The 72,089-nt window shown below is 43.2% G+C and overlaps 1 protein-coding gene, 2 long non-coding RNA genes and 1 pseudogene across 6 annotated transcripts; 3 read left to right on the top strand and 1 right to left on the bottom strand.

Annotated features, from left to right (window-relative positions):
- Positions 1-9,268: 9,268 nt before the first annotated feature.
- On the bottom strand, positions 9,269-10,443 carry LOC141030989 (uncharacterized). The gene is made up of 2 exons (XR_012193113.1): positions 9,887-10,443; positions 9,269-9,481 (listed from the first exon to the last, which is right to left on the bottom strand). It is a non-coding gene; the product is annotated as an uncharacterized lncRNA (long non-coding RNA).
- Positions 10,444-31,831: 21,388 nt separating this feature from the next.
- Positions 31,832-36,612, top strand: LOC109747986 (disease resistance protein RPM1-like; annotated as a pseudogene).
- A 1,532-nt stretch (positions 36,613-38,144) lies between these two features.
- On the top strand, positions 38,145-42,119 carry LOC141030743 (uncharacterized). Its single transcript, XR_012192875.1, has 3 exons — positions 38,145-38,569; positions 38,653-40,721; positions 40,852-42,119. It is a non-coding gene; the product is annotated as an uncharacterized lncRNA (long non-coding RNA).
- Positions 42,120-54,264: 12,145 nt separating this feature from the next.
- Positions 54,265-66,936, top strand: LOC109747987 (disease resistance protein RPM1). Of its 4 annotated transcripts, none has more exons than XM_020307039.4 (7): positions 54,265-54,492; positions 54,577-54,652; positions 55,354-55,490; positions 55,646-55,765; positions 55,877-55,968; positions 63,627-66,488; positions 66,589-66,936. In XM_020307039.4, exon 6 carries the CDS (start codon positions 63,702-63,704, stop codon positions 66,456-66,458), a length of 2,757 nt encoding a protein of 918 aa, XP_020162628.1. In that variant the 5' UTR covers positions 54,265-54,492; positions 54,577-54,652; positions 55,354-55,490; positions 55,646-55,765; positions 55,877-55,968; positions 63,627-63,701; the 3' UTR covers positions 66,459-66,488; positions 66,589-66,936. The 4 variants fall into 4 exon arrangements, 3 of the variants coding, with proteins under 3 accessions (XP_020162628.1, XP_045089780.1, XP_073362270.1); XM_045233845.2 differs by having other exon boundaries at positions 54,272-54,492; positions 63,627-66,484; XM_073506169.1 differs by having other exon boundaries at positions 54,281-54,492; positions 54,577-55,059; positions 55,129-55,490.
- The last annotated feature ends 5,153 nt before the right edge of the window (positions 66,937-72,089 follow it).

Below are 72,089 nucleotides of genomic sequence, written 5' to 3'. Positions count from 1 at the left end.
TTTTTTTGTGTTCTTTTTTGCTTTATTTATTTTGTTTTGTTTCTACTTACAAGAAAAAACTTATTTATTTTATTTTATTTTGTTTCTAATTACTTATTTATTTTACTTTATGATAATTCTTTTTGCTATTAAAGTTTCTATCAAAAAAAGTTCTTTATGAAAATTCTTTTTGCTTTTAATGATTTTGAACAGAAAATACTTTGATAATTTTAGTTGCATCAATTTTATATGATTTTAGTTTCAATAATAATAGAGGTTTCTTATAATGTTTTGAACAGAAAATACTTTGTTAATTTTAGTTTCATAAATTTTATTAATGTTTATTTTATTTTGTCGGAACACAAGAACTCCGGAGTTGTAATAAGTTATTAAAAACAAAAAAGAGGCGCAATGCTCGTTGATTTGCTCCAAGCCTTTCGGAATAGTGTAGACTGCACTGCACATAGCTCCATGCAGTCTACCTTATTCCTCAAGGCTTGAAGCTAAGCAACGTGAGCATTGCGCCTCTTCTTCATCGTCTCTGCACTCAGGGCTTATAAACCCCTCCTAGTGCCTCTCAGCTAGCGAGGTGGGACTAAAAAACCGCTTAGCTAGTAAGAAACTCTAGTACCGGTTCGTGCCACGAACAGATACTAAAGGTGCTCGTGGGGCCACAGCCTCATTAGTACCGGTTCGTGGCACCAACAGGGACCAAAGGGTGGAATTGGTCCCGGTTCGTGCCACCAACCGGGACCAATGGCCTTGCACAGCGGCGTGGTGATGAGTTTAGTCCCACCTCGCTAGCTAAGAGAGAGCCGCACCTGTTTATAAGGTGCGGTGTGCCTGAGCTGTCGAGCTCCTCTCTAAAGCAGGCTTACGGGCCTAACCTCTCTGCACTCAGGGCTTATAAAGCATTTCAAATGAACTCTGAAAAGGTTGAAAGTTGGCATGGTATCCTCATTTCATCCACATAGCATGTGCAAGAAAGTTGAGAGGGTTATGGCAAAAACTAGATGCACTTCTTGTACAAAACGGACAATGGTATCATACTCGTCTATTACAAAGTTGGCATGGTATCATCATAATAGTTGCGGGAGAAAGTCTTCACTTTTTCTTCGCTTGTGTCATTTGCTTATTGCGCCGTAACCATGGATAATCTTCATCGTTTATCAGGATGCTTGGGTCAGCCTTGACTTTGAAGGGAGGAATTTCATGAAACTTTTCATAATCTTCAGACATGTCTGTCTTGCCCTCCACTCCCACAATGTCCCTTTTTCGTGAAAGAACTATGTGCCGCTTTGGCTCATCGTATGATGTATTCGCTTCCTTATCTTTTCTTTTCCTCGGTCTGGTAGACATGTCCTTCACATAGATAACCTGTGCCACATCATTGGCTAGGACGAACGGTTCGTCAGTGTACCCAAGATTGTTCAGATCCACTGTTGTCATTCCGTACTGTGGGTCTACCTGTACCCCGCCTCCTGATAGATTGACCCATTTGCACTTAAACAAAGGGACCTTAAAATCATGTCCGTAGTCAAGTTCCCATATGTCCATTATGTAACCATAATATGTGTCCTTTCCCCTCTTGGTTGCTGCATCAAAGCGGACACCGCTGTTTTGGTCGGTGCTCTTTTGATCTTGGGCGATCGTGTAAAATGTATTCCCATTTATCTCGTATCCTTTGTAAGTCAATACAGTCGAAGATGGTCCCCTGGACAACGAGTACAACTCATCACAAACAGTGGTGTCGCCTCTGAGACGTGTTTCCAACCAACTGCAGAAAGTCCTGATGTGTTCACATGTAATCCAGTCGTCACACTGCTCCGGGTGTTTGGAGCGCAGACTGTTCTTGTGTTCATCGACATACGGGGTCACCAAGGTAGAGTTCTGTAGAACTGTGTAGTGTGCTTGAGACCAAGAATGCCCGTCCCTGCATATTATTGAGTCCGCTCCTAGCGTGCCTTTTCCAGTCAGTCTCCCCTCATACCGCGAAGGGAGACCTATCTTCTTAAGGCCAGGAATGAAGTCAACACAAAACCCAATGACATCCTCTGTTTGATGGCCCATGGAGATGCTTCCTTCTGGCCTAGCGCGGTTATGGACATATTTCTTTAGGACTCCCATGAACCTCTCAAAGGGGAACATATTGTGTAGAAATACGGGCCCCAGAATGACAATCTCGTCGACTAGATGAACTAGGACGTGCGTCATGATATTGAAGAAGGATGGTGGGAACACCAGCTCGAAACTGACAAGACATTGCGCCACATCACTCCTTAGCCTTGGTATGATTTCTGGATCGATCACCTTCTGAGAGATTGCATTGAGGATTGCACATAGCTTCACAATGGCTAATAGGACGTTTTCCGGTAGAAGCCCCCTCAATGCAACCGGAAGCAGTTGCGTCATAATCACGTGGCAGTCATGAGACTTTAGGTTGTGGAACTTTTTCTCTGGCATATTTATTATTCCCTTTATATTCGACGAGAAGCCAGTCGGGACCTTCATACTGAGCAGGCATTCAAAGAAGATTTCTTTCTCTTCTTTCGTAAGAGCGTAGCTGGCAGGACCTTCATACTGCTTCGGAGGCATGCCGTCTTTTTCGTGCAAACGTTGCAGGTCCTCCCGTGCCTCAGGTGTATCTTTTGTCTTCCCATACACGCCCAAGAAGCCTAGCAGGTTCACGCAAAGGTTCTTCGTCACGTGCAGCACGTCGATTGAAGAGCGGACCTCTAGCTCTTTCCAGTAGGGTAGGTCCCAAAATATAGATTTCTTCTTCCACATGGGTGCGTGTCCCTCAACGTCATTCGGAACAGCTAGTCCGCCGGGACCCTTTCCAAAGATTACGTGTAAATCATTGACCATAGCAAGTACGTGATCACCGGTACGCATGGCGGGCTTCTTCCGGTGATCTGCCTCGCCTTTGAAATGCTTGCCTTTCTTTCGACATTGATGGTTGGTCGGAAGAAATCGACGATGGCCCAGGTACACATTCTTCAGTGTCATTTAAACAGTGCGTGCATGCGTGTATCCCTTGTTTGTCTGTCCTGAAAGGTTACTGAGAGCGGGCCAATCGTTGATGGTTACAAACAGCAACGCATGCAGGTTAAATTCCTCCTGTTTGTGCTCATCCCACGTACGTACACCGTTTCCATTTCTTCAACTAATGGCCTTAGGTACACATCAATGTTGTTGCCGGGTTGCTTAGGGCCTTGGATGAGAACTGGCATCATAATGAACTTCCGCTTCATGCACATCCAAGGAGGAAGGTTATACATACATAGAGTCACGGGCCAGGTGCTGTGATTGCTGCTCTGCTCCCCGAAAGGATTATTGCCATCCGCGCTTAAACCAAACCATACGTTCCTTGGGTCAGCTGCAAACTCAGCCCAGTACTTTCTCTCGATTTTTCTCCACTGCGACCCGTCAGCGGGTGCTCTCAACTTCTCGTCTTTCTTACGGTCCTCACTGTGCCATCGCATCAACTTGGCATGCTCTTCGTTTCTGAACAGACGTTTCAATCGTGGTATTATAGGAGCATACCACGTCACCTTCGCAGGAACCCTCTTCCTGGGGGGCTCGCCGTCAACATCACCAGGGTCATCTCGCCTGATCTTATACCGCAATGCACCGCATACCGGGCATGCGTTCAGATCCTTGTACGCACCGCGGTAGAGGATGCAGTCATTAGGGCATGCATGTATCTTCTGCACCTCCAATCCTAGAGGGCATACGACCTTCTTTGCTGCGTATGTACTGTCGGGCAATTCGTTATCCTTTGGAAGCTTCTTCTTCAATATTTTCAATAGCTTCTCAAATCCTTTGTCAGGCACAGCATTCTCTGCCTTCCACTGCAGCAATTCCAGTACGGTACCGAGCTTTGTGTTGCCATCTTCGCAATTGGGGTACAACCCTTTTTTGTGATCCTCTAACATGCGATCGAACTTCAGCTTCTCCTTTTGACTTTCGCATTGCGTCCTTGCATCGACAATGACCCGATGGAGATCATCATCATCGGGCACTGGTTCCTCTTGATCTTCAGCAGCTTCCCCCCTTGCAGCATCATTGGGCACATCGTCTGGTTCCTCTTGATCTTCAGCAGCTTCCCCTGTTGCAGCATCATCGTATTCAGGGGGCACATAGTTGTCATCGTCCTCTTCTTCTTCGCCGTCTTCCATCATAACCCCCATTTCTCCGTGCCTCGTCCAAACATTATAGTGTGGCATGAAACCCTTGTAAAGCAGGTGGGCGTGAAGGATTTTTCGGTCAGAGTAAGACTTCGTATTCCCACATGTAGGGCATGGACAACACATAAAACCATTCTGCTTGTTTGCCTCAGCCACTTCGAGAAAATCATGCACACCCTTAATGTACTCGGAGGTGTGTCTGTCACCGTACATCCATTGCCGGTTCATCTGCGTGCATTATATATAATTAAGTGTGTCAAAAACCATTACAGAACATCATGAATAGATAATTAAGTGACCAAATTAATAGAAGTTCATCATCACATTAGAACCAAAGTACATACATCGTTCTCATCTAACAACATATATATAGCTCTCCAGAGCATCTAATTAATTAAACCATACATTGAAACTATGTAAAACATTTCAATGCGAAAACAAATGCGATCATAATCGCAACCAAGGTAACAATTGATCCAACGGCATAATGATACCAAGCCTCTGTATGAATGGCATATTTTCTAATCTTTCTAATCTTCAAGCGCATTGCATCCATCTTGATCTTGTGATCATCGACGACATCCGCAACATGCAACTCCAATATCATCTTCTCCTCCTCAATTTTTTTTATTTTTTCCTTCAAGTAATTGTTTTCTTCTTCAACTAAATTTAACCTCTCGACAATAGGGTCGGTTAGAATTTCCGGTTCAACCACCTCCTAGATAAATAAAATCTATGTCACGCTGGTCGGTATATTTGTCATAAACAATAAATGAATCAAATAGTTATAAAAAGATAATATATACCACATCCGAATCATAGACAGGACGAGGGCCGACGGGGGCGGATACCAAAACCATCGCACTATCTAATAAGAAGGAATAAAATAGTAAGAAAATTAGACAAGTATCTATCTAAAGTAAGAATTTTTTCTTTCAAAAAGAAGATAAGAACAAGAGGCTCACCACGGTGGTGCCGACGACGAGATCGGCGCGGACGGTCGACGGCGGTGAAGACGGGAATGGGACGTGACGGGCCGCTAAACCTAGACAAATCTCGAGGAAAATGGAGCTTTGAGGTCGAGCTTCGAGAGGACAAAGCTTAACTAGTGTGGCTCGGGCATTTCATCGAACACCTCATGTGCATAGGAGGTGAGCTAGAGCACCACAAAGCCCTCCCCTCGCCGGCCAGAGAAAAACAGAGCACTGGAGTGCTCTGGTCGCGGGCGAGGGGTATATATAGGCACCTCATTGGACCCGGTTCGTGGCATGAACCGGTACTAAATCCGGGCCTTCTGTCCCGGTTCATGCCAAGAACCGGGACAAATGGTTGTGGGCCAGGAGCGAGGACCATTAGTCCCGGTTCGTGGCTTGAACCGGGACAAATGGTTCCATACGAACCGGGACCAATGCCCACGAGGCCCCGGCCGGCCCCCTGGGCTCACGAACCGGGACGAATGCCCCCATGGGTCCCGGTTCGTGACTGAACCGGGGCTAATGTGAAAACTGCCCTGTGACCTATGCCCTGTTTTCTACTAGTGGTATCATCATTTCATCCACATAGCATGTGCAAGAAAGTTGAGAGGGTTACGGCAAAAAATAGATGCACTTCTTGTACAAAACGGACAATGGTATCATACTCGTCTATTACAAAGTTGGCATGGTATCATCATAATAGTTGCGGGAGAAAGTCTTCACTTTTTCTTCGCTTGTGTCATTTTTTTATTGCGCCGTAACCATGGATAATCTTCATCGTTTATCAGGATGCTTGGGTCAGCCTTGACTTTGAAGGGAGGAATTTCATGAAACTTTTCATAATCTTCAGACATGTCTGTCTTGCCCTCCACTCCCACAATGTCCCTTTTTCGTGAAAGAACTATGTGGCGCTTTGGCTCATCGTATGATGTATTCGCTTCCTTATCTTTTCTTTTCCTCGGTCTGGTAGACATGTCCTTCACATAGATAACCTGTGCCACATCATTGGCTAGGACGAACGGTTCGTCAGTGTACCCAAGATTGTTCAGATCCACTGTTGTCATTCCGTACTGTGGGTCTACCTGTACCCCGCCTCCTGATAGATTGACCCATTTGCACTTAAACAAAGGGACCTTAAAATCATGTCCGTAGTCAAGTTCCCATATGTCCATTATGTAACCATAATATGTGTCCTTTCCCCTCTTGGTTGCTGCATCAAAGCGGACACCGCTGTTTTGGTCGGTGCTCTTTTGATCTTGGGCGATCGTGTAAAATGTATTCCCATTTATCTCGTATCCTTTGTAAGTCAATACAGTCGAAGATGGTCCCCTGGACAACGAGTACAACTCATCACAAACAGTGGTGTCGCCTCTGAGACGTGTTTCCAACCAACTGCAGAAAGTCCTGATGTGTTCACATGTAATCCAGTCGTCACACTGCTCCGGGTGTTTGGAGCGCAGACTGTTCTTGTGTTCATCGACATACGGGGTCACCAAGGTAGAGTTCTGTAGAACTGTGTAGTGTGCTTGAGACCAAGAATGCCCGTCCCTGCATATTATTGAGTCCGCTCCTAGCGTGCCTTTTCCAGTCAGTCTCCCCTCATACCGCGAAGGGAGACCTATCTTCTTAAGGCCAGGAATGAAGTCAACACAAAACCCGATGACATCCTCTATTTGATGGCCCATGGAGATGCTTCCTTCTGGCCTAGCGCGGTTACGGACATATTTCTTTTGGACTCCCATGAACCTCTCAAAGGGGAACATATTGTGTAGAAATACGGGCCCCAGAATGACAATCTCGTCGACTAGATGAACTAGGACGTGCGTCATGATATTGAAGAAGGATGGTGGGAACACCAGCTCGAAACTGACAAGACATTGCGCCACATCACTCCTTAGCCTTGGTATGATTTCTGGATCGATCACCTTCTGAGAGATTGCATTGAGGAATGCACATAGCTTCACAATGGCTAATCGGACGTTTTCCGGTAGAAGCCCCCTCAATGCAACCGGAAGCAGTTGCGTCATAATCACGTGGCAGTCATGAGACTTTAGGTTGTGGAATTTTTTCTCTGGCATATTTATTATTCCCTTTATATTCGACGAGAAGCCAGTCGGGACCTTCATACTGAGCAGGCATTCAAAGAAGATTTCTTTCTCTTCTTTCGTAAGAGCGTAGCTGGCAGGACCTTCATACTGCTTCGGAGGCATGCCGTCTTTTTCGTGCAAACGTTGCAGGTCCTCCCGTGCCTCAGGTGTATCTTTTGTCTTCCCATACACGCCCAAGAAGCCTAGCAGGTTCACGCAAAGGTTCTTCGTCACGTGCATCACGTCGATTGAAGAGCGTACCTCTAGCTCTTTCCAGTAGGGTAGGTCCCAAAATATAGATTTCTTCTTCCACATGGGTGCGTGTCCCTCAGCGTCATTCGGAACAGCTAGTCCGTCGGGATCCTTTCCAAAGATTACGTGTAAATCATTGACCATAGCAAGTACGTGATCACCGGTACGCATGGCGGGCTTCTTCCGATGATCTGCCTCGCCTTTGAAATGCTTGCCTTTCTTTCGACATTGATGGTTGGTCGGAAGAAATCGACGATGGCCCAGGTACACATTCTTCCTGCTTTTGTCCAGGTATATACTTTCAGTGTCATCTAAACAGTGCGTGCATGCGTGGTATCCGTTGTTTGTCTGTCCTGAAAGGTTACTGAGAGCGGGCCAATCGTTGATGGTTACAAATAGCAACGCGTGCAGGTTAAATTCCTCCTATTTGTGCTCATCCCACGTACGTACACCATTTCCATTCAACAGCTGTAAAAGTTCTTCAACTAATGGCCTTAGGTACACATCAATGTCGTTGCCGGGTTGCTTAGGGCCTTGGATGAGAACTGGCATCATAATGAACTTCCGCTTCATGCACATCCAAGGAGGAAGGTTATACATACATAGAGTCACGGGCCAGGTGCTGTGATTGCTGCTCTGCTCCCCGAAAGGATTAATGCCATCCGTGCTTAAACCAAACCATACGTTCCTTGGGTCAGCTGCAAACTCAGCCCAGTACTTTCTCTCGATTTTTCTCCACTGCGACCCGTCAGCGGGTGCTCTCAACTTCCCGTCTTTCTTACGGTCCTCACTGTGCCATCGCATCAACTTGGCATGCTCTTCGTTTCTGAATAGACGTTTCAACCGTGGTATTATAGGAGGATACCACATCACCTTCGCAGGAACCCTCTTCCTGGGGGGCTCGCCGTCAACATCACCAGGGTCATCTCGTCTGATCTTATACCGCAATGCACCGCATACCGGGCATGCGTTCAGATCCTTGTACGCACCGCGGTAGAGGATGCAGTCATTAGGGCATGCATGTATCTTCTGCACCTCCAATCCTAGAGGGCATACGACCTTCTTTGCTGCGTATGTACTGTCGGGCAATTCGTTATCCTTTGGAAGCTTCTTCTTTAATATTTTCAATAGCTTCTCAAATCCTTTGTCAGGCACAGCATTCTCTGCCTTCCACTGCAGCAATTCCAGTCACTACAAGGATCCGGGTCTATTGCAACAAAATTGGTCGTCGCAATACATGTCGATTTGTGGCGATAATTACCTATTGCCACGAAACAACATTTGTTGGCAGCCGTTGCGACTGGACGCATGGTAATAGGTTATTGCCACAAAAAACAATCGTGGCAATAAAGTCTGCTATTGCAACAACCATGTGGGAAGTTGCCACATATTTTCCCGTGGCAACACTCACCTGATGGCACACATAGCTTTAATGCAACGTGTAACAAATCATGGCAACTGATAGCCCGTGGCGATAAAAATTTGTGGCAACAACCTATGCCAACGACGCTCGTTTTGTGGCGCATGCTCTTCCGTGGCAATAGTCAATTGTGGCAATAAACTATAGCAACAATCCTTGATTTCGTGGTATTAGGCATTTTGCCACGAACCACTACACTTGTGGCATTAACTTATCGCAATAAATATTCCAATCGTCGTAACATGAAATTGCAACATACTAGTTTTTGTGGTGATAAATAGGTAACACAACAGGTGAAATGTTTGTTGCGAGAAACAATTGCGACAATTTAAACTTCTCATGGTGCTAACATGTGGCAACCGAAAGTGGGTTGTGGTAATAGCCTATTGCAACCATAAAAAAATACAAGCATTCAATTACAATATTCAAAACCATACGTATAATATATAGATTCATAAAATTCATAATTCTCATAGCAAATATCCATCAAATGATACTCAAATGTAATTTAGCCATCCTAATTAAGGCCAAGACTAACTGTCCGTGATCTAGAGTCAAGTCGAGCTAGATCTTTGGATCCTGCAATCAAGAAATCAAAAAAATAGTTCTAGTTAATGAGTCCAACATAACATACACCATACAATTATTCCAGCCCTTGTTAAAAATAACTATCACCAGACTATTTGGAGTAATACTGTGTCAACAAGCATGTAACTGAGGGATCAGAACAGTTTTACAAGTGTAAATGTCTAAAGCATAAGCACAAGTACATGTACTAAAAGCATCCGTTGTTGATTTAAGTTGTGACTCAATCTGTAGTTTCAGTTAAGTTCATGTCCCTAGCTAGCACATATTCGTTTTTTCAAAGTTGTGACTCGATGCAGCAACAACACATTGTGAAAGAGAAGAAGCAGCTAGCTAATTATGAAGGCCATACATATAAAATGCAGGTGAACATTAAGAGAAAGCAAGGTCGTGACTTACCATTGCTTTAAACATTTGAGAATTCCTTGTTCAGCTTGTATGAGCGCACTTAAAGAAATAACAGTTAGAGCGCACTTGAAGAAATAACAATTAACCTTGCACCTGGAGTCTTATTAGGACTAGATCTCTGAAAAAGGTATTTTGCAAGTTTGGACTACTATCTTATTTGTCAATCCTCTTCGTTGGCACCTGCAAATAGAGTTTGCTCTTCAATCTGGATTCAATACCTTTAAGAACCAGTTGGACAGTGGCAGAAATACTAGTCAAGTTAATCATAAGGCATGTAAGCAGGATCTGATGAATATGGCATGAAACACCAGCAATGTGAAGCTGGAACTAGGAAGAACAAAAAACAGACTAAAAATGTTTAAGAAAGGGAAAATGGGCAGTTTTGTCACATCAGGATCAGTATATTTCCTTGGAAATATCATCATAACCCTGCAAAGAACCAGAGCCATCTCCAGAAAATTGAGGCCCCTGGACTATGGCTAACAACAAATGAACTACATGCCACATAATCAAATTAAACCAACATCTAAGTAGCCAAAATGACTGAAATTATAAGGGGCAGCGAGCATATTAGGAATAACATATATACCTAAAACTTAAAGTTCTGACATTGACAGAAGTAGCCAGTTTCATTCAAATCTAACTTTGCATATATACTCCAAATCTAACTAGGAGTAGCTGTTTGCGGCAAGTTGCATTGGAAATTAAACTAAAATAATGCATCTGTTCTAATGTAGTGGTCTAGTACAGCATTGACTGTACAAGCTATTTTCCATGCTTGTCTCAATTAGCATGTTAGTGTCTCCTAGTACTGACCAATTCAAGAAAAGAGCCTCTAATTAGGAACGATTCCAGCCATGAGATGGGCAACAAATAAACATGACAGAAGGAATTCCCAATCATACAAAAGAGGAACATGGAAATTAGAAATAGCCATGTGGTGATGTCAATATGAACAAAATACTCACATTGACTATGGGAATGCGTCAGGCAAGGGAAACGTACATGCCTGCTTGTTCTGGCGACGGATGATAGCAGAGGCACAACAATGATGCTACAGTGCTCCATGGCCGAGATCATGGGCCTCGCCGCCCTAGGACACGCGGAGGAACCAAGGATGCCGCTCGTATTGGTGCGGCCGTCAGCCATGACCACGTCGTCCATCTAGGGCTTTCCCCTCTCGTATTTCGATCAGGTGCACTGACTGGTTTTTGGTGGCTCCCTGAAGAAGTGGCTGAATCGCACAAGTCCAGCTGGTTGAACCAGACCTGCAGTAGGCACTTACCCCTTCGCCAAAGGGGCCCACGACCCAGGTCCCTCTTCTTCATGTTCTCTCTTCTCCAACAAAAACAAGCAGTTCGGGCATTCTCAGATCCATGGCGATGAAGAACACATATACAGGATTTGAAGCCCCCTAATTTTTGGGGGCCCTGTGCAGTCACCCACCTTGCACATCCTCGTCAACGGCCCTGCAAAGAACAGTGTGCATCAGACAAGAACCACCAGAGATAAAGCATCAAGACAAACCGAATACAAGATAAAGCATCAGACAAGAACCCTAATTTTTGGGGGCCCTGTGCAGTCGCCCTGGAATTAAATTTGGAACCTATTTTGCGCATAATGTAACCAGGATGGATACTTGGTAAAAGGTGATGAAGTCTTACATTTACCTAAATAAAAAGGTAACCCTGATGGGTAGTTGTAAAAAGTGATGCTATCACCCATTGGATTATATATCAAACAAGCATATGAGATTGAGATACGAGAAATATAATAATTGAAGTGAAATAAACAGACAAGTTTCTGCTGTATTTTCATAGTGAAGTTGGGATATACTACACTAAAATGATCATACATGTACTAGAACCCTTACCATGAAAAGCACTATGTATTACACCTACATTCCCTATCAGTAAAGTACATGTCCGTGTTGCTCTTCACAATTTCTACTACCAAATTTGACAATCAGTAGACCTATTTAGCTGAATTAAAAAATCGCACAGGTATTCGGGTATGTATGTATACGTGCCAGTTTGAGAGTATTTGAGTATGTATGGATATGTTACGGGTATTCGGGTATATGCATCTCCACCATGGGCAGGAACACGTACGTACTACTATTATTACCAGGAGAATCAATTAGCAGCGGGCATGTACCCTCGATGTCGTCCTTGCATCTTGCTCCCCTTGGCACTAGTACACAAACAAGCAAGCAGCCTGATGGATGGATTATTGTGGAAGGTAGCTTAAATATGGATCGATTCCTCGTGGATGCTAGCAGATGACGAGGACCAGTGGCTCCTAGCGCGGGAGGCGCGCATGGTCCATGCTCTAGTTCTGCGCAAGCCGTTTCAATTCTTCATGGCCGCCCGGAGGGATGGATGGCTGCCGACGACCCCGACTAGATCTGCCCAGGATTGCGGCGGCTGCGCGCTCCTCATGGCCGCCTCCTCGAGCCTGGTGGGGAGGAGGGAACGATCCTGGGCGGCGACTTGCGGCGTGGTATGCGGTGGCTTCGATGGGTAGGCGTGCGTGTGAAGGATAAGGAGAGAGAGGAGATAAAAGGATAGGGCACCCGCAGGGCCGCAGCCGTTCGATCTAAGCAAATCCAACAGTTCTGATGCGTGATCCATGAGAGGGCCATCTTGACCAATCAAAACACGGTGTATTTTTTATTGGTATATTTTTGCACTCGGTAAAATTTTAATATTTTTTTTCTTCCTTACTCTTTTTCTTGCTTTTTTTAATAAAGCCCATTAAAGGATATAAATAGGATTTTCTTTAACACCAAAATTTTGCCAACATTTTTATGCAATTGTGATTTAAATTTGAATTCTATGCAATAAATGACTATAAATGCATTAAATGTACGAAAGAACCCATGAAACTTGGGAATTGTCACTTAAATATGGTCTACTTTCTGTGCAAATTTAAGTGGTGCCATTTCAAACCTATTTCCGTACTTGCTTCACAAAATATACCGATTTTTACACTATAAAACTAGAATTTTTTTTAAACAAAAGTTTAGAAACTCTATTTGTCAACATTGTTTTTTGTTTTGATGTTTGTCAATATTTTTTGTAATGGCAAGATGCACCTATGTGCTCAATTTGGGCACATTATGATAAACTATGCAAGAATATGGCCATCACCTTGGAAAGTCATGAATGTTCATACATGATACCTTGTTTTGTGAAGATTCTTTTCTTCAAAATGATCATATTGCAAGTTTAGTATTTTTTCTCGCAACTAGTACACATAAAAGGACTCGATGCGAAAGGATTGCATTTACTGAATTTGTATTCTTTTTTTTCCACAATGGGGTCATCAAAGCGGGGAGCTGGGGGGGGGGGGGGGGGGGGGGGGTAAATCTTATCGTATCATATCCTCTAGAAATAGGAGACTACCAAGTCATGCCTACCTATACAAGAGATCGTGTCGAGGCTTCATCAAAGCGGGGACGTTCTAGAGGATCTTGGCATGTACTCTAGCTCAAAGTAGATTGATGCAACACTATTTATAACCCACGTCAAACGATAAGGACAGGGGCTACTGGCTACTATCTGTGACATGGGAAGTGGGGTGTCCCAAGCACACTATAATTGAGTAAACTAGCAAGCAAGGGATTACTATAAATTGAGATTACGATCTACTAGTTAATATTAAAAAAGCATTAAGGTTGCAGACGACTCGCTGGAACCATTTACGTCCTTGATCTGCTATCCCGACGGCCAAATGCAGTACGCTTCTCTACCTCGCGAGAGCTAGCGTCTTTGGTATGCTATCTCACCTGGTTCAACTCCGGCCTTCCTTCACTCCAGTACAGTGCCGACCATAACTCCCTTCGGCTGACCAGTCCAGGGGCAGCCAAGAAGGACGACTCGGACGCCTGACAGTCACCTTCAGACCTCCCTTCGCTTTGGATCAGGATGCTCGGTCGATGCTGGTAAGATCTCTCTCTCGCTCTTCAGTGCCTCCCCATTCTTCTACCAGAATGGATTTTTTAGTGTCCTAGAAATGTGCCCCCAAATCCCGTACAAATACCGCTCCAAGGGGGACGACATTAGGTTTCTAGTAAAAAATTGTTCTCAAAAAAGATTCATGAATTTGAATTTTTAATGTATTTCAGAAAAAGGTCGTCCATTCTAAAACAAATTGCGATCTCAAAAAAGTTACCAAAGTCAAAATAAGTTTAGTATTTGAAAAAACAACACAAATTTGAAAAAATCGTGGCATGAAAAAATATTGGCGAAAATGAAAATGTTCAGCCACTCAAAAAAAAATTTAAATTTGGAAAAAAAATCACGGTTCCAAAAAAGTCACTAATTTTAAATACTTCCCCAATTTATCAAAACACATCCACGAATTTGAATAAGTTGGTAAATTTTAAAATTGTTGCTAATTTTTTTAAAAAAATACACAAATTTCAAGGAAAAAGTTACTGAAATTTAAAAATAAAAATGGAAAAATGGCAACTAAAAAGTAAAAGGAAATAGGAAAAGGAGAATAAAAACCAAATAGTAAACTGGAAGAAAAACAAACAAAAAGCTGCTGAGGATAAACCTAGCCGAAAAAGAAGAAAAACTAGGTTGTTTTTAGACAAAAGAAAAACTATGCGGAAGTTTCCAGAAGCAAAACCGGGCCTAAGTCACGGAATGGCAGCCCAATTTAACTCCTCGCCGGTCAGCCGAACACCTTTCTTTTTAATGGGCCTTAGCCCAGCCGTTCATTATGTTTAAGAATAAGTTTATTTATTAACAATAAGCGTACAAATGGTGTTAGTCTGTTGGTAATCACTTCTTTCCCTAGGTAGGAGGTAGTATGGTCGATCCTTTGAATGGATCATTTTTGTTTCTTCATGCATGCCCCATTGTTGGTCATTTTATTTTGTTCACGGGCCTGCATGTTCTATTTTTTATATGAAGAATATGTATATATAATATGCTCTCATGCTAATATCTACTCCCTTTGTACCACAATACTTGATGCCCGTATAATTTTGAGAACAATTTTTTAAATTCATTCTCTATTTTCAATAGGTTAAGTGAATGAATTTATGCGTACATATCGGAAGTAATTCCAATTTGAGTAATATATGTATCTCAATTAAGGTTCAAGTAATACAGAAAAAAGTTCAAGACCTATGTACAAGCTTATCTCAAAGACAAAGATTGTTGATAAAATCAATTGAGTGAAAACTTGAACTTATGTTTGTAAGCATTGTGGCACCATTCCTTTTTATAGTTTACGCTATTCCTTTTTCTTTCTAAAGTTATATAGCTTGTACCAGTATGCATCCACACATGATATTAGTTACAGTATCAATACGTGTAACACACCAGGAGCAACACAAACTTATATGTTAATGTGGTAATGTGCCGTTAACACATTTTCAAATCTTATCAACCATGTGTTACTCTCCGTGCATGTGTTACAGATATTTTTCTCTGTGACACATTTTTCTATATGTTACCTCAATGTCTTAGTTAATCTATATTTTGTTGTAGTGTTTGGTTAATTGAAATTGGTGCAATTAAAAATATTTAATTACTCCTTAAAGCTTGCAAAAATCATATCTTAATATCTATAAGTTCAAATAATATATTTTCCCACAATTTTACTTGTAACTATTGCAACGTCACACCAATGTTGCAATATCTTTCTGAATATTACCACAAAGTTATTCTGTTGAAATACCTAGTCTCAATTACAAGAAAATGACTGCCTCGCGCAACGGAATCTGTTTGTTGCAATATCGCTACCATATTGCAACGCCAATGCAGTTTGTTGCAATAGGTAGCCACTTTTTTGCAACAATATGTCTAACTAATGCAACGCCACGCTGATGTTGCAATATTTTTTCGAATATTGCCACAAATAGTTATTCTGTTGAAATACCTAGTCTCTATTACAAAAAAATGGCTGCCCTCGTGCAGCAGAATTTTTTTGTCGCAATACCATTACCATATCGCAACGCCGACACAATTCGTTGCAATATGAGCACTCTATTGCAACAAATCTAGTATTTATCGTGACAAAACTAAGTTATGGCAATATGTGCGGCCTATTACCACAACCGGAGAATTTGTGGTAATATTGCGTTTTATTGCAACAAAACGTAGTTATAGCAATAAATTTTGTTGCAATAGACCGGAATCCTTGTAGTGAGTACGGTACCGAGCTTTGTGTTGCCATCTTCGCAATTGTGGTACAACCCTTTTTTGTGATCCTCTAACATGCGATCGAACTTCAGCTTCTCCTTTTGACTTTCGCATTGCGTCCTTGCATCGACTATGACCCGGCGGAGATCATCATCATCGGGCACTGATTCCTCTTGATCTTCAGCAGCTTCCCCCCTTGCAGCATCATTGGGCACATCGTCTGGTTCCTCTTGATCTTCAGCAGCTTCCCCCGTTGCAGCATCACCATATTCAGGGGGCACATAGTTTTCATCGTCCTCTTCTTCTTCGCCGTCTTCCATCATAACCCCTATTTGTCCGTGCCTCGTCCAAACATTATAGTGTGGCATGAAACCCTTGTAAAGCAGGTGGGTGTGAAGGATTTTCCGGTCAGAGTAAGACTTCGTATTCCCACATATAGGGCATGGACAACACATAAAACCATTCTGCTTGTTTGCCTCAGCCACTTCGAGAAAATCATGCATGCCCTTGATGTACTCGGAGGTGTGTCTGTCACCGTACATCCATTGCCGGTTCATCTGCGTGCATTATATATAATTAAGTGTGTCAAAAACCATTACAGAACATCATGAATAGATAATTAAGTGACCAAATTAATAGAAGTTCATCATCACATTAGAACCAAAGTACATACATAGTTCTCATCTAACAACATATATATAGCTCTTCAGAGCATCTAATTAATTAAACCATACATTGAAACTATGTAAAACATTTCAATGCGAAAACAAATGCGATCATAATCGCAACCAGGGTAACAATTGATCCAACGGCATAATGATACCAAGCCTCGGTATGAATGGCATATTTTCTAATCTTTCTAATCTTCAAACGCATTGCATCCATCTTGATCTTGTGATCATCGACGACATTCGCAACATGCAACTCCAATATCATCTTCTCCTCCTCAATTTTTTTTATTTTTTCCTTCAAGTAATTGTTTTCTTCTTCAACTAAATTTAACCTCTCGACAATAGGGTCAGTTAGAATTTCCGGTTCAACCACCTCCTAGATAAATAAAATCTATGTCACGTTGGTCGGTATATTTGTCATAAACAATAAATGAACCAAATAGTTATACAAAGATAATATATACCACATCCGAATCATAGACAGGACGAGGGTCGACGGGAGCGGATACCAAAACCATCGCACTATGTAATAAGAAGGAATAATAAAAGTAACAAAATTAGACAAGTATCTATCTAAAGTAAGAATTTTTTCCTTTCAGAAAGAAGATAAGAACAAGAGGCTCACCACGGTGGTGCTGGCGACGAGATCGGCGCGGGCGATCGACGGCGGTGAAGACGGGGACGGGACGTGACGGACCACTAAACCTAGACAAATCTCGGGGAAAATGGAGCTCGGAGGTCGAGTTTCGAGAGGACAAAGATTAACTAGTGTGGCTCAGACATTTCATCGAACACCTCATGTGCATAGGAGGTGAGCTAGAGCACCCAAATGCCCTCCCCTCGCCGGCCAGAAAAAACAGAGCACTCTGGAGTGCTCTGCTGTGGCGATGGGGTATATATAGGGAACTCATTGGTCCCGGTTGGTGGCACCAACCGGGACTAAAGGCCTTTGGTCCCGGTTGGTGCCACGAACCGGGACCAATGCCCCCTTTAGTCCCGGTTGGTGGCACCAACCGGGACCAACGGCCTTGTGCTGTCCCGCGTCAAAAGTTTAGTCCCACCTCGCTAGTTGAGAGAGCTCGAGATTGGTTTATAAGCGCTGTTGCGCCCACCCTCTCGAACTCCTCTCAACTGCAGGCTTTCGGGCCTAACTGTTCTCTTTGCCTGTGGGGCCTACTGGGCCTTCTGCGGGCCTGAATCTTGGCCCATGGATGGGTTTCTAGTCGTATTCAGGCCGTGGTGGCCCAGTAGGTGGCATAATTTTTTCCTCTACTTTTTTCTCTTTTGCTTTATTTGTTTTGTTTTGTTTCTACTTACAACAAAAAACTTATTTATTTTATTTCTAATTACTTATGTATTTTACTTTAATTATTTTATTTTTATTTATTTTACTGCTGCTATTTTTATTTATTTTACTGCTGCTATTTTTACTTAATTTATTAAGGTTTATTTATTGTAGTTACTATAGTTTATTTTATTTTATTTTATTAAGGTTTACGAGCTGTGGGAGGGACGAGGGGTGGCGACGTGCTGTGGGACACGATGCAGGGGCCAAGGAGGGACATAGAGGAGGGGCCGAGTAGGGAATTTAGGGTTAAGTTTTTATACGGGAACGGTTAGACGGGCTTTAGCGGGCTTTCACCGGGCTTGTGGGGTTTTACCAGGTCATCGATGAGAGTTTCCAAAAATGTCATTAGAAATCCGTCATGGATTAACAGGTTTCTTGTAGTGATATGTCGAGCACAATGAGTGGTGATCCTCCGGCCTCCCACTCGCACGCAGCCGCCGCCACCCTCCCGCTCGCTCACCGCCGCCGTCGTCACCAGTCCCGGCCATGGCGCCGCCGCTGCCGTCGTGCCCCTGAAGACCTATTCATCTTGCCTGAAGGTGATCCTGTGTCAGATCCTGCACGATACCTCATCACTACAACACGTCGGCGGCGGTGTATGAGGCGTCCATGGCCCTGGTGGCACCTTCAAGGGAGGACGCATGATCTTCAAGGGAGGATAGGCCATCAGATTCATCCACTTGGTAGCGTCTATTGGAAATATGCCCTAGAGGCAATAATAAATGGTTATTATTATATTTCTTTGTTCATGATAATTGTCTATTGTTCATGCTATAATTGTGTTATCCGGAAATCGTAATACATGTGTGAATATAGTGACCACAACGTGTCCCTAGTAAGCCTCTAGTTGACTAGCTCGTTGATCAACAGATAGTCATGGTTTCCTGACTATGGACATTGGATGTCATTGATAACGGGATCACATCATTAGGAGAATGATGTGATGGACAAGACCCAATCCTAAGCATAGCTCAAAGATCGTGTAGTTCGTTTGCTAGAGCTTTTCCAATGTCAAGTATCTTTTGCTTAGACCATGAGATCGTGCAAATCCCGGATACCGTAGGAGTGCTTTGGGTGTGCCAAACGTCACAACGTAACTGGGTGACTATAAAGGTACACTACGGGTATCTCCGAAAGTGTCTGTTGGGTTGGCACGGATCGAGACTGGGATTTGTCACTCCGTATGACGGAGAGGTATCTCTGGGCCCACTCGGTAATGCATCATCATAATGAGCTCAATGTGACTAAGGAGTTAGCCACGGGATCATGCATTACGGTACGAGTAAAGAGACTTGCCGGTAACGAGATTGAACAAGGTATTGGGATACCGACGATCGAATCTCGGGCAAGTAACATACCGATTGACAAAGGGAATTGTATACGGGATTGATTGAATCCTCGACATCGTGGTTCATCCGATGAGATCATCGTGGAACATGTGAGAGCCAACATGGGTATCCAGATCCCGCTGTTGGTTATTGACCGGAGAGGCGTCTCGGTCATGTCTGCCTGTCTCCCGAACCCGTAGGGTCTACACACTTAAGGTTCGGTGACGCTAGGGTTGTAGAGATATTAGTATGCGGAAACATGAAAGTTGTTCGGAGTCCCGGATGAGATCCCGGACGTCACGAGGAGTTCCGGAATGGTCCGGAGGTGAAGAATTATATATAGGAAGTCTAGTTTCGGCCACCGGGAAAGTTTCGGGGGTTATCGGTATTGTACCGGGACCACCGGAAGGGTCCCGGGGGTCCACCGGGTGGGGCCACCTATCCCGGAGGGCCCCATGGGCTGAAGTGCGAAGGGAACCAGCCCTTAGTGGGCTGGGGCGCCCCCCCTTGGGCCTCCCCCTGCGCCTAGGGTTGGAAACCCTAGGGGTGGGGGGCGCCCCACTTGGCTTGGGGGGTAAGCCACCCCCCTTTCCCCTTGGCCGCCGCCCCCCCCCCCCCCCCCCATGTAGATGGGTTCCAGGGCCGGCGCCCCCCTCCAGGGGGCCTATAAATAGTGGGGGGGGAGGGAGGGCAGCAACACCACAGCCCCTGGCGCCTCCCTTTCCCCCTGCAACACCTCTCCCTCTCGCAGAAGCTTGGCGAAGCCCTGCCGAGATCCCGCTACATCCACCACCACGCCGTCGTGCTGCTGGATCTCCATCAACCTCTCCTTCCCCCTTGCTGGATCAAGAAGGAGGAGACGTCACTGCTCCGTACGTGTGTTGAACGTGGAGGTGCCGTCCGTTCGGCACTCGGTCATCGGTGATTTGGATCACGGCGAGTACGACTCCATCAACCCCGTTCATTGGAACGCTTCCGCTCGCGATCTACAAGGGTATGTAGATGCACTCCTATCCCCTCGTTGCTAGTATACTCCATAGATGGATCTTGGTGATGCGTAGGAAATTTTAAAATTCTGCTACGATTCCCAACAGCGTCTTTGTTCATCCAGGTTTGACGATTCATCTTTTCATTATCTAGTCTCTCAGGGATGTCAAACGTACCCTCAACAACTAACGTCAGCATTTATTTTGTTCTGTAGTGAACCCCCTCGATGAATGCATGTCTTTTGCCGTGGCTAGAGAAAATTCTACATATCCACATCCTGATAACCAACAAGATAAGTAGCAGCTTTGATATGGAGGTATTTTCCTTCACTGCGTGCTTTTTCTTTGTGCCCTTTACTGTACTGTAGTAGCATTTGCTAAATTGCATTGAGAGAATAGGACGGCACAACAAGCTAGGGCTTCAAGAAAACCAACCAAATTCCTTTTTTTTTGGGATCAACCAACCAAATTGTTGTAATAGCACGATCCGCAAGACCTAGAAGGGATCTACACATGACATCGGTGGCTTCTCCTCCGCCTGCTATTTGCCGCTTTGACACTGTTGACAGATCCGAGTTCCACCTGCTAGGCTCGAATGGTAGATGTTACGGCCAACTGTATGTGAATCCCACTCCAAGGGATCGCCCTTCTCTATCCCAGATATGGCGGTTATGGAGTTGATGGCTCGTGTTTTTTTTTCTCTTTTGCTTTATTTGTTTTGTTTTGTTTCTACTTACAACAAAAAACTTATTTATTTTATTTCTAATTACTTATGTATTTTACGTTAATTATTTTATTTTTATTTATTTTACTGCTGCTATTTTTATTTATTTTACTGCTGCTATTTTTACTTAATTTATTAAGGTTTATTTATTGTAGTTACTATAGTTTATATTATTTTATTTTATTAAGGTTTATTTAGTTTTATTTATTTTATTAAGGTTTATTTATTTTATAAATATAAAAAAATGAACATAGATGCGCTTATAGAGAAAATTAAACCTAAATTCATAGTAAATTTCTATGAAATTTACTGTGAATTTAGGTGAAATTCCCTGTATAAGGGCATCTATTTTCACTTTAAGAGAAGCTCAACAAGGCATAGAGGGACGGGCTTACAAACTGGTGTGAGCGCCCTTCGGTTGGCGAGGTGGGACTAAACACTGGCCGCAACTAGGACCAGCCCTTTAGTCCTGGTTTGTGGTAGGAACCGGGACTAAAGGGTGGTGGGCCAGGAGCGTGGCCCATTGGTCCCGGTTTGTCCCACCAACCGGGACCAACGGGTCCGGACGAACCGGGACCAATGCCCCCACGAGGCCCGGCAGGCCCCTGGCCGCACGAACCGGGACCAATGCTCACATTAGTCCCGGTTCGTGACTGAACCGGGACTAATGTGAATATTGCCCTGTGACCAAAGCCCAGTTTTCTACTAGTGTATGAAAAAAACCACTTGCTGGCGTTGGTCCAGGAGGCATGATAGAGTTAAGATGAACTTACCGCTGGAGTTGGGCATGTGACACACTAGCAGCATGTAGAATACTGCTGACGTCTGCTCCAACGTCACCACTAGTTTTTATACAAGTTTTGAACACTTTTTTGAAAACACGGTAACATTTTTCAAATGCACCTTTTTTTTAAACTATAGTGTTTATTTTACATTGTAGCAACATTTATAAATATCCACTGACATTTTCTGGAAACATGTGAATAGATCTTTAATTTTACATTGTATAAACATTTTTAAATGACTTGAACATTTATCAGAAACGCTGGAATTTTTGTTGAAAATGTCATGTACATTATATAATGGTATCATACATTGATTTTACATTTTATTTATTTTTTGTACAATGTCGAAAATACATTTTTGAAACTTGTGAACATTTTTTAAAGGTAAGGTACATTTTTTTAATGTATGAAACATTTTGATAGAATTGTTTGATCATTTTAGGACAATTTATATTTTTTTGCAAAAGGTCATGTACATTTATTTAAATGCTTGAAGTCTTTTAGATATCACAAATATTTTTCATAAACATGATTAACATTTTTTATACATGTTTTATCATTTTAAAATGCATGATTTAATTTTTCAAAATTTTATCTAATGTATTTCTTTTATTAGATATTTTTAGTATATGTGGGAATATAAAATATTGAAATAAAAAAGAAAAAATATGTGAAAAAAATGTAAGAAAAAACAAAAAATGTGAAAAAAATGGTAGAAAAAACAAAAGATTAAGTGACGTCAGATGGCGCCGCTTACTAGGCCGACCGAACATGTGCTACCTACAGATTACCCTTGGTAGGACTCGTAGCGAGCGGCACATAGCCGGTCCCCATGTTTATTACTCTCATAGTTTTAGGACATACGATCGAGTGCAATAAAGCCGATGGAGAGACGTTCCGCGGTATGCCCTACTCCCCGTCCATCCATTTATGTCGTCTTTTTGGAAAAAAAATTGAGAATAAGAGAGAGCTTCATTTATATCAATAATTCTTGTTTGCAATCAGAAGCAATTACATGTTTTAAAGCTTGTGGCACACCAGCCAACAGAAAAAATCACCAATTCACCATTCACTCTAGTATAAGCAGTTCCAATAGAACAAGCTCCAAGCTCCTTGATCATATCCGTAGAGTTCTCATAGCAAGCCCAACAGCCGGCCCTACTAACATTACTATCGTTCTGAGCGGCCACTACAACAAGGCAATCGGTCTCCATTTGCACTATATTCAAATCCAGCTTACGAGCCTGGTTGTGGCCAAAGGATAGGGCCTGGACTTCAACTTCGTCTACATCCGAGTACCCATGAAGACGATAACTCACTGAGAAGCCAATATCACCAAAACAATCCCTGCCAACCGCTCCAAGCACAGCCAATCCCGTGGCTGCAATGAAAGAAGCGTCGTCATTGATCTTTATGTTATTCTCGGGCGGCTTACTCCAACAAACCACATCAACATGGGGAGGCAATGCCGTATACTGCATATTAACTTCATGCAACTTCCGCTTCTCCTTAACATCATATACAACCGGATCTGCGATGGTTAAACACTCCCAGTAATTTCTTAAGAACATCACCGAGTCTCGTATAGTAGCATCCCCTTTGTTGTGAATGACATCATCTCTCAGGTGCCAAGCCCTCGACAGAGAAAATAGTCAAGCTTTGCAAAAGCCAATCCGGGGAGAAGGGCATGAATTGTTTGTCTTCTGGCAGTTTTCATATTTTACTCATTTCCTCTAAAAGAGCTTTATGTTTTGTGCAGTCTTTTTGGAATTTTGGTAAGGATGAGTTGGTCATGTCAGCAGCGAGGGCTTGTGTCGGTGGTGGCAGTGTGGCAACTCCTTTTCTTCGCGGTGGCCGGCGTACGGTGGATTGGGACGAGGTAAGCAAGCCAAGCTGTCTTATCTTTTCGTTTATGTGGGTAAAAGAAATTTGGGCCTTGTAATCAACACCACCTCAACTCCAAGATGCCTGATTCCATCTCTTGGAGGCTCACCAAAGACGGCCACTACTTCGCGGCTATGGCCTATGGCACATAATTTCTTGATTTAGTGGACTCGGAGATGACCAGGATTGTTTGGAGGATCTGGGCTCCACCCAAGTGCAAGTTTTTCACTTGGCTCGTCATCAACAATAGGATCTGGACGGCGGACTGGTTACAAAGAAGGGGATGGCCTAATTGCAACACTATAGGAATCAGCTACTTTGCCGTCTAGCGAGTACAGACGACAAAGAGTTTGTCATCAACCAACTGATGACAAACATAGATGATAAAGAAGATGTCGACAAAGACTGCTTTGCGGTCAGCTTTTCATCGAGCAGACGGCAAAGATTCTACCGTCAGCCAAACTATCTTTGTCGTCTTCCTCGTATACCCCAGACGACAAAGAAAAGCATCTTTGTCATCAGCTAGAATCTGCCTTTGCCGTGCGCCTAAAAAATCACAGATGGCAAAAAAAAATTGATATTAAAAAAAAACGAACATACCACGACAAAAACCACAATATCCATCAACACTTGTTGTTCCAAGACTCCACGGATGAATTTCACAATACAAAACTGTTCCATTCCAAAAGATAAACAGATTACACACAAATGGATTACACAGAGTAGACGTAAATGAATCAGTACACATAAATGATTTACACATAATATAAGAGGGATATCTCGCAAAAAGAAGAATACAAGAGGGATGGGGCTCAAGGCGTCCGCCGCCGAGCCGGAGCTTGCCACCCTAATCCGCAAGGTGGTGCGGCACTGCATCATCGAGGGATGGAGCCGGTGGCCGGCGGGGGCAACGGGGTAGGGGCCGGAGGCCGGCGGGGGCGAAGCGGTACGGGGCAGGCTTGACGGCACTGGAGGCGGAGAGGGAAGGGGCCGGCGGCCGACGGGGGCGACGAAGGACAGGACCGAGGCTGGTGGCCGACGGGGGCGGCGGGGGACGATGCCGGGGCCGACGGCCGACGGGGCGACGTGGTAGGGGCGTTGAGGTCGGTTGTAGCAATGGGTGACATGGCCGCCGGCGCGACAGGGGCCGGGGACGGCGGGTGAGGTTGTGGCCGGCGATCAAGGTGGTGGCCGACGAGGCCGGGATCGGCAGGTGAGGTGGTGGGGGCACCAGCGTACTCTGGATCGAGGGGAGAAAGGTATGAGAGAGAATCGTGGTGGGGGGTGGGGTGGAGGATAAGGTGAGGTCGTGGGCGTGGGGCACGTGGGGCATTGGGTGGAGGATAAGGTGGATGTGTGGACCAGATTCTGCCATATCATCTATGCGTGTGATTGACCCGTGGGCTATGTTTCTTCTTTGTCGTCTGAGTTTTTATTTTACAGATGGCAAAGAGCATACTTTGTCATCTGTAATATGAAACACAGAAGACCAATTCATTATATCAAATTATAGACTACTGCTTTGAATTACATAATCTAATCACATAATCTATTATTAGCGCTTCAACTTTTTCAACCCCCACGCAATACATAAGCGCAAGTCATGGACATAACACTATGGGTGGAATAGAATACGGTATTAGAGATTTATATGGACAAAAAAAAGAGAAACTCTCACATCGACGATGCTAATCAACGGGCTATGGAGATGCCCATCAATTGATGTCAATGCGAGGAGTAGGGATTGCCATGCAACGGATGCACTAAGAGCTATAGCTGTATGAAAATTCAAACTGAAACTAAGTGGGTGTGCATCCAACTTGCTTGCTTATGAAGACCTCGGTCATTTAAGGAAGCCCATCATCGGAATATACAAGCCAAGTTCTATAATGAAAATTTTCCACTAATATATGAAAGTGACAATATAGGAGACTCTTTATATGAAAAACATGATGCTAAAGTACAAGTGTGGGAACGGATAGTAACATTGCCGCTGAAATTTAGCCAGAAGATTAGAGGAGAGGTCATTGAGGCTAGCAATCGGTCGCCTCATCGCTGTCATAGCTCCTCATTTATGGAATTAAAGAATGAGCTCCAAACCTATCAGAGAACTATACTTATTCTCTTCTCTGACATCGCCATGATGCTCTACGATTCCATTGGCATGCAGTGATGCCTCCTCCAGAATACAGCCACAACCAATCATATCATGGGAGTCGTCGACAGTATGTCGCCTTGTGGGCAGCATAGCTCCACATTTATGGTCTTCGAGAATGAGCTCCAACCCCATCAATGAACTGTACATCTCTGCTTCGCTACCATCGCCGCGATGGTCTGCGAATCCATTCACAAGTAGCGAGCCTTCCTCTAGAACAGGGAGACAGTTGATCTTACCATGGGATAACGGCAACCTTTGCAACCTATCTACTTCATTTAAGTTGGTGGAAGAGGATGGCTTCAGAAAGGATTTGTGCTTCCGAAGTCTCAATTGTGTTTGGAAGATTTCTCTCTAGGCTGGAGAATTATATTGGATTGCCAAGTGGCTTCTTCACTTGCCAACCCATAAAAATTGGATATCAATAGTGGTAAAATTGTGCAGAAGGATCTTGAGTTGGGAGGAAGCATATCCTGCGTACCATGGTGAAATTTTAGTGGCCACCTAAGTGTGACACTCACATCATCGTCACCAGTAGGGGATTCCAATGGATACATAAGTTTGAACTTGGTGGTTTTAATGGTTTCATGGTGGAAGCAGGTGCTATGCTGAATCTCAAGGAGCTTGAACTCTATGCTGGCCTACATATGTTAAAATCTTCTCGGTGGTTTTGGTTTAGGCATCCAACACCTCGCCAGGATGACTAGCATCCTTGTATGGATAGATTGGGATATAACGAAGGTTGTAGCTGCGTTGGATTGTGCATTGAAGAGCATGGTCGAGGCAATCCTCAATGATCCTGATTAAAAATCCTTAATTCATTATGTGTTCTTCAGTTTACCATTTTGTTGTAAGGAGACAACAATAAGGTTACTGGATGATTTGTTATTGTTTGTTTGTATTCATTGAAGGGAAAACATTAGAAGCTCCGATACATTTCCGCGTCAAAGACAACAAGGGCAGGGCACAACTGTTGATGAACTTTCTCCATAGCTCTAATATTTAGAAATGCCAATTTTTTGTAGTCCAGTGACATGCATGATAGTAGGAGCATGCCAAAGTTTTGGTAGTTGGATGGTTGCATGACGAAGCAGCTGTATGCTATGTGTGTGATCTATAGGTAGTATGTGAGTTTAATTTACGCTGCATGATATTGTATGGATTTTGAGGATTTGCTAATAAGATGCCCAGTTGTGGACGTGGACATTTGTCGAGTGACGGGCAGACGTTTAGGTCCCACTGTAGATGCTCTAAGGTCATTCAGAAATCCAAAATCCCAGAAGGCTGCGTAATTAGCAGTAACATGCTTAAATTTTTAGCTGAAACTACTCATTAAGAAAATATAGAATGAACTAATGTGGATTTCTTTTCTGGTGGTAAATGTGAAGTTCATTATTTTATGCGAATGTATTTCGAAAACTTAGTTCCCTGGAACATCACAGCCAAAAGAAAAAGAAATCGTCGAGATAAACGGTGCGGCCCAATACACTGAAGCCCACAAAGAAAGTGTTGGGTCTAACCTTGAACCCTAGCCTGCCCTCGCTCTCTCTCTGTGGCACGAGCCAAGGAAGAAGAAAGGAGGGACACTGGTAGTTTTCTGGCGCACGAACGCCCAGCCGCACAGACGGCAATCTTTCCTTGAGCACAAAATCAGGTCTCGGCAACAAACCGGCGCGCATACAAGCAATACACAGGAGCCTCTTTTATACCCGACTGGCTAAGCAACTAACTCCAATGGGCCCTAATACGCGCGTACGCATGAGCTCCTCAAGACCCGGCCTCCTCTCGTCGTGAGCCATCTGCTCTTCCGCAAGAGCCGCACATCGTCCGAGCTTCCCGCTGGATCACGCCCAACGCTCCCGCGATCAGCGCCTGAGACTAACCTGCACATGCAAGTCCACTAACCAACTCTGTGCATGCTAGCTTCTACCCGGCACACAACGCACGCTCACTGCTCATGCATAGTCGGACTATGCCCATACACCACCCGGACTAGACACACACGCCACGCTTCCGCTGTACCCCGCACGTCCCGCGCGCACCCGACGCGCCCGACCACACCACACGCACGGAGATGGCTTATTCTGCACCAACAGAAAGGCCCTGCCGGTGGCCCACCCACTGATGTTCTGTTGCTCAAGGTGATGATGTGTCTGCCATGCTGTGGGCAAGGACTCGCCTAGGCGGTGGCGCCGCGGCCAGTGGAGCACCCCCGCCTTTCTCCCACTGGCCTAGCCGTGTCAGCTGCCGTACGGTTGATCGACGTCGTTGGCCGGGGACGAGGTATATAAGGGCCAGTTCCTTTGCTGGCTTCTAGAATAAGCTGCCCCTACCCAATTTATTGTAGAAGTCAATCAATTTTAGTTTTTAGAAGCATTTGACCAGTAGGCTTTAACAATAATAAATTGGGTTGGACTTCTGAAATAAGCTGGGTAGGGTGCAGCTTATTCTGAAAGCCGAAAAATGTCACAAAAAAGCTGACCCTAAGCAAGCCTGCTAAATTGAATCAGCCATTACAGAACATATCCGTTCTCACATTCCTCATGAATACCACCAAACCAAAACCTAGCTTAGTTTAGCCTCATCAAGTTCTCCTCATGAACACCTACTTTTCGTCAGATTCAAGCTGTATGCATTCAACTGTTACTTTTTGTTTGTTTGCGGGTCATTTCAACTGTTACTGTGCTCCACAGGAGTTCATGGGTTGATGTTGGAGCTATGCCAAATATCAGGATGCTTAGCCACAGGATTCACCTTGATATATATTCAAGTCTGCTGCTGCTGGTAGTCGTGATGCTTTCGACATTGGGTTCCACCATCTGCCGAGCCTTGCTAGGCTTCGTATTCACCATATTTTTCCAGGGCTGCAGAGTGCTGTCAAGAGCTCAAGAGCATGGTGTACCATCCCATTGGAAATGATTATGCTTCGTTGTTTGTCTGAAAATTATATTAGGTAATCCGCGGTTAATAATTCCACAGGAGTGCAGTGGCTGGGCAATAATTTTTTCTTGCAAGACGTCACGTCAGTGGCTGGGCTGGACAGTTCCCACCATCAGTGTGGTGGGCTGGCCAATCCGACATACCTGATTGCAAAGGGTGCGTACCGAAAGAAACTTACAGTATAGTCTTAATCATCTTGTTCCCTCCTACAGTTTCACTTCACCTCCCTGTTTTGTTCCTGTAATCGGTGCCTCTCAAATTCAAGTGAACTAATTGGGTTTAAAAAATTTTGCTGTTTCTGCCTTCGCATTGAACATATCCATATTGGAAGAACCGAAGCTTTCACCATATTGGAAGAACCGAAGCTTTCACCATTAGACTGGACAAACTTCTCTCTGAACTACTGTCTTTACTGGATCTAATATTTCAAACCTCAACATAACTGGATACATGACCTGCTGACTGGCACTTCCACATTCTCTTTTCTCTAGAAATGAAAATTGCATTTGAAAAATAATAATTGATAGTGTTCCTAAATTTTTGCATCTGGGGAATCCTGTGGTTGAAGTTCTCAATGAGCATTGGTCTAATTTGTAGCTATCTCGGGTATGGACCTGTACAATTATTCGAGTCACCCATTCACCCTCTGATTAGAGTAATAATGCTCAGACCAAGACTCTTTTCTAGTCGCCACGATAATAAAAGAAATATCGTACACTCCCTTTCTTCCTTCTTTCCTTTCTGATTCACCCACCACGCGACTGACTCATTTCGTTGGCATGCGCAAGGCAGACAATAAGATGGTGAAGGCATGTGCTGAGCCTGTAGTACGTCTTGTTTGATGCAACACATGCGAGCTCTGCATACTTACAGTTGCAAATCTAGGCTGTAACTATTAATTAACTGGGCGCTTTGATCCCATCGCTTGACTCAGCTTGCTATGCAGTGGTAGCATGCGGTGGCACCAAAGTGATTGTTGGCTCAACTTTATGAACAAAGCTACCACGGTTCTACAATTCACACCTAGACTTTCTTACGGTCACTAGGAAAGAGGATCACGGAAACATTTTTCTTTAAAGGAGAGGAGTATATATAGTTATATACTACTCCCTAACTTTAGTACAACTTTGGCCAAGTTACACTAAAGTTGAGACACTTATTTTTGGGACGAAGGAAGTACTTAATTAACAATATTATCACAATCATGTGATCATTACACTATATGTTCACTCGAAAAAATGAGTGATTGGAGGATATATTGTAAGCTACTACTTCCTCCATCCTATATAATATAAGATGTTATCACAATCGCTATATGAGTGAATTGGTTGTAATAACATCTTATATTATAGAATGGAGGGAGTACTTATTAGTACCATGGTTCTCACTTTCAATGAGATTTCAATGAAATTCCCTAAATTTCAGTACACACTGAAATATTTACCTTTCGGCCAATATATTTCATCAATTTCAGTAGTACACAGGAATTAAAATATTTCAAACACTTCAAATATTTAACTGAATTCAAGTGAATATTTCGTCCCTTTGGCCAAAATGCAAACCGAAATTCACTGAATTTTTAATGATTTTGGTTGGTGCTAAAAACAATACTGTGATTGAAAGTGAAAACCATGACTTGTACCATTTTAGTGTGTGCTGAATAAACCTCTTGTAGTTTCTCAAAAGTTATAGGAGGACATATTGTAAGTTAATATCACTAACTTTTGCAATTAATCCAGCTAGCAAAGGATATATCATCGCCACATCAGCCTGCCATCCACCCCCTTTTACCAATGGCACCAAATTAAAACCTAATTTAGGGTCCTGGGGTATCATTACCGTCCGGAGCTGTTGAAATGCCACCGCAATTGATTGGATTAAGCTTGTTGTCGGCACTGACGTATGAATCCCTTATTTAAATTACATGATCAGATCAAATCTCTGCCAGCAACGAAGCATCAGCTTTCAGGATTAATTATAGCCAACGATTACAGATTGTTTACTTGATCGATTCGCTGTCACAAATGAATGTGCTATCCTTCTCTTTTTAGATCATGAATATGCTATCTAATCTCAATAGGAAATGCAATTGGTTGCACTGAAGAAGAAGATGCTTTCCATTGCCGTGCTTGACTCAGATACCCGTCAAGTCTTGCTTTCTTTAGCTCCAACTTGCCCGTAGCTGTGCCATGTTAGTTCAAACTGAACTTAATTATTGGGTTGGTTGTTAGGAGAAGCCAGCCAGAGCAATGCTACGCTGATATAACCACCACGGCCAAACTGTAGATGGGCTAGAACACCATGTATGCATAAGCCAGAACTTTGCACAGATAAACACACGAGGAGTGCAAGAACTTCAGGTCGCAGCAATAGCAGGTATGTAGATATGCATCGATATGTATCTTTGGCATCAGTAAATGACAAGGCACAATAGCAAAGTTATGAGCACCGCAAGCTTCCACGTACCCAAGCCAAATTAGTTGCCCAAATGCACAGATCAATTTGATTTTAGGTGCTACTCATTGCTCTTATATTCAATTTATTTTCCACATACCTGCTATTGCTTCATGTAGTTTTTGCCACACTACAAAAAACAATGTTCGATTTGGAAACAAACAGCAGCAGCATAAAAAGGAGGATGGCTCTTCCACAGTCCCGAGGGTCCCCTTCGCCAACGATTCTCAACTTCATGAAGAATAGAGCAATGGCATGGATGTCTGACGGAGCGAAGGGTTTGGCTTGCTTCATATAGTTTGTTTGTCATTTTTGGGGGCAGGTTCCCGGGGCAGTTTGTGCATAAATGTCCTGCTCTACTAATTCAATCAGGCAAAGGTTTTGCATTTTTGGGGAAAAAAAGTAGTACATCTATCCCAAACAATCACTGTTTGTCTAGAGTATTGTGCTACCCAATCATACTCGCAAAATTTGACTCGATATGTAGCACCATCGTTAACAGTGGACTTGTTTTTTCTCTCGATGAGTTGACACACTGTTCGTTAGCAAAACCATATGAAAAATGTCATTCTATTTTAAGCTGTGGTGTTGTTCATCTGAATTTGCTATCTTTTATTTTTTATATATAATGTGGTTAATTTTTATGGATCTCTAATGTGGTTAATTTCTGGTGGACAATAGATACCCTTCAACTTGCTGGTAGCTGCACCATGTTGGTTCTAGCTGAACTCAATTATTGGGTTAGTTTTTAGGAGAAGCCAGCCAGAGGAATGCTACACTGATATGACCAGCACAGCCAAATTGCAGATGGGCTAGAACACCATGTGTGCAAAAGGCTAATCTCTGAAAGGGGGTTACATATGCATCACCTAGCTGTACTGCAATTTCGTGTTCAATGGATCTTTTGCATCAGCAAGATAGAAAGTGGAAGGTGAACCGCAAGATAGAAGGTGAGTTGTGTGAACCTTAAGCTTCTGAATACAATCCCAAATTAGGTACCGTAATGCACGGCTCAAGTTGATTTTAGCTTCTAAAAGGGTCTACCAAGGTTTGGTGCACTGTGTAAACAAATGTGTAGCTTTGTCACATGAAAATAATGCTACTAGATTCATCACAAAAGGTTTGTTTACATCTTTATATCATTATACTTTTGCTTCGAATACTGTTAGTGGCCTTGTATAGATGCAAAAAGTATTTTTCATAGTGGCCTTGTATAAGGGAATGGAGGGAGTATAAGATTTGATAACCTGTAGCTTACATTGTACAATTTTGGAATATTTGTTATAATACTTAAATAGTTTCTTACCATGATGTACCTTTACTTTGTAAATTAGGCTGTAAACAATCATTGAAGGTGTTGTGCAACCTATAGCTGCATCAAAGTTGAATAAATGGCTGAGGCAGTGGTTCTTTCAGCTGTGATAAAGATTGGCGTTGCTCTAGGGAATGAAGCATTAATGAAGGCTAGCGTGCAGTTCCAGAAGTTGATTACACAGCTAACAGTGCTTCAGGGTAGCATGGGTCGCATCGGAAGGGAGCTCAGGCTAATACATGCATTTCTTTGCCGAGTGGACGTACGGAATCGGAAGAATCAAACCTATGAAATCTGGGTTCAGCAGTTGAGAATACTTGCCCACGGGATCGAGGACATTGTGGATGAGTATTTGTATCTTGTTGGTCATAAACATGATACTGGATGGAGCACCTATCTGAAGAAAAGAGTTAAGGGACCAAATGTGTTGCTTTCTTTTAAACGGATAGTTTCATTGGTTATGGAAGCAGAGATCAATCTTGTGCACCTTTTCAAGGCTAAAGATAGGTGGGTTTCAATGGTAGATGGCAGGAATTCTAGCGACTCAAGTTATATCGTTGAGATGTCCCAGCATCTCGCACGCATTTCATGGTCCCTCGGTGAAGAAGATCTTGTGGGGGTGGATAAAAACAGAGAATCACTTGAGCAGTTGTTGGCAGGTGATGATTTGGAACGCTCAGTGATAGCGCTGCATGGAATGGGGGGTCTAGGAAAAACAACTTTGGCTCCAAATGTCTACAAGAAAGAAAAATAAAAGTTTGAATGTCATGCCTGGGTTTCCATCTCTCAGAATTATTCTATAAAAGATGTTCTAAAATGTTTGCTTACTGAATTATACAAAGCTAGAAATAGCACACCAGGTAACATGGAACGCATGGAAACTAAAGACCTTCAAGGTAAACTGAAGGCATGCCTAGAGGACAAGAAGTACTTGATCGTACTGGATGATGTTTGGGCTCCAGAAGCTGTCAATGACATATTTGGAGCACTTGTTCAAAATCTGAAGAGGAGTAGAGTGCTCGTGACAACACGCATCGATGAGGTAGCCAACCATGCTCTCCAAGACCGGAGAATAACACTTGAAGCTCTATCAAAAGATGACTCATGGGAACTCTTCTGTAAAATGGGCTTTTCGAGAGATACAAATTATAAATGCCCCATTGAACTGGCAAAATTGGCACGGGGAATCGTTAGCAAGTGTAAAGGCATACCTCTTGCAATTGTCACTGTTGGCAGGCTCCTCTTCGTGCGCGACAAGACCAGAGAGCAATTTAAGCGACGTGACCAGCTTGATTGGGAGCTAGCTAACCATCCAAGCATGGAACACGTGAGGAATATTCTTTATTTGAGCTTCATCTATCTTCCGACATCCTTGAAAAGTTGTTTCCTGTACTGTAGCTTATTTCCAGAAGACTATCTTTTCCATAGGAAAAAGCTTGCACGGTTATGGATAGCAGAGGGTTTCATCGAGGAGAGGGGTGTAAGCACATTAGAAGAAGTGGCAGAAGGATATATGGAGGAATTGGTACACAGAAACATGCTACAACTTGTTGAAAGAAACTCATTTGGTAGGATAAAGAAAATCAGAATGCATGATATCCTACGTGAATTGGCAGTTCATTTGTGTCAAAGTGATTGTTTTGGTGTTACATATGAGGAAAACAAATATGGGAGGTCTCCTCAGAATGATGGGCGTCGATTGGTAGTACACAAACTAAAGAAGGACATTGAACAATCAATTTCAAGTATACACCATCTTCGATCATTCATTGCGTTGGACAATAGTATGCCATCAGTCAGTATACTACCTCAGCTTTCTGAGAAGTCAAGATTTATGACTGTGCTAGAATTAAGTGGCCTACCTATATTGAAGATTCCATATGCTATCGGGGATCTTTTCAATCTTCGGTATTTGGGTTTGGGTAATTCAAAAGTGAAGATGCTCCCAGAGTCTATTGGTAAGCTCTCAAATTTGTTGACACTGGACCTTCATAATTCTGACATACAAAAGTTGCCTAGTGGGATTGTGAACCTGAAGAAGCTCAGACACTTATTTGCTCAGAAATTCAATGATCCATCTGGTAGAGTTCTCCGGTGGTCTAGTGGTGTAAGCATCCGCAAGGGTCTTGGTAACCTAACAAACCTGCATACACTACAAGCGTTGGTACTAGAGGATGAGTCTGTTAGACAACTGGGGGAGTTGAGGCAACTGAGAAGCCTGAGGTTATTGAATGTGAAGAGAATATACTGTGGGCACCTCTGCAAGTCCCTAGTTCAGTTGGAATTTTTGTCCACCCTATTTGTGAATGCAGGTGATGAAAACGAGCTTCTCCGGTTGAATGCCCTCCCGGAAAACCTGCGAAAGCTGGGTTTGAGAGGACTGTTAGACGTAGAGACGTTACACGAGTCTTGTCTCTTCCAAGCTGGAGGTCCAAACTTGTATTCAGTGGGTCTTTATTGGTCAGGTCTGAAAGAAGACCCCCTACCATTCCTTTCTCGGTTGACAAATTTGACAGAGCTAAATTTCACCGCAGCATATAAGGGAGAGCAGTTGATATTTCGCAAGGAGTGGTTCCCCAACCTGAAGGCTCTTCAGTTACGAGACCTTCCTCATCTGAAGCGTCTCGAGATAGAGGAAGGTGCTATGGCGACTCTGGAAAAATTATTCCTGATCAAGCTTAACAGGTTGATGGAGGTCCCACCTGGCATTAAGTTCCTCATGAACCTCCAGTATGCAGGCTTTCACGAAATCACCACTGAATTTTTGGCGTTGCTGCGTGACTGTCCTAGAATTGGTGGTATGAGCCGGTTTGTGTATACTCTCCAAGCTTGACCCTTCCAACACTCCGGTTGGTGTCTTCTGATTTGTAAATGGTTATGTAAGTCACTCCATGGCAACGCTGATTTGCACTAGTGCCTTGTTTCCTCGTGCATATCAACCAGTAGTTTAACACGTATTGATGTGAGTTGTTGGCTATATGTACAGGTTGCTGGCAGGAAGGATCAAAGGAAGATGCCTCCATTTGGTGTATCAAGACTTCTCCTAGTTGTTCCTCTTGTCAATGATTCGACGACTCCTGCTGCATCTCCTGTTCCACCGTGCTTTGCTTTTCGAGCTGCTACTTTGTGTTTACAGAAACAACAACGACCCACTACAATTTGTGCGCTTGTGAAGTGTGTTTAATATGGCTTTTAAATAACATGACACTTATTCTTATTAAGACTGCATGCCATTTGGTTGTGGTTTGATATTGCTCAGACTTGAATTTTGTATCTCTTCTTTCAACTCCGTGCTGTGTGTTTGGGATCTGTACGTATAATATGTTTTTTTTTGCAAAATATATTTCAGTTATATTGTACTGACTGTTAAGTACATATATGGCCACTGCCTTTTCAATTCAAAGTGTGTACTCACTAGCTAAACTAGTTGGGATCCTTGAGATGTTATGAGCTTATATATAAGCCCTGTTTCAACCATTGCTCTGAATTGAGTGAATTCCGGTTTTTACCCCCTATTTTGACATTTTTTTACACTAATTACCCCATTTAACGAGATTCCATCCGTTTTACCCCATTTAGCAAAATTGTTGCCACAATTTACCCTGTTCAACTTTTTGTGTGTTCTAACCAGTGGGTCTCAATTGTCCGGTCCAGTTGGCAAGTCACATCGACGGTTCCCGCCCCGTTGAACCGGTCCTTGTAGCTTCTCTGGACTGGCCCGGCCCGATATGAGCGCACCAGAGCAGGTCGCTCGCGTCAAACGCACAACGCCCGAGTCGGGCCGCACCATGTTGGCCTCCAATATTCACGGTTCACATCACTCGCGTTCCTTCCAATCACACGCACAATCCTGCCCCAAACCACAGCCTCCTTCGTTAGGAGAGGGTAGGATGACGTAGGAGACAAGCGGCGGGCAAGAGGTGTGGCAGCTGTGGCAATCGTCGGAGCGGGCCGTAGCCGGTACGTCAATCTTCACCACTCCCATATGCATGGCCGCATTCTCTGTTTCTCAGTGGTTAGGATTTTTGTCGCTAGATTTTCTCTGAGTCTGTGATGCATATTAGATGGGTTTAGGCTACTCGTTTCCGGTTTGAAGAAGTATTCAGATGACATGTCTATATTTGATTAGCATGGCACGTTACCATTGAATAAATTATAGGAGCAATTGTTACTGATATAATATGAAATAATGTATGTTTTTCTTCAGTATTATCATACACGACCTAAAGTATGCATGTATCTGTGGAATATACTGATATAATCTGAAATCATCTATGTTCAAGTGAACCTGACGGGTGCGTGCGTTCTGCCGCACTGGCGATGCATCAATTTGGGCGCGAGCAACGCAAGCGAGAAGCGACTGGAGGCTAGTGTGGCAAGCGACCGACTCGGGCATTGTGCATTGAATGCGAAACAATCGGCCCCCATTGGCCCGAGCCAGTCAGGAGAAGCTGAACGGCACGGTTCAACAGTGAGAAAAATAGCCAGGAAAAACAATCGACATGGCATGCCAGCTGGACCAGACAATTGTGACCCACAAGTCAAAACGCTCACAAAATTTTAAATGGGCTAAATTATGGCAACATTTTTTTCTAAATGGGGTAAAATGGATGAAATCTACTAAATAGGGTAATTAGTGTCAAAAAAGTCAAAATAGAGGGTAAAAACCGGAATACACTCATCTGAATTTATAGTACACGAATGCTTGAGAGCAACAAATTACTATGTATGGATTGCCCTGTTTCCATGGTAACTGCTATGCATGGATTTATCCAGTTGATTCCTGTTCAACAATAGGTACATTATTAAAATATATTTATGAACTGCCACGCGTTCTTCAACAATAGGTACATTATTTACCTGTTGGCCAGCATATTGTAGATTGCCGGCATCGGCCGTTGGCCAGGAACAAGGTAAGCAAGCCAAGCCAGGTCCCCTGCTAAGTTGAATCCACCATTACAGTAGAAAGGTAGGCGTGCCCCTTTCCGTATTTTTGAGTAAGAAGAATTTGCGAAATTGTTCTTTTAGAGAAGAATTTGGGCAACTGTTTGTTGTGAAGAAGATGCTTCCAGTTGTAAGATGTACGTTGCCTGTAGCAACAACACATGTTGGTCGAAACTAATTAACTACTAACAAATTAGACTCATATATTGGGCTAGTTTCTAGGAGAACCAGGGCAATGCTATTTTTGCTGAAGTAACCATCTAGCACTACCTAACTATGGATGGCCCGCTATAGACCACCATATGTATGCCATGACTGACATAGGAGATCATTTCATGAATGGATGCCTGCCTGCATTTTTTCTTATGCTAGTTAAGAAAAGGAAGAGAGAAACAGTTTCTCTTTGCCCATTGTTTGTTGAAAGGCCACCTCAGAGAGGAGCACCATTTGACCATCATAAATAATTTACACGTGTTGTTGTCACTGAGGTAAGAAATATTTAAACCATATCGATCTGGTGCCTTGATCAGGTCATCCATCTCAAATGTCTGCCAGCAGCGAATTATCAGTTACCAAGATTCCCGTGCTTGACTTGTGCATCAATTATCAGTTATGCACAATGATTATACCTTGTTTACTTAATCAACTCAAATTTGAAAGCGAAACGTCCTAGCAATAGTTTGAGGGGTGAGGAAGTATGCTATCTACTAATAGGATAGTAATTGTTTGTACTGAAGATGCTTCCATTTGGCGTGCTTGACTTGGGTACCCTTCAAGTCTCTCATCTTTAAAACCAACTTGCTAGTACCTACGCCATGTTCGTTTGAACTAACAATTCAAACTCAATTATTGGATCAGTTAACCATCACATGCAGCTAAACCACTGTTCGCAAGTCCAAACTCTAGAAGGATTGCACAGTTTCTCTCATAAACCGACGAGGACTGCAATAGCATTGGGATCTGATCGTCGCATCAGCAGCAGGTACGTACATACGCATCAATAGCTGTACGGAAACTTCGTGTTCAACATACCTAACATCCTTGGAGTGCTTCATCATGTATTAGAATTGCAGCTGAAACGACAGTTGACAGCTACTCCTACCAAAGCAGCTGAGTACTCCATACATAGGCAGGTATGAACAAAACACTCCAAGGACAAAAACACAATTCACTTTGTTCGTGGCAAAGTTGTCTCACTCTTTCTTCCCGAGTAAATATGCATGCATGATTCTCAAAACACAATTCACTTTGCCACGAACAAAAACAGATTTTCATTAGAAAAAAAGAAGCACCACAAATAAAGGAAGATCCCTCTTTATCGAAAAGAAGGATTACCCACAAATAAAGGAAGATCCCACGAACAAAAAAAAAACTCTCGAAAAGAAGGATTACCCCTGGCCTCTGCATCGAGCTATGCATGCACAAAGCAATCTTTATTGTATTATTCAGCAAGGCCTTACAAGAAAAATACATAGATCGACCCAAATCCATCTTATTGACGAAAACTATCACCATATCTACAAGATTGATGATGTACCCTGACCTTGCACCATGCAAACCAAGAGATACGGTGGCCTCACCAAGTCGCTTGCCGACTAGCCGGGAGCACCAACCAGTCTAGCAAACCCTCAGCGTGCACCGCATTCGCACGCTATAGAATCCATCGCCGCCTTCTTACGCAGTCCCATCTTCAGGAACAATCAATGCACCCGATCTTGTTAGACCCTGTTGCAAAATATGCCCTAGAGGCAATAATATATAAATTGGTTATTATCATATTTTCTTGTATTGACCGGATACTTAAATACATGTGTCAATACATACACAACACTGTGTCCCTAGTTAGCCTCTACTAGACTAGCTCATTCATCAAAGATAGTTGAGGTTTCCTAACCATAGACATGAGTTGTCATTTGATAATGGGATCACATCATTAGGAGAATAATGTGATGTACAGACCCAGCCGTAAGCTTATCATCGGATCGTGTCACTTAGTTATTTGCTACAACTTTCTTTATGTCAAGTATGAGTTCCTTACACCATGAGATCATGCCACTGTCAAATAGCGGAAAAATACTTTGTGGGTTATCAAACGTCACTCTTAACTGGGTGATCATAAAGGTGCTCTACAGGTATCTCGAAAAGTGTTTGTTGGGTTGCATGCATCGATAATACAACATCACAAGAAGCTTGCAAACATGTGACTAATGAGTTTAGTCACGGGGATCTTGTATTACAGAACAAGTAAATAGACTTGTCGGTAACAAGATTGAACTAGGTATGGAGATACCGACGATCGAATCTCGGGCAAATAACATATCGCCGGACAAAGAGAATTATATACATGATTAAAATAATCCTCTACATCGTGGTTCATCCGATAAAGTTCTTCGTTCAATATGTGGGAATCAATATGGGCATCTAGGTTCCGCTATTGATTATTGATCGGAAAGTCTCAGTCATGTCTGCATGTTCCCGAACCCGTAGGGTCGCATGCTTAATGTTCGATAGCGCTAGGGAAGTATGGAGATATTCATATGGTGAAAACCGAAGGTTGTTCGGAGTCCAGGATGGGATCTGAGACATCACGAGGAGAAGTAAAGATTTACATATGAGAAGTCATATTCAGGGTTCCAAAAAAAGTTCAGAATTTTTTGGTATTTTACCGAAAAGGTTCTAGAAGGTTCCGAAATGGGCCCACCTGCCCTGGAGGACCCACATAGACGTGGGTAGTGGGCAAGACCCCACACCCCTAGTCTAGGCGCACCAAGATCGGTGGGGAAAGGAAAGGAGGGATATCCTTCCTCCCCCCTTGGCCAACAACCCTAGGAGGTTGGAGGACAAGCCACCAGCTCCCTCACCCCTATATATAGTGGGTAGGCGCATGGGGATCTGGACCCTGCCACCCTTACCCGTCTCTCTCCTGTTACACCTCCTCCACCTCGCGCGGACGCTTGACGAAGCCCTGCTGCAATTCCGCTGCTGCCACCACACACCTCACCGTAATCTACCCCCTCTCCCTCGCTTGCTGGATTAAGAAGGAGGGACGCAACCGAGCCAAACGTGTGCCAAACTCAGAGGTGGTGCACGTGTGGTACTTTGATCGGACTGGATCGTGACGCGAGTACGACTACGTCAACCACGATCATTCGATCGTTAACGCTTTCGGTCTACAAGGGTACACAGACAGATCTTTTGGTGTTTCGTAGGATTTTCTTCTTGTTTTCCATGAAACGTGCCCCATTAGACCCTTCTGCCGTCAAGGCAACCACGATGCCGGATGATACCACCTGCTGCACCTTGCCGCCAAGACACGCCGTCGTCGATATTGTAGATGGCACGCCACCCTACCTTGGTCACCACACGAGAAGCATAGGGAGACTTGCGCCCAGCTACCAAGACAAACAATTGTCCCTCCAGCTGATATACAACCCCAAAGATGATGCCCCCATGGGGGTGATGACGAAGGAACCTCGTCATCATCCAATCTGGAAAGCCTGAATTTGGGATTTCTTCTGAGGCACACATGGAATGTGAATCGCCCACAACGCTTGCGATGAGGATGAGGTACCGACATTCGCGGGCGCCGCCGTTGATGTTTCTACCGAGGCTGAACCAAGCTTTTGCTGGAAAATTCGCACCCATCCCTGGCTGGACCACCAGATCGTCCTCCTCTGTCATCCAGCATACCCATCGGTGGTGTCTGCCGCTGGGAAACCGCACGATCGGAGCCGCACCACCGCCCAGTACCGCCGCCCCATCTGGGTGGGCCATCACCGGGGCAGGATCCCTCGTCGTTGCACCGCCGATGCACGCGTCCAAGACACCCTTGTGTATCTCCACCGCAACTGCATCTCGGAGCCGCGGCGGAGGAAGGCCCCACCGCCGCCATCATCCCCCAGCTGGGCTTTGCCCCGCAGAGCTCGGCCACGAGGAGAGGGCCGTCGGTGTCTCGAAGCCCTAGATCGGATCTTGAGGGAGGGGGTCGACTGTTGCCCCCTCGTGTACTAGTGTTCACCTGCCCGAAGACTAGTCTTTAACTAATTAGTAATGGTTTAATTCATTATTTTCTGTCTTCGTAAGGTGCATGTGCATGTTGTAAGGAATAAAGAACGCCGACGATGTAGTTTACCATTCATCGCAACACCCGCGACTGTTGGTGGTGCTTCCATTGGACGTTTTCTCGCAACACCCGCGACCCAAGGTGGTGCTTCCATTGGATGCTCCTTCGCAGTGGCTGTGAAACGACGACGCCAATCCCAGCTCGACGTCGCGCTTCCTCCCAGCCAGCCCCATGTTGAGGTGTGTGCTCCCTTGCACCAGCATGCTTCTTACCGAACGTTGCAATGACACATCGTCCCCGGTCGCCACTTGCAGCAGCGACACATCGGCAAAATCACTTGTAGCAATGGGTGATGATTGTGTTGGATTGTAGCATCGGCTTTGGGCGCGGCTTGGAACATTCCTCACCATGGTGTGGTGGGTGGGGGAGGGAGGGGGGAGGAGGAGGGGGAGCAAGCTTGCGGCAGCGTAGCTCTGCTGCGTTCCGGATCAAAGCAGAAGCGAGAGATTCTGGAGAGGATAAGGTAGAGAGGATAAGGCTGAGAGGGGATGCGGTTGGCAGGACCTGCAGGGAGCACGTGTCAATCAGAGGAGGCGGTTTGATGGGAGAGAAAATCCTTTGGTCGAAATAAACAGTTTCCCTTTTCCTATGATTAAACCCTTTGTGTTTGTTTTTTTCCTGTGCATCTCTACTTGAAGTAGTAAGAAAATTTCAAACATGCGCAAAGTGAAGAACTGTATGGAGAGCAATGATGTTGGCGTGGCATCCGGAGAACCAACTGTATACCAGAGGATATTTCCCAACTCTGGTAGATTCAGCAGCAGATGATGACTTGTAAGAGTGCCATTTTCGTCGTGGTCAGACAATTTCCGGGCAATTCGACGACAAAGGCTTCAGTTTCCACCCATTTAATCAAATGTTGAATTATTCAATGCTAGCTAAGTTTGATCCTGCAATTTGGGTACTGTTCTTTGGAAATTAGCACAGGCATCGTTTTCCATATTGCCAATAAGTGAGCTGAAGTGATAAGGTTTCAGGTTCAATGCTGGAAAACGGTGTACATATTCTTTGACCAGGAAATGTTGTGCCTATTGATAGGATTGCATTTTTCATCCACACAAATCAAGAAAACGGTGTACATATTTTTTTGACCAGGAAATGTTGTGCCTGTTGATAAGACTTCATTTTTCATCCACACAAATCAATATCAGGCTTCAGGAGGCACAGTCTATGATTTTTTTATTTTTATTTTTTGCATTGCATGAACTTCTGAAAAAAATGAATTTTTTTACTTCACAAGATTTTTTTTCATTATTGCTTTTTCGTGAAAAGTCAATGGTTGATCGGTTCCCGTTGAACCATTCTTTTAATGTTGATGAACAAAATTTGAATTTGATGAACATTTTTTTCGTATCCGCCATTACACACTAATTATTAAGCTAGATCTCTTGCAGAGCATTACTTACCATCTCTCTCTTTTTCTTACGGGACTAGGAGGAGCTCTGCTTGTCAATTAAGAAAGGGGGTAACTGTAAATTCAGCAAGCAGCTTACAGAGGTTGAAAGTAAAATGAGTTGCCCGTACATGGCATAGCCCTAGGGAATTGCAAAGTATCAGTCACTATCTCCGAGATGTTTGATTTCGTCTTGCGAAGCTCCCATCCATGGATGTGACGATTTCTGCATCAGCGTACAAAGTACAAACACATGGATCCCTCACAGCTTGACTCGTTCAAGTAAGTGTTCTCTTTATTTACTGTATTTTATTAAACCAACCTGCCGTTACCTACGCCATGTTTGTTTGTTCAGATCAGACTAACAATTTGAACTCAATTATTGGGCTAGTTGTCAAATTTCTGCCATCATCCAAGTGTCAGTAACGCGGGTTAATTATGAGGCAATGATTACGCATTGTTTACTCCATCAATTCAAGACATGCGTTATCAATAGTTTAAGGGGTACACAGACATGTCATCTAAGTATGATCGCAATTGTTTGCACTGGATATGCTTCAATTTGCCGTGCTTGACCCACTCAAGTACCCTCAAGTCTTTCTTTCTTTAACACAAACTTGCCGCCCGGCAGGTAGCTGCACCACTTTCGTCGAAAGTCGAAACTAAGAAAATCACACTCAATTATTTGTTTGGAGAAGTCCGAGCAACGATGGGTTGGTCCAAGTAACCGGCTAGCACAGCTAAGCTATAGATGGCCACAATAGGCCGCCATGTATGCAAGTCTAAACTCGTGTAGCCCGGCCATGAGGATTAATCACAAGAGCTAATAGGAAGTAAACACTAGTGTAGAACCGGGCTATAGCACCGATTCGTAAGGCCTTTTAGTGTCTGTTCTGCAACCGGTAAAGTCCCCTTCCTTTAGTACCGCCGCTAGCCCTTTAGTACCCGGTTGGTAACACCAACCGGTATATATATATATATATATATATATATATATATATATATATATATATATATATATATATATATATATATATATAAATTTTTTCCTACATATTGCCTTGCTGCCTTCGGAGCGGGAGTCTGCTGACTCGGTGGCGGACTTCGAGGAGGAGTCGGATGACGACGCGGTGTCGGTGGCCTTCGAAAAATGATGCAATCCTTTCTTCATAGGATGATACGATGTATGGCCTCTCCCAGTGTGTGTTCCTCGTCACCTCCAGAAATGTCAAGCTCTAGCCCCGAATATTGGTCCACCACCTCATCAACCAAGACACGAGCATAGCCCGCTGGAATCGGGTTGCAATGGAAGGTTGCTTCGGGGGGATTTGTAAAAGCAACGGCGTCCGCTACCTTCATGGATATATTCTTCATTTTGAAGTGTAGCTCACAGTTAGTGTTCTCCATGATGTCATCCAGAGGGTATCTATCCAGCAGTGCGTCCCCTGGGGCGGAACCAATGCTGCTTCTCGGCATGGATGGGACGGTGCTATCCAATGCTGGATCATCCGGTAGCTGTTGCCGCTGCTGAGACCCCCTTTCCTGGCTAAGTGAGTCGATCTGCTGCTCCTGCCGCTGGAATTTGAGTGCCAAGTCCGCGCGTGCTGATTCTAGGCCTTGAAGGCGTTCTGCTTCCTGCTTCCTCGGCTCCTCCTCCATCTTCCTCTTCTTCTCCTCCTCCTTCCTTCTTGCACGGCTCCTATAGTCGACGTTCCAGTCCGAAAAGCCCTCATACCAGGGAATAACGCCCTTGCCTCGTGTTCTTCCCGGGTGTTCAGGATTTCTCAGGGCGCGCGTAAGCTCGTCGTTCTCTCTGTTGGGCGTGAACACCCCCGTTCGAGCTTCTTCTATTGCTTTAAGTAACTTCTCTTCGGCTCCTTTTAGACTTGCCTTCTTGGAAACCAGGCCTGTCTTCGGGTCCAACGCCCCCCCATGCGCATAGAACCAAGTTCTGCACCTGGGGGGCCAGCTCCTAGTAACTGGACTGACCCCTACATCCAGCATCTCTTCCTCAGACTTATCCCACTTACGCATTGCCACCGCGTAGCCACCTGGCCCCAGCCTATGGAACTACGTCTTTTTTGCGGCATTGGCCTTGTTTTTTCTCGACCGTTCCTTAGATAATTCTGATTCCTTGAATTTTAAGGAAGCGGGCCAGTGTTCTCTTTGCTTCTCCAGTGTTCCCTTGAATTCTGGAGTCTTCCTTTCTGCAGCGACGTAGTTGGCCCATACAGTTTTCTTGTGGGTGTTGAATGCAATTGCCATCTTCCTAAGAGCAGCGTCCTTGACTTTCTGCACATCTGCATCAGTGAAATGATCTGGTAGGGTGAAATGTTCCATCAGAGATTCCCAAAGCGTGTTTTTTGCTCTGTCGTCGACCCAAGTAACATCTGGACGTTTATTTTTGGCTCTTTCCATTCTTCAATGGAGATCGGGAGTTGGTCCTTCACAAGAACTCCGCACTGACGAACGAACTTATTCGCAATGTTCTTAGGCGTGAGGGGTTCGCCATTAGCTTTGATGGAATCGATGTTGTACTTTACACCCTCCTTCAACTTTTTGCCCGGGCCTCGCTTTGTCCTGCTGTCTGTAGAAGCAGATTTGCTTGATCCGGAGGGCTGAAAGAAGAAAGATCGATTCGTTAATATATCTTCAAATCAAAAAGAAACATGTGATGATCACCAGATGCCTGCTTATAAAAATATACCTCGCCAGTAGTCTTTGTTATTTCAAGATCAACATTGTCTGCGTCATCATAATCGTAATCATAATCATAGTTCATGACTTCATCAACTCGGTCGTTGAGATCGAATATCTTATCATCACCCTCCTCGGTATTGTTCAGATATTGGGAGCCGTCATCTGCTTCATTCAGATCATCTGGCCTGCGAGGGCTGCATATGATCTCGAACAGGGCCTCTTCTCCCTCTCTGCCGGTATTGTCCGCCATAGCTTTTATTTAACTAATCCAGAATAAATACAAAACAATTTAGTATTCAAATTACAATGCATGGATGCAATCAATAAGGAAAAAATGAATCATATAGTACATAATATGCATCGTCTCGAATAATATATGATCTCGAATACATCGTCTCGAATAATATATAATCTCGAGTACATCGTCTCGAATAATATATAATCTCGAATACATCGTCTCTAATAATATATATAATCTCGAATACATCACTAGCTAGGTAGCTAATAAAGATCGAATACTACAGAAGAATCTAGGCCACTCGCGGTTCCTGGGGCGCGGGTGGTGGACACCCAAAGAGAAGGAACCATCACAGGATCATATCTTCGATCATCTGCCCGCGAAAGAACCTGCCAGGTATTGGGGAACCTGACGTCCATAGCAGCCATGTAGCGATGGACGTGCTCATCCTCCTCCCTGACACGGCGACGCACCACCTCCGGCAGGGCCGGCTCCCTCTGGACCGAATGTGGCCCACGCGAACGCCACCAAACGAGATCAGGGTCGACGACGGGACCCGAGGTCGGGTTCCTCACCAAGCGGCGCGCACCTGCAGGTAGCACCTCCCAGTGCCAGCCCGGCGGAGCCCAGTCCCGGACATGGGTCTGCCGGACGTTGTCGCGAACGGGTCGACGGCGAGGATGCGGGTCGGGCATCGTCGAGAACAAATACTATATGCAAATTCATCTAACATTATTATATATAGCTAATTCATGTAACATTTGACAAAAGTATAAAAACTAATTCATCTAACACTAATATATCTAATTCATCTATAACTAAAAGTATAAAAAAACTAACTCATCTAACATTAATATCTAGCTAATTCATCTAATATTTGACATTAATATCTAACATTTCTATCTAATTCATCTAACACTTGACATTAATATCTAACATTTCTATCTAATTCATCTAACAATTTGACATTAATCTAACATTTATATAACTAAAAGTATAAAAAACTAAAAACAAAAAACAAAAAATAATTAAGAAAAATCTTTCTGTGTGTGTGTACTGTGTGTGTGTACTGTGTGTGTGAGGGCGGTCATGTCGCGGGAGGGGACCGGGTCTTACAGCGAGGCGACGGCCGGCGATGCGAGGCGACGGGGGGCGTCGATGGGGCGGCGATGGGGACGGGGCCCAGGCGGCGACGGGGACGGGCGCGGCGACGGAGACCGCTCGCGACGGGGACGGGTGACGGCGATGAGGTTGAAGCAGAGGAAGAAGAGAAGAAAACTGAAAAATTCGTAAGTGATGTATATATGGGAGTGACCTTTAGTACCGGTTGGAGCCACCAACTGGTACTAAAGGTCAATTTTTGCCAGGCCAAAAGTGGCGGGAACGACACCCCTTTAGTACCGGGTGGTGGCTCCAACCGGTACTAAAGACGCCCCTTTAGTATCGGTTGGAGCCAGGACCCGGTACTAAAGGGGTGCGCTGCCACCCCACGGTGCACAAAATTTAGTCCCACCTCGCCGAGCGAAGGGCAGCCGCACTGGTTTATAAACCCAGCCGCGGCTGCTCCTTCGAGCTCCTCTCTAAAGCAGGCTTCTGGGCCTAAACTGTGTCTCTGCCCTGGGGCCCACTAGGCCTTTCGGGCCTGCATCCTGTCCCAACTTCAGGTTGGATTTCTAGTCGTATGCTGGCCGTTGTTACCCAGTAGGCGGGCTTTTTCTTTTCTTTTTTTCTTTTCTTTTATTTATTTGTGAGTTGTTTTTTTGCTGTATTTAGAGTTTCTTTGTGAATATTTTTGCTTTAGGTACAAAAAATTACAAACTTTCTATTAGTGCCAGTAGTTTTCAAATTTGAATAGTTTAAATTTGAATTATTTGAAATTTGTGTGAATCACTAGTTTGTGAATAACTTTACTTTAAAAATAGATTTTTCAGTGATTCTTTTTCTTATATTTTAATATTAGTGTGTTTTATCATTATATTCAATTCGGTAATACTTAGGTTATTTTAAAAAATGAAGTGCCTTTGTAACAGATGAGTTTTTTTTCGAAACCCTGATACTTCGAAAGAGATTGTCCATTTTGTACATGAAGTGCATCCAGTTTTTGCCGTAACCCTCTCAACTTTTTAGCACATGCTATGTGGGTGAAATGATGATACCATGCCAACTTTCAACCTTTTTAGAGTTCATTTGTAGTGCTTTTCAATTTCAGGGTCATATAGCTAAAAAAAACCAGTAAATGCATGAAAAATAACAAATGAAGTCAGAAAGGGTTGAAAGTTGATGACGTGGCTTTGAATGGTGCATATTGAACTCACAAAAAGTCTAGATTTATAATAAGTTAAAAAATGAAATGCCTTTGTGATAGATGAGTTTTCGTCCAAAATCCTGATACTTCGAAAGAGATTGTCCATTTTGTATACGAAGTGCATCCAGTTTTTGCCGTAACCCTCTCTACTTTTTAGCACATGCTATGTGGGTGAAATGATGATACCATGCCAACTTTAAACCTTTTCAGAGTTCATTTGTAGTGCTTTTCAATTTCAGGGTCATATAGCTAAAAAAATCAGTAAATGCATGAAAAATAACAAATGAAGTCAGAAAGGGTTGAAAGTTGATGACGTGGCTTTGAATGGTTCATATTCAACTCACAAAAAGTCTAGATTTATAATAAGTTAAAAAAATGAAATGCCTTTGTAACAGATGAGTTTTCGTCCAAAACCCTGATACTTCGAAAGAGATTGTCCATTTTGTACACGAAGTGCATCCAGTTTTTGTCGTAACCCTCTCTACTTTTTTGCACCTGATATGTGGGTGAAATGATGATACCATGCCAACTTTCAACCTTTTCTGAGTTCATTTGAAGTGCTTTTCAATTTCAAGGTCATTTAGCTGAAAAAATCAGTAAATGCATGAAAGAATTTGTTTGCACATAATATTTCTTCGCGTTTCAAATGCCAAAACACATAACTACCCTAACTATTACAGAGATTCCCTCCTGGGTGTGAAACACAGAAAAAAGTGATGATAGTGAAGCCGATCACATCCCAGATCTTTGGGTGTGAAACTTTTTCTTCGCGTGTATCCCTTTGCACCGTATACATGGAAAATCTTCATCATTTAACTGGATGCTCGGGTCAATATTCACTGTGAATGGAGCAATTGCATCAAACTTTTCATAATCTTCTGACATGTCTGTCTTGTCATCCACTCCCACGATGTTTCTCTTCCCAGAAAGAACTATGTGGCGCTTTGGCTCATCGTATGATGCATTCGCTTCCTTATATTTTCTTTTTCTCGGCTTGGTAGACATGTCCTTCACATAGAAAACATGTGCCACATCATTGGCTAGGACGAATGATTTGTTTGCATATGCAAGATTGTTGAGATCCACTGTTGTCATTCCGTACTGCGGGTCTTCCGTTACCCCGCCTCGTGTCATATTGACCCATTTGCACCGAAACAAAGGGACCTTCAAACCACGTCCATAGTCAAGTTCCCATATGTCCTCTATGTAACCATAATATGTTTCCTTTTCCGTCTTGTTTGCTGCATCAAAGCGGATACCACTGTTTTGGTTGGTGCTCTTCTTATCTTGGGCGATCGTGTAAAATGTATTACCATTTATCTCGTACCCTTTGAAAGTCATTATATTCGAAGATGGTAACTGGGATAACGAGTACAGGTCATCTTCAATAGAGGCGTCATGCATGGTACGTGTCTGCAACCAGCCGGCGAAACTCCTCGTTTGTTCACGTGTAATCCAGTCATCAGACCGCTCCGGGTGTTAGGAGCGTAGAAAATTCTTGTGTTCGTCCATATACAGAGCCACCAAGGCGGAATTCTATAGAACTGTGTAGTGTGCTTCAGTGAGAGAATGTCCGTCCATACATATTATTTGATTCCCTCCTAGCGTGCCTTTTCCATCCAGTCTGCCCTTATGCCGCGATTCCGGAACACCAATCGACTTAAGGTCAGGAATAAAGTCAATACAAAACTCAATGATCTCCTCATTTTGGCGGCCCTTGGAGATGCTTCCTTCTAGCCTAGCACAGTTATGAACATATTTCTTTAAGACTCCCATGAACCTCTCAAAGGGGAACATATTGTGTAGAAATACAGGACCAAGAACGTTAATCTCTTCACATAGGTGAACTAGGACGTGCGTCATGATGTTGAAGAAGGATGGTGGGAACACCAACTCGAAACTGGCAAGACATTGCACCAAATCATTCTCTAACCTTGGTATGATTTCTGGATCGATTACCTTCTGAGAGATTGCATTGAGGATTGCACATAGCTTCACAATGGCTAATCGAACGTTTTCTGGTAGAAGCCCCCTCAATGCAACCGGAAGCAATTGCGTCATAATCAAGTGGCAGTGATGAGACTTTAGGTTCTGGAAATTTTTCTCTGCCATATTTATTATTCCCTTTATATTCGACGAGAAGCCAGAAGGTAGCTTAATACTGAGCAGGCATTCAAAGAAGATTTCCTTCTCTTCTTTGGTAAGAGCGTAGCTGGCATGACCCTGATGTATGTCGTCTTTTCCGTGCATACGTTGCTGGTCCTCCCGTGCCTCAGGTGTATCTTTTGTCTTCCCATACACGCCCAAGAAGCCAAGCAGGGTCACACAAAGATTCTTCGTCACGTGCATCACGTCGATTGCGGAGCGGACCTCTAGGTCTTTCCAATAGGGCAAGTCCCAAAATATAGATTTCTTCTTCCACATGGGTGCACGTCCGTCAGCGTCATTCGGAACAGGTTGTCCGCCAGGACCCTTTCCAAAGACTACCTTCAAATCCTTGACCATATCATGTACATCAGCACCAGTACGGTGGCGAGGCTTCGTACGGTGATCCACCTCACCTTTTAAATGTTTGCCTTTCTTTCTTACGGGATGCCTGCTCGGAAGAAATCGACGATGTCCCAGGTACACATTCTTCCTACAATTATCCAAATATATACTGTCGGTATCATCCAAACAGTGCGTGCATGCGCTGTATCCCTTGTTTGTCTGTCCTGAAAGGTTACTGAGAGCAGGCCAATCATTGATGGTCACGAACAGCAACGCCTTTAGGTCAAATTCTTCATGTGCGTGCTCATCCCACGCACGTACACCTGTTCCATTCCACAGCTATAAGAGTTCTTCAACTAATGGCCTTAGGTACACATCAATGTCGTTGTCGGGTTGCTTAGGGCCTTGGATGAGCACTTGCATCATAATGAACGTCCGCTTCATGCACAACCAAGGAGCAAGGTTATACAAACATAGAGTCACAGGCCAGGTGCTATGGTTGCTGCTCTGCTCCCCAAAAGGATTGATGTCATCTGCGCTTAGACCAAACCATACGTTCCTTGCGTCACCTGCAAACTCCTTCCTGTACTTTATCTCGATTTTTCTCCACTGCGACCCGTCAGCGGGTACTCTCAACTTTCCGTCTTTCTTACTGTCTTCTCTGTGCCATCGCATTGCCTTGGCATGCTCTTTATTTTGGAACAAACGTTCAACCGTGGTATTATAGGAGCATACCACATCACCTTGGCAGGAATCTTCTTCCTGGGGCGCTCACCCTCGACATCACCAGGGTCATCGCGGCTGATCTTATAGCGCAATGCACCGCATATCGGGCAAGCGTTCAAGTCCTCGTACTCACCGCGGTAGAGGATGCAGTCATTAGGGCATGCATGTATCTTCTGCACCTCTAACCCTAGAGGGCAGACAGACTTCTTTGCTTCGTACGTACTCTCAGGCAATTCGTTGTCCTTTGGAAGCATATTCTTTGTCATTACCAGCAACTTTCCAAATCCCTTGTCAGATACACCATTCTCTGCCTTCCATTGCAGCAATTTCAGTGTGGTGCCCAACTTTTTCTTGTCAGCTTCGCAATCCGGGTACAACAATTTCTTGTGATCCTCTAACATGCGCTGCAACTTCTTTTACTCCAAATCACTTGCGCAGTTTCTTTTTGCATCGGCAATGGCCCGACCTAGATCATCAGCGGGCTCATCTGATGCCTCTTCTTCAGCTTCTTCCCGCATTGCCGGCTCAGCTTCTTCTTCCATTGTTGTATCATCGTATTCAGGGAACCCATGGCCAGGATAGCTGTCGTCGTCCTCTTCTTCTTCATTGTCTTCCATCATAACCCCTCTTTCTTCGTGCTTGGTCCAAACATTATAGTGGGGCATGAAACCGGACTCAAACAGGTGGACGTGAATGGTTCTTGACTTAGAGTAATTGTGATCATTCTTACAGCCGAACACATGGACAAGGCATAAAACCATCCGCCCGCTTGTTTGCCTTAGCCGCAAGCAGAAAAGTATGCACGCCATTAATGAACTCGGGAGAGTATCAGTCATCGTACATCAATTGTCGGCTCATCTTCATTACACAACACCGAAAAGACCAAATTAATACAAGTTCATACATAAAGTCCATACATATATAAAGTTCATACAACACTTAAATGCAACAAACAAATAACTCTCTAGCTAAAGCATTTAAATGCAACAACAAATGCGATCAAGATCGCAACTAAGGTAACAATTGATCCAACAGCATAATGATACCAAGCCTCACTATCAATGGCATATTTTCTAATCTTTCTAATCTTCAAGCGCATTTTCTCCATCTTGATCTTATGATCATCGACGACATCGGCAACGTGCAACTCCAATTCCATCTTCTCCCCGTCAATTCTTTTCAATTTTTCTTTCAAATACTCGTTTTCTCTTTTAACTAAATTTAACCTCTCGACAATAGGGTCGGTTGGAATTTCCGGTTCACATACCTCCTAGATAAAAATATATATGTCAACTTGATGGGCATAATTTTTCATAAACACGAAATGCAACAAATAGTTTTAAAAGAGAATATACCACATCCGAATCATAACAAGGACGAGGGCCGACGGGGACGGATATCAAAACCATGGCACTATGTATAACAAACAACGTACGGGTAAGATAATTATACGAGTAACTATATATCCAAATCACACACATCAATTTTTTATATAAAAAATTCATGAACAAGAGGCACACCACAAGGCGGTGCCGGCGACGGGGCGGTGCCGGCGATCGAAGGTGGTTACGACGGAGATTTAGAAGGCACTAAGTAAACCACACCTACATATGCAAACTAAGTGTTATTTTTGACCTCAAATTGCATATAAATCAAATATTAGCACATATAATTCCTCCCAAATTACTAAACTCACAAATTAATCACTATATAAAGCATTGCAAGAGCTAATCTAGCAATGAGAGATGAAAGGACAAAGTTGCTAACCTTTGTGATCATTTGAATGGATGGGGGCCTTCAAATCTTGACAAATTTTGGGCAAAATGTGTGATGAGCTCGAGAGGAAGAGGGAAAGAACAGAGAGGAGAGGGGAAAGGGGAAGAACAGAGCGAGCCCGGGTGGACGAAGGGTTTATGTAGGACGACCTTTAGTACCGGTACTAAAGGTGCTGGAGGGGCCCAGACTGACAACATCCTGCCACCACTCTCTTTAGTACCGGTTTGTGGCACGAACCAGTGCTAAAGGTTTTCCACGAACCGGTACTAATGAGAGCGGTCCGGCTAGCCGTTGGAACCGACACTAATGGACACATTAGTGCCAGCTCAAATTCAAACCGGCACTAATGTGCTTCACATTTGACCCTTTTTCTACTAGTGAATCACCAGGCCAATCACACTAAATCATGTCGCTTGGGCCGAGTTCAGCAGGTTGAAGACATTGTTTGTTGAAATGTCACCTCCCGCACGAGCACCATTCCCGCATCTAATCTAATCAGCTTAAGCTTGCTGTCTTCGGTGATGTATGAAATATTTAAACCATATCGATCTGGTGCCTTGGTCAGGTCCTCCGTTTCAAATGTATGCCAGCACCGAAACATCAGTTATCAAGGATAACCCGGTATCTGGCTTGGTTGGGGCCTCTGACTTTAGATGTAAGGCTTAAGTGATAGGTCTTAGCATTCAACTCAGCATTTCTGCATCCCTTCATCAAGTGGATAGGAGTAGCGACAAATGTTGCCAAAATGGCGGATCAGACATATCGATGTACAATACTACTTTGTAAGGTCTTATGAATAATTAATAAAATGGCTGCATGCATCTTCTAGATGCAGAGACTTGGGGTCATCCTTCTTTTTAAAAAAAATGTCTTAACAATAGTTTGAAAGGTTAACAAATATACTAGTAATTGTTTGTACTGAAGATGCTTCACATTGCCGTTGCCGTGCTTGACTCGGGCACCATTCAAGTCTCTCTTCTTTAATGCCAACTTGCCAGCTCCTACGCCATGTTGGTCCGAACTAACAGATGAACCTCAGTTAGTCGCTCAGATAACTATCATAACCCCACAACTCTAGAAGGATTGCAAAGTTTCTCTCATAACCCCACAAGGACTGCAATAGCTTTGCGATCTGATCCTCGCGTCAACAGCAGGTACGCACGTACATACGCATCGATAGCTGTCCTGAAACTTTGTGTTCAACATATCTCTTTCTGATCCTTTGAATGATTCATCAGATTAGAATTGCCAAAATGACAGTCGACAAATACTCCTACCAAAGCAGCTGAGTAATCGGTAAATTGGCAGTGGCAGGTATGAACATGTGTCGCTCTTTCTCCTGAATTAATATGCACACATCAATCTGGGAAGTTTGCAGTACATACCATGTCCTATTGGTTCTTCAGTTCTTCTTCTGCCTGTATGCATGAACTTAGTTACCATTTTCTCTCATGAATATGTGTGAAAGCTGCTAAGCGACAAGGTGCAAGGTAATTTAGTCCCTGGAAGCGCTCAGTTATGAAAACTGCAAGCTTCTATCTACAAACCGAGATTATCCAAACGCAAAGCTACACAGCTCAAGTCAATTTTTGTAGATTAACAGGGAATGGCTGCTAGCTCCATTTTCATTGAAGCAAAACCACGCCACGCAGGCTCACAGTTCAAAACAAAAGTTATGTATTTTCGCTCTCGTTATTAGCAAGCAAAACCATGCCACGCAGGCTCACAGTTCAAAACAAAAGTTATGTATTTTCGCTCTCGTTATTAGCAAGCAAAACCATGCCACGCAGGCTCACAGTTCAAAACAAAAGTTATGTATTTTCTCTCTCGTTATTAGCAAGCAAAACCATGCCACGCATAGCAAATAAAAAAAAGGTAGTAGTACCTAGACAGCACTCTACTACAATTGCCTGTCAGCACCTTTCCATCTGTATTTGCTCTCTCGTTATTTGCGATCCCTAAAGTGGTTAATTTTGTTGGATCTCTAATGTTCTTAATTTTGTTGGAGGGAACAGGAGTAGTAGCTAGCTAGACAGCAGTCTACTACAGCGCACCATTGACCAAGCAAACGAGACTTAGAGACTGTTGGGATTCAAAGGGATAAGGAAGAAACCATGGTTTGAAGATTAAATCCAAAGTCATTAGCAAGCATGTATGCAATAATTTTCAAACCTCTTCCGTTTCGTTTCGCTGTGGTTATCAATTCGAGCATGATTCTTCTCTAGCTCATTCTCATGCAGTAAGACGAGCAGACTCTCACACCTATGAGATTTTGCTTGACTGACTTGACAAGCAACCTTGCTGCAGGTTCTTTACTTCTTAATGGCTAACAATAAGGAGACTACAGTTCACTAGTCTCGTCAAACCATGAGAATTTTAATACACAAGGAGGTCACCGCCATCGAATGTAACCCATTTAAGGACATGGTATGTCATCCTTTGGTTTATACTTCTAGCTAGCTAAATTTCTTGCTCTGTTAGCTTGTACTCAATTCTAAAATACTTTATTATAATTAATGTATTGTGATTTTTATCTAGCTATGCGCCATGAGCACAAAGAGGATTTCTTCAGGAAAAAAGGCGAGTCTATGAACTTCATAATTAATTTATCAAGGCCCGCAAGCTGGCAGGTATATATCTTCAGGCTTTAGTTCTCATTTCCCTTATATTTGAAGAATATTATTAGGACCAATCTGTAGCTTATGTGTTAATAATGCCCATCATTGGGATATAAGATCAAAAAAAATACTAGAGGATACCCCGGTGCGATGTTTCGGAAATTAGTTGATGAGTCCCACTTCTGTATAACCCCCCTCGCTAAACGTATAATGGGTAATATGGACTTTTAACAAATTGTACCCACTTTTCATATGTATGCTGGGTGTATACAATGTACTCCCTCCGTAGCGGTGCATTAGTCATATTAGGTTGTGCATTGCGAACAGGACGGAGGAGAAAAGGAGAGAACCTAATGTTTAATTGGTAATTAATAGCATTGCATGCAATGAACTGTCCACTGCATGCCGTGCTAGGTAGTCTCAAGTCATTGAAAGCATACATGCTCCACATCTCTTATTGGTTGATTGCCCTATTCATGTCAAGAAACAAGGTGAGAATTAATGCAGCTTGCCTATGCGATTTGGCATTATTTGGTTTTCCTAATATGCGTAATACACCGGTATTGAGAGATTAGGGACTTTCTAAGATGACCTAACAAAATGGGATGCGAAAACTCCGAAAACTGAAGTGCCTGTGACGGTTTGAATCAAGGACCTCTGAAAACCGAAGTGCCTACGACGGTTAGAACCAAGGACCACAAGAGCAAACGACCTCCTAGCCACTCTACTACATGCAAATTGGTGTTTAAATAGGCATCCGGGACTATATGTACATAAGTTGCGACAGATTCTTTTTTTTTTGCAATTTCAAACGTGATTTTCTTTTTGACCGGTTTACTCTACCGAACAGGTATTTTTCCAACTTTTTTTCCTTCTTAAAGTTTTTTTTTGTGTATTTTGCATTTTGCATTTCTTATTTTTTGTTTATCTTTTCTGTTTAAAAAAATGCATGTGCTTTCAAAATTTTGCTCAAAATTTCAGAAAATGTCCACCTTTCCAAATTTGCCTCACAAATACAAATATTCACAGTTTAAAAAATTAATAAAAAATTCATAAAAATGTTTGTGTCTTTTAAAATTGCTCAGAATGTCAAAACACAAACATTTTTTAAAAATCCGGACTAAATTTTGGACATGAAATTTTTTGAAAAAAAAATATAATTTGGAATTTCAGAAAAATCAGAAAAACACGAACACAAATTTGAAACCAATTTTTTTAATTTCCCAAACTTTTTTGTGTTTTTTTGAAAAATGGAAACAAGTAATATTTTTGAAATTCTGAATAAATCTTGAAAGCTCGAACATTATTCCGGCCCAAGCGTTCACATGGCTTACTTTCACAAATTCAAATTTAAAAAATTTTATGCTGCTACTTTTTCAAATTTTAAAAGTATTTGGGCTTGGCTTCGTGTTGCCACCTCTGAAAATGTTTGTGCTGCTACTTTGTCAAACTTTGAACCGAGATTTGTTCAAGTAAAAAAGATAAAGCTTTTTGGGTGCCTAATCGTGACAAGAGAGCACCTTTTCCTCCTGGGTCTTTGAAAAAATAGGGCGAGGACGACAAAGGCCGTGTACAAAGTCATACAAGGAAGTGAAGGAATCCGCTAGCTGAAAACTAACAGGAGGAGAATAAAGGAGGAGCAATACCGTTGCCTAGTTGTGCTAGAGCCTAACATTTTTTATTAATTCCTCTTTCTTGTTTTTGAACTTTATTATTCTTTTTGAATCCTCTTAAAAAGTCTGAAATGTTGTTTGGAATACAAAAAATGACCTAGTTTTTAAATATTGTTTGCAATTTTAAAAAATGTTCAGAAATTTCAGAAAATATTCATAAATATTTTCATCAGTATTTTTGAAATGACCCCAACTTTTGCCGCAGATGGACATGCCCATGGCATGTATTCATACCATGTTTGAAGGAAATGGGTATCCAAAATCATCATTTAAATAGGTACTTAAAACTTTTGTTTTACGATTTTAACATAAGTAATAAATACAAAGGAATACAACTTAAAATAATAAATGAAAACATCACTTAATAACAATTGGAAATTTATTCCCAAATTTTCAAATAATAATCCCTAAATGAAATTGGAAAAAACATTGTTCCGGTTTTGGGAACCTCAACTTCCGAGCCGGTTTTGTGAACCTTCTAGGAGGTTCCTAAACTGTCTTTTTTTATCTGCTCTCCTATTTTTTCTGTTGCTTTATCCTTCCTGTTTTCATAAATTCATGAATCTGAGAATTTAAAAAATTTATTCATAATTTCAAAATATTTCATATTTTACAAATTTGTTTAGTTTTTCCAAGTAATTATTGTCAAAACAATGTTCAGAATTTGTTTTTTTGTACTTATTAATCAATGTTCAAAAAGTATAAGAAATGTTGAGAATTTCCAAATTTTATAGCGTTTGAATTTTTGGTCATATTATTAATCTATGTTAAAAATTAAAAAATGTTCGCAATTTAAAACATATTTGTAAAGTTGAAAAAATGTTGCTAGTGTGAATAAAAATGTTCAATAAGTTTTAAAATGTCCATGTGCAAAAATGTGTTTTGTCTTTTGAAAATATTTTCATTTTTTATAATGCTGAGCAATTTTAAAAGACACAAATTGTTGTCTGAAATTTCTGTGCAATATTTAAATTTTTGAATATTTATATTCTATAATTTTTTTATAAAATTGTTACAAATTTTTATTCATATTTATTTAATTTCTTTGTAATAGCAAATTTATTTATGTTTGTTAAAAATGTTCAAAATTTGGTTCCCACTTTCTAATGTTTTGAAATTCTAAGCAATTTTGGTAGGTACAACTTTTTTGAAATTTCACCTTTTTTGTAAATTCGAATAATTGTATTTTATGGTCAAAATTTTAGAAGCAAACATTTTTTCTGGAAATTTTTAAAAAATTGTATTAGTGCAAACATTTTGACAAAATGAATAAATAACAAAAAGATGACCAAGAAATAGAAAAAATAGATAAAATGATAAGAAAATACTGGGACAAAGACCCGTTCAATAATGGGCCGGCCCAGCTAATCCTGGGGCTTCCGCCATACTGAAGAAGAAGAAAAGAAAAAAAAGAAGTAAATAGTGATAATTATTAGGATGTGCTAGTTGGTTAGTGCGGTTCTCCGTGAATGAAGAGGTCATGAGTTACAATTCAAGTCGCCCAAACTTTTTTTAGTTTGAAAAGAAAGAGGAAAAAAGCTGAGTGCATCGTGTACAGGCGGTATGCACACATGCCGCGTATCGCCGCGGGCGACGTATTTAAAAAAGATCATCCTGCCCTTTATTATGAAGGGTATAGAGACATCTCATTCGTTGATGTGGTTAGGGGGCCTGTACCGAAGCAGAAGTCAAATTTGAGGTTATAACATGATAACAAATATTAAAAATACATATGATTTTATATTTTGTTACATATAGTTGTAAAAGTATATATTGATTATAAGTATAATAATTGAAGGGAAAATATTTTACCATGCATGGTCGCACGAATTTACATAGACTGTATAGAGAACTGTCCAGTGGACTATATGCACCAAATAATTTATACTTCTCTGGGCTGTTGGTAATGCATGCTACCTGCTGCTTTAACTACAAAGCGACCAACTTCGACCCTATGCTGGTACTCATGATAAATACACTAAGTGGAATTGTACATTGTAGGGTGTTGATAACTGAACGACGACAAACCACCTATGTAGTTATCTTCCAAATATCAAATCTCCCCCCTCTCCCTATAGGCTACAGTTATCCGTGAAAAAAAGTCTGACATTCGGCCTTTACTGGATAGACCAAGTATATATATATATATATATATATATATATATATATATATATATATATATATATATATATATATATATATATATATATATATATAATAACCTGCATAGGAGATGAAAGACAGATTTTTTTGGAAGCCACATTTTGTTGGAGATATTGTTGTTGATGGACAAAGGATACCAGGGGTGTCATTCCACAAAACGAGTTTTGTCCAAACTACATTGATAGAGGGGATATTTTAGAGAGAAGACATCCAAAGGGCATCTTATAACTAATATTTATCAAGGCAAATAGTAGCTCTTACAATGTAAAGACGACAATATGCCAAAAGACCAGCAAAATATAAAATTACAATGGAAATCATATTGTTTGTCTTCTTCCTTCGATAATATGCCTTCCCCCGGAGCTTGAAAATTACACTAAACTGGAAGCAAGGGAAATGAACACCTGCAAACGCTCTCAACATACAAGGCTTTGATGGCTGCAATAGCCACTCTATAATGAGATGTAGCAACTGTTGAAGGTATATAGGTTGGGGCATCACCCAAGGAAGCACATGCTTGCAATCCTCCACTATCAGTCCAAAGGGTTGGAGAAAGTGGACCATGACGCATAATAAATCAATCAAAGAGGTCAAAGTCCCCGCACCAAAAGCCAAGATCCGAATAGAGCCAACAGATCGGACAACACCTTCCCATACATGCCCTTCATTAGCGCTAGGTTCGATGTCATCACTACTGCAGGAATGCCTAAAAGTGACGGGGGCAAAAAGGCCAGCAGTGCCAGGCCAGGCTCCCAGGCCTGCCCGCCACCGACCTGCCGCCGCTGCTAGTACCCCATCACTGGTGGGCACATGCCCGCCACCTGTAGAGCACCTCCAGTGGCGGGCATGTCCTTCCGCCCGCCACAGGTAGATGATGTAGTTGTGGCGGTCAAATTCCCTCGCCCACCGCAGCTAGATGTTGTGGTTGGGCCCGGCAACCTGGGCTTCCCTGCAAAACTATACATATAACCAGCAAGCTAACAACAAGTTGCCCAAGTACATATAGCAAAGTCTATAGGAATTTTCATAGAAACAGAGAAACTACATTAAGAGCATCGATCATAGATACCACATTATGGCACTGCACAAACAATTGACAAACAAAAGTTCAGCTCCATCATAACAACTTCCAATTAAGCTCAGCTATGTGAAGAGTTTTCATCGTCTCCAATCATCTTCTTGACCGCGGCTAGGGCGGACTGGGCAGTTTCAAAAACTGTCTCGACAGCCTCAATGGCTCCTCGCGCACTCTCTGTAACAGCTTTGCGGCATCTAGTGGGTTCCCTCGCAAGATCGGGAGATCCTTCATCGCTCTTGGCGTATTGTAGAGCCTTCTGGGTGTCTACTAGAGTCCTCTCTGCATAGGTGAGCGCGAACATCGAGTGCCCAACCAGCCTCAAGATATGACAACTAGGGTTGTAGGAGTCGTAACGAGGCCTGTTGGCTCCTTCGTCTAAATTGCAAAAGTTGAAAGTTAGACAATTAAAACTGTGTACGGTCTGATTTATACAAAAGCAACTATATAAGAAGATAATTAAAACTGTGTACGGTCTGGATGTCTTTCATCGGGTGGGCAATTCGCACTCTTAAGTGGTTGTACATATGTTGGGCACTCCATGACTGGTACTTCGACTGTCGGTGATGGTCGTTCTTCACCTTCTCCTCCCCCTTTACCAATGTATCAGAGGAGGAGGCCAGAACGACACTCTACGACAACAATCAGTTCATCTCCCAAGTCGTTGTATATATGATATACACTCAATGTTATTTCGACCGTTAGTGAAGGTCGTCCTTCACATTCTCATCCTGCTTTACGAAGTTTTCACGGGAGGAGAAGAGGAAGGACGACCCCTATGACAACAGTGGGTATCCTCCTTTGAAAACAACTCTCATCTCAGCATGTGGATTTAGAGTGAGAATTTGCCCGCCCCCCGATAAAAAATGTATCTAACAATATCAGCAGACTAGTTAAGTATTACTCCCTCCATTCCAAAATAGATGACCCAACTTGGTACAAAGTTTGTACCACGTTTGGGTCATCTACTTTGGAACGAAGGGAGTACCTGTAGAAAAAACATTAAATAGCTACATGACTCAGTTTCAACAGCATTACATTAAAATTTGGGCATGAACTCTACTTTAAAATGGACATATTAAGTGCTAGAAATTTGGCGAAACGGAAATAAATCAACTTTTCGCCAAAACATTAGCTCATATTATGAATCCCTGTAAAGAAAGTTCCTATAATCTACTGTCTAGAATCTACGTATATTAATAAGAAAGTTCCTACAATATACGAACAAAGAATATAAGTAACAATACCAACAACACTACATTAAAATTTGGGCAGAACTCTGCTTTAACATGGACATATTAAGTGCTAGAAATTTGGCGAAACAGAAATAAATCAAGGTTCGCCAAAGCATTTGTATGAATCCCTGTAAAGAAAGTTCCTATAATCTACTGTCTATGATCTACGAATAGGAATAAGAAAGTTCATATAATCTACGAACAAAGAATGTAACTACAATCTACGATCTACAAACCCTAGACGTAACCCACGTAATCCTAACTCTAACCCTATAGCTCCCCTACCAATGTGGGTGGCGGCCATGACCGTTGGTTTTGGTGGTGGCCGCGGCCGTTGGTGTGGGTGATGGCACGGACGATGAGATCATACCGGATCCCATGGCGATGACAACGACAGGGCCGACAGGGCCGGCGAAGAGGACGGCAAGGCAGAGGCGACGATGGTGCCAAGAGCGAGGTCCATGGGGGAGAGTTAGGGTGAGGGAGAGTGAGTGAAGTGAGGGGGGCGATGGGGGTGCACGTGGCTTGATAAACTGTGTTCGTGCTGCGGCGGGCGGCAACGAGCAACCGCCACAGCTATATTCTGATAGAAGTGGACATCTGGCAAGGATAACTAGTGGCGGTTGCGAGGCACTGCCCGCCACTGCTTAGTCATCTACCTGTGGTGGGCCCTAGGTAGAGCCCGTCACTACTGAGTTACGCAGACAAGTCCCGCTAGGGTGAATATACCTGTGGCGGGTCACGTGTTCTGCCCTTCACAGTTAGTCTATTAGCTATGACGGGCTGGTTTGGGTACCTGCCACGGCTTGTTTTCAAAAAAAGTTGTGGTGGGTGCCCCGTCTCGCCCACCACTCATTGGGGTTCACCTATAAGCCCTTTTCCAGTAGTGCAACGATGTAGCAAGAGGCCGGAGAGACTTTATTCCAACACGCCAACCCGCCGCCACCTTGTCGGTGCCGCCAGGGTACCAAAACCTATGGGAAACGAGGACCTACTAGAACTATGAAAAATGAAAGGGGGGTGAATCCCCACTCCTCTGATCGCCGACGAGCCTGCCGGACTGGAGAAAGGTGGGGGACTAAGGCGGCGGCGGGGGGGGGGGGGGGGCATGGCGGCCAGGGTTGGGGAATTTGACTCAAAAATGCTTCTTTCTTTCATCAATATTGGGCAATCCCTAGCGTTCTAGCCCAGGTTGGGTTTCTGTCCACATATTTTGCCACAGTATTTCATAACTCTAAATACACCTACCAAGCCTGGGTGCAACAGGTTTACCACTAGCCTCAGCGTAGTTTTGTCACATAAAAGTATGGTAATATTATAGACTACTCCGTCCGTTCGTAAATACAAGTCATTTTAGAGATTTTAATATGGAACTGTCCATATTAAAATCTCTAAAAAGACTTATATTTCGGAAACGGAGGGAGTATATAGTTCTCTTATCACAATGAACCATTGCACATTTTTGTTGTTTTCTTGTTTGATGCTTAATACCTATCTTACTACAATACACTTTTTATTTGTAGATAATAATGTAAAATGATCTATAAGGACACATGGGTTACATACTGTGAAATCTACCTGCGACAAAGTAGGAGGAAATGGCTGAGGTAGTGATTCTTTCAGCTGTGATAAAGATTGGCGTTGCTCTAGGGAATGAAGCACTGAAGCAGGCTAGCTCACAGTTCCAAAAGTCCATTGCACAACTAACAGAGCTTCAGGGTAGGATGGGTCGCATTAGAAGTGAACTCAGGCTAATGCATGGATTTCTTTGCCGGGTGGATGTCCGGAATCTGAAGAATCAGAACTATGGAATCTGGGTTCAAGAGTTGCGAAGGCTTGGACACGGGATCGAGGACATTGTGGACGAGTATTTGCATCTTGTTGGTCATAAACATGATACTGGATGGGGTGCCTATCTGAAGAAAGGATTCAAGCGACCAAATGTGTTGCTTTCCTTGAACCGGATAGCATTATTTGTTAAGGAAGCAGAGATCAATCTTGTGCACCTCTTCCAGGCTAAAGATAGGTGGGTTCCAATGGTAGGTGGTTGGGATCCCGGTGACTCGAGTTACATTGTTGAGAGGTCCCAACACCTCGCAAGCATTTCACGTTCCCTTGATGCAGAAGATCTTGTGGGGGTGGATACAAACAGAGAAAAACTTGAGGGGTATTTGGGAAGTGATGATTTGGTACGTTCTGTGATAGTGTTGCATGGAATGGGAGGGCTGGGTAAAACAGCTTTGGCTGCTAATGTCTACAAGAAAGAGAGAGAAAAGTTTGAATGCCATACATGGGTCTCCATCTCTCAAACTTATTCCATAAAAGATGTCCTGAAATGTCTGATTACTGAACTTTACAAAAACAGAAACGACACACCTGGTAACATCAACAACATGGACATTAATGGCCTTCAAGATGAATTAAGGACCTTCCTACAGGACAAGAAATATTTCATCATATTGGATGACGTTTGGGCTCCGGAAGCTCTCAATGATCTATTTGGAGCACTCGCTCAAAATCAGAAGAGGAGTAGAGTACTTGTGACAACACGCATTGATAGTGTAGCTCACCATGCTCTCCAAGACCAGAGGATAACAATTGAAGCTCTATCAAAAGATGACTCATGGAAGCTCTTCTGTAAGATGGGGTTTTCGAGAGATACAAATCATAAATGCCCTGATGAAATCACACAATTAGCCCAGGAAATTGTCAGCAAGTGTAAAGGCATACCTCTTGCAATTGTCGCTGTTGGTAGGCTGCTCTTCATGCGCGAGAAGACCAAAGTGGAATTCAAGCGAATACATGACCAGCTGGACTGGGAGCTAGTTAACAATCCAAGCATGGAACATGTCAGGAATATTCTTTATTTGAGTTTCAGCTACCTTCCGACACATTTGAAAAGTTGCTTCCTATATTGCAGCTTATTTCCAGAAGACCATCTTTTCCATAGAAAAAAGCTTGCACGGTTATGGATAGCAGAGGGGTTCATCGAGCAGAGGGGTGCAAGCACATTAGAAGAAGTGGCAGAAGGATATATGCAGGAGTTGGTTCATAGGAACATGCTACAACTTGTTGAAAGGAACTCATTTGGTAGGATAAAGAAATTCATAATGCATGATATTATACGTGAATTAGCAGTTGATTTGTGCCAGAGTGACTGTTTTGGTGTTACATATGAGGAAGACAAATGTGGAGGGTCTCTTGAGAATGGGGGGCGTCGATTGGTAGTACACACACTAACGAAGGATGTTGAGAAATCAATTTCAAGTTTACACCAGCTACGATCCATGACAGCATTGGATGATACTATGCCATCATTCACTCTGCTGCCTCTGTTATGTGAGAAGTCAAGATATATGACAGTGCTAGAATTAAGTGGTCTCCCAATTGTGAAGATTCCATATGCTATTGGGGATCTCTTCAATCTCCGCCATTTGGGTCTACGTAATTCTAAAGTGAAGATGCTCCCGAATTCTGTCGAGAAGCTTCTAAATTTGTTGACACTGGACCTTTGTACATCAGAGATACGTGAGTTGCCCAGTGGGATTGTGAAACTGAAGAAGCTTAGACACTTGTTTTCTCAGAAATGGAATGATCAATCTGATAGAGCTCTCGAGGCGTGCAGTGGTGTACTCATCTCCAAGGGTCTTGGTAACCTGACAAACCTGCAGACACTACAGGCGTTGCAGGCAGAGGATGACTCTGTTAGACAACTGGGAGAGCTGAGGCAAATGAGAAGCCTGAGGTTATTGAATGTGAAGAGAATCTACTGTGAACGCCTCTGTGAGTCTCTTATTCAGATGCAGTTTTTGTCCTACCTAGAGGTGACCGCAAGTGATGAGAATGAGGTTCTCCGGTTGAATGCCCTTCCACCGAATCTGCAGAAGCTACGTTTGAGAGGAAAATTGGACGAACAGACCATACATGAGTCCCTCGTCTTCAAAGCTGCAGGTGGAAACTTGTATGCATTGCGTCTAAACTGGTCAGGACTGATACAAGACCCCCTGTCATCCTTCTCCAGGTTGACAAATTTGACGGAGCTGTTCTTGATAAATGCATACAACGGAGAGCAGCTGGTATTTCGCATGGGGTGGTTCCCCAACCTGAAGACTCTTGTGTTAAAGGACCTTCCTCATCTGAAGAGGATAGAAATAGACGAAGGTGCTATGGCGACTCTGGAAAAATTACACCTAGACAACCTCAACAGCATGACAGAGGTCCCACTTGACATTAAGTTCCTCGAAACCCTCCAGCATCTATTCTTCATAGAAATCAGCCCAGAATTTCTTACGCTGCTGCGCAGCCATCGTAGAATTGGTGGTATGCGCCAGTTTCGGTATTCTCTCAGAGCTTGACTTATGCTTTCTGATCCGCACAATGTGTATGTAAGTCACTCCCTGCCAACTATATATTGTCTGCATTAGTGCCTAGTTCCCGACTGCATCTCAACATGTGTTGGCGCTGAGTTGCTTGCTATATTTTCAGGTCGCCGGAATGAAGGCATCATAACTGCTGTTTCAAGACTCGTGCCGCTAGCTCCTCGCATCAAAGATTCGACAACTACTGCTTCGCTTTTCACACTGCTTCTTTGTGTGTATGAAAAGAAAAACTATGTACTACTACTGGTGTGCTTGTGAAGTGTTTAATTAATATGGCTTTGTAATAACATGGCACTTGCTGTGAGACTGCTATTGGTTTGTGGTCTGATATTGCTAAGACTTCAAATTTTGCATTGCATTACTTTCTTGTTTAGATTACGTACTTCTGTTGGCATGTGCTTTGGGATCTGTATACTACATGTTATTTTCTCTTATATATTTCAGTTGTATTGTACTGGCTGTTAAGTCACTGAAAGCCTTTGTGTGGCTCACCTACGTACCACTATTGGATTGTGATTTCATTATGTTCAGGCATTCATTTTCAATGTCAAATATATGGCTACTGTCTAATTAGTTGGGATCCTAGTAATGCTTACAGCATGTGCCCGGTTTCAACGAAAATCCGGGTCTCAGTTCGAAACATGTACTGCGTGAATGCGTCAGAGCATCAAATTGTCCCTGCATGAATGCGTCAAATCTACGTATTTGGCGAGGCCGGCTGTAGATGCTCTTGTTATTTTGGGGAGCGTGCTGCTTAATTGACAGGTGTGGGATCTTGACTCAGCGATGACCATGGATAGCAGAACCGCTCTTAGTCGCCTACTACGTACGCTGCATCGAGATTCATGAGACCCATCCCTTTCCCAGGTATTCAAACGGAGGAGGCTCACATCACATGCCCTCTCCCCTCACCCTCACGCCTCAACCTCAATCTCAGTCCGGTCGCCGATGCTCTCCTCCCCCGCTGCAGGAAACCACACCAACATGTACGGACTTCATCGCCACCGCGCGACAGGCCCAACGCAAGTGAGGTGGGCACTGGGCAGCATTCTTATGTACAACCGACCAACCCCTTCTTTTTCCTCTGCTGTCCATTCAGTTCAATTCTCATTTCTACATCTTAATTGAGTTGGCTGATAACTGTATGTGTACATAGAGGTGAGTGTGTGCTACAAGTATGCTAGCTCTAGGTTTCATTGACTGTTTTTAAGTTAATTTCTTCTCCTGTGTATTGCAATTCCTGATGTAATCTTGTGAACACAATTCTCTTGTAATTTTGCCCAGTTTAAAAGGTTTGCCGAGCGCATTTTTTCGGGGAACTCGGCAAAGAAATCTTTGGCGAGTTTTTTTTGCACCCGGCAAACAAATGTTTGCTGAGTTTATATTTTTTTTGCACTCGGCAAAGAAATCTTTGCCGAGTTCCTTTTCTTTTTGAACTGGGCAAAGAAATTTTGGCGAGTTCCTTTTTTTTGCACTCGGCAAACATTTCTTTTTTCTTTTTAAATTTTCTTGTGTCTTCTCTTTGCCGAGTGTTTTTTATTGCACTCGGCAAATATTTATTTTTTATTTTTTGATTTCTTCTTCTTTCTCTTGTTTCTTTTGTTTTATACATTTGATTTGTTTTCGCTTTGAGCCCCCTGATCGTGTTTGCCCACCCAACCAGCGACATCCGAGGAAACCAAGGCCTGCAGCCGCGGTGACCCACTTGATTTAGTTTGATCTAAATGTGGAAATTAAGAGAACGGTGGCCTATTTGACACACTTGATCAAGTTTATTGACCACCGTGTAATTTACTCTAACAGAGGAGAATAAATTAGGCAGAGAAAGTGGCAAACCAAGGCTCGTGCTGTTCTCGGTTCTGCCTTGTGAACTTGTGGCATCGTCATCAGGAGAGCGTCGTCGCTTCTTTTTCCCACGAGATGACTATGAATAAGATGGCCCTGGTTCTGCCATTTCACTTTGCTGGTTGTCCTGTCCAATTTAAGCCGATGGCATGAGACAAATAAGACAAATGTTTGTCCCACTAGTAGAAAAAGGGCCATTTGTCCCGGTTCATAAGGCCCATTTGTCCCGGTTCGGGAACCGGGACCAAAGGGTCGGTACTAAAGCCCTACACATTTAGTCCCGGTTCTTATACCAACCGGGACAGATGGGGCTCCATGTGGCCGCTGCGGCTTGCCCTGGTAGGGGGGCTTTTGTCCCGGTTGATAGCACCATCCGGAACCAATAAGCTACCACGCGTCAGCAGTTCAGGGGCTAGGGTTTTTTTTTTTTTCTGAAAGAGGGGGCGGGGGGTTTGGGGGTTTGGGGGTTTTTGTAGGGTTAATTTAGGTGTTTCATATATTGTGTTAGCTAGCTAATTAATAGAGAGAAGTGTCCTCTCTTATCTCCGTGCTTGGTCGACGCTACGTACTATACGTATAGAGAGGACTCGACACGCTAGCTACTAAGAAAATGAAGGAAACCATTAAGTACAGAAGATCGTCATGAACATATGCATACAGAGAGAAGTGATATCGACCTCTCCTTCTGCGAGAGATTGGTCGAACAACAAGTTTTCGTATATCTATCCGACACTACTGGCTACATATATACAATATAAGATCTCTTACAATATAATCCCCTAATTATATATGAACTCAGGTTCCACATGGTATTCTCCGTCTTTATTGATCACGTGGTCAAGAAAGAATCCCGCCAATTCCTCTTGAATTGCTCGCATGCGATCTTGTGCTAGGAGTTCATCCCGCATCTGAAACATCTAATTTGAAGAGGGGGGTCAATACATATATATGAATGAATGAAACTCAACACAAATGATGGTAATAAAATAAAATTATGAATATTATTGCTTACCCACTTCATATTGTTTTTAGAGTAGCCCCGCTCACAGGTCGTGTGGCGCATGGACTCGCAAGCGTAGTATCCACGGTAATTATTCCCGGCTTCCTGCCACAACCACTTTACAAGTAATAGAGGTCAATCAAACTTATAAGCAAGCATGCTAAATGGTATTGATGAAACTAGCGCTTGAATCACTAGGAGATGCGCGGAACTAGTTAGTAGTACGTACTTACTTTCGGGTGTGTAAATCGCAGCTTCCCCGGCAGTCCCGGAGTTTTTGCGGTGAATTTTTTTCAAACCCTGCCAGACAAAGAAAACAATTACTTGATATCAGAAAATGAACAAAGTTGCTGATATGGTGCGATAATGATCGATTTAACTTACTTCTCGAGGATTTCAGTCATGTCCGCATACTCCTGGGGATCTTTTCGTCTCGAGTCTAAGACCCTCCCTGCTCAAGCTTAATCTCTAGGAGAATATAGTGAAAGCTGCGCACGCATGCATAACTCATCAATTACATTACTATAACCTCGACAAATAAGGGAAACCGAATAAGGAAAGAGTATTATATCTTTGTTTTGATTTTTTACCAACGATCGTAGCAAGTTGGCCTCGGTATCTTTGGCATGAAATTTAACCGTATATTCATCTATGAGATTTGTGTTAATGAACCCAATATCACCGATTTGTCTTTTCTTCAATTCGGCGATCTTCAATCTGTATAATATAGTGAGGATAATTATAGATACATGCAATGCAAGAGCTGAGCTATATATAGAGACTTAATGACAGAAGTAGTACTTACAGACAGTAGCAAGTGACCGTTAATTAATCGAGGGCTTTTTGATTGAAAAACTGGAAGAACTCCTCAAATGGAAGAGTCAACAGTTCAATTCCAACGAGGTCATGCTCCTCTTTAACTCCCAGCGTCAAAGTATCCTTCCCCCCAGACTCTCTGCAGGTTTTCATGTACCAATCATGGAATCTTCGCATCATCGTTGTTAGAGATCTTTCATCTTTGATGAGAGGCTTCCCGTAATGGTATTTGTGTTCGTCCACCTCCATTGTATCATATTGTACAACGTTGGTGTTGGAAATATGCCCTAGAGGCAATAATAAATTGGTTATTATTATTTTTCCTTGTTCATGATAATCGTTTATTATCCATGCTAGAATTGTATTGATAGGAAACTCAGATACATGTGTGGATACATAGACAACACCATGTCCCTAGTAAGCCTCTAGTTGACTAGCTCGTTGATCAATAGATGGTTACGGTTTCCTGACCATGGACATTGGATGTCGTTGATAACGGGATCACATCATTAGGAGAATGATGTGATGGACAAGACCCAATCCTAAGCCTAGCACAAGATCGTGTAGTTCGTTTGCTCAGAGCTTTTCTAATGTCAAGTATCATTTCCTTAGACCATGAGATTGTGCAACTCCCGGATACCGTAGGAATGCTTTGGGTGTACCAAACGTCACAACGTAATTGGGTGGCTATAAAGGTGCACTACAGGTATCTCCGAAAGTGTCTGTTGGGTTGGCACGAATCGAGACTGGGATTTGTCACTCCGTGTAAACGGAGAGGTATCTCTGGGCCCACTCGGTAGGACATCATCATAATGTGCACAATGTGACCAAGGAGTTGATCACGGGATGATGTGAGTTACGGAACGAGTAAAGAGACTTGCCGGTAACGAGATTGAACAAGGTATCGGGATACCGACGATCGAATCTCGGGCAAGTAACATACCGATAGACAAAGGGAATTGTATACGGGATTGATTGAATCCTCGATATCGTGGTTCATCCGATGAGATCATCGAGGAGCATGTGGGAGCCAACATGGGTATCCAGATCCCGCTGTTGGTTATTGACCGGAGAGTCGTCTCGGTCATGTCTGCCTGTCTCCCGAACCCGTAGGGTCTACACACTTAAGGTTCGGTGACGCTAGGGTTATAGAGATATTAGTATGCGGTAACCCGAAAGTTGTTCGGAGTCCCGGATGAGATCCCGGACGTCACAAGGAGTTCCGGAATGGTCCGGAGGTAAAGATTTATATATGGGAAGTCTTATTTTGGTCGCCGGAAAAGTTTTGCACTTTATCGGTATTGTACCGGGAGTGCCGAAAGGGGTCCGGGGGTCCACCAAGGGGTCCACCAGCCCCGGGGGGCCACATGGGCTGTGGGGGGGGTGCGCCTTGGCCTATATGGCCCAAGGGAGCCAGCCCCAAGAGGCCCATGCGCCAAGAGATAAGATAAACGGAGAGTCCTAAAGGGGGAAGGCACCTCCGAGGTGCCTTGGGGAGGAAGGACTCCTCCCTGGCCGCACCCTTCCTTAGAGGAAGGGCCAAGGCTGTGCCCCCCCTCTCCCTTGGCCCTATATATAGTGGGGGGGAGGGAGGGCAGCAGCAATCCAAGCCCTGGCGCCTCCCTCTCCCTCCCGTGACACCTCTTCCTCCCCGCTTGCGCTTGGCGAAGCCCTGCCGGGATCCCGCTACTTCCACCACCACGCCGTCGTGCTGCTGGATCTCCATCAACCTCTCCTCCCCCCTTGCTGGATCAAGAAGGAGGAGACGTCGCTGCTCCGTACGTGTGTTGAACGCGGAGGTGCCGTCCGTTCGGCGCTAGGATCATCGGTGATTTGGATCACGACGAGTACGACTCCATCAACCCCGTTCTCTTGAACGCTTCCGCTCGCGATCTACAAGGGTATGTAGATGCACTCATTCCCTCTCGTTGCTAGTAAACTCCATA

The sequence above is a fragment of the Aegilops tauschii genome, chromosome 1 (genome assembly GCF_002575655.3).
Source record: "Aegilops tauschii subsp. strangulata cultivar AL8/78 chromosome 1, Aet v6.0, whole genome shotgun sequence".
Classification (NCBI taxonomy): domain Eukaryota; kingdom Viridiplantae; phylum Streptophyta; class Magnoliopsida; order Poales; family Poaceae; genus Aegilops; species Aegilops tauschii.
The sequence above is the reverse complement of the archived record's forward strand: the minus strand, read 5'-3'. Positions and strand labels throughout refer to the sequence as shown.

What these genes read in the sequence shown, in the direction of transcription:
- LOC109747987 (XM_020307039.4), top strand. Translation starts at nt 63,702, where the DNA reads ATGGCTGAGGTAGTGATTCTTTCAGCTGTGATAAAGATTGGCGTTGCT.